Below are 72,089 nucleotides of genomic sequence, written 5' to 3' on the forward strand. Positions count from 1 at the left end.
CCATAAGGGAAAGAGAGAGGGGCCGGCCTAGGGCAGGCAGCGCGCCCCCTTCCCCCTGTCCGAATTGGACTAGGAGAAGGGGGGCGGCGCCCCCCTTTCCTTCTCTTTCTCTCCCTGCCTTTCCCCCTCCTAGTAGGAGTAGGAAAGGGAGGAATCCTACTCCTACTAGGAGGAGGATTCCTGCTCCTAGGCGCGCCAACAAGGGCCGGCCGGCCTCCCCCTTGCTCCTTTATATACAGGGGCAGGGGCACCTCTAGAGACACAAGTTGATCACAAAGATCTTTCCCAGCCGTGTGCGGTGTCCCCCTCCACCATAATCCACCTCGGTCATACTGTAGCGGTGTTTAGGCGAAGCCCTGCTGCAGAACTTCATCAACGTCATCACCATGCCGTCATGCTGACGAAACTCTTCCCCGAGCTCTACTGGATCGTGAGTTCGTGGGACGTCACCGAGCTGAACGTGTGCTGACGCGGAGGTGCCGTACGTTCGGTACTGAGGATCGGTCGATCGTGAAGACGTACGACTACATCAACCACGGTGTCATAACGCTTCCGCTTAACGGTCTACGAGGGTACGTGGACATCACTCTCCCCTCTCATTGCTATGCATCACCATGATCCTGTGTGTGCGTAGGAAAATTTTGAAATTACTACGCTCCCCAACAGAATGTGCGAAGACGCCGCGCCTTAGCAATCGCTAAACCAACTTCTGAGGGTTATTGACCACGCCGAAGCACGATCATCCTGACCATGAGGGTCTATTTCCTGCGAGCAAACGAAGAACAAGTAAGAAACTGAGATTGCAATCTGGATATTGGGAATATAAGATGAAAGCTTTATTTATCAAGATGGGGTTCTGTGACGTCTTGGTCTGGCCGTTGAACACAAACAAAATACGAGAAGTTGCAGCTATGGTGAACTTTTATCTAAACAAAACCCAAAGTCTAAATGATGCCCTAAGGGCTGTATATATGGAGGAAGAGGGGGGGATTTCGTGGCCCTTAGAGGAGGGGTCCGAAACCAACCCTAACTCTTGTTTCCCCACACATACAGACTCTAAAAATATCCTATAATCAAGTATTTCGAAATTACATGGGCCTGGCCCAATAATAAGGTGACGCGGCACCTAGAATAGCCTTTGGACGAAATTTATGTAGTGGCATCTTGTATATTTCGTCCAAGGCTTCATGCACTCATTATGATGGGTTCAAAGTCCTGGAATCATCACTTGTAACTCTGTTCTTGTTTCCCTTGCGCATGCCATCATCTCCATGCTTAAACTTGCTCCAAGGTTCATCTTTCGTGTCCAAGTTAGGCCCTTCATTTGTAAGCAAAACAAATGTATCCAATTTAGGCAGCATCATATTCTCATGAACATTAGAATCGTTACCAAGAAATGAAAGTATTTGGTAATTCAATTGGCGTGCGCGAGCTCTAGTAATTGGTCCAGTATGTATAGCTGCAGGGGCTTGGGGTGTAACAATGGTATTGATGTCCTCATCATCCCACGCGTAGGTGCATCCTCCGAGAGAGTGCTCAATATTGTCTTCCTCTTGCAAATAAAGGAAGCATGATGATGGTTGCTCATCTAGCCTGTGTCTCGCCCTTCTATCCGAGGTCCATAGCCGATGTTGCGGTGCGAGCCAAACGAACAGTTTGCACTTAAGCGGTGCCCAGCTCCTCCAGGTGCAAGCCGCCGTGTTAGATTTCTCAAAGTTGATGAACAAGTTGTTGTAGAGTGATTTCGCCGTATAGACTCCCGATTGCGAGCATGGCCAAGAGAACTTGTCTGGCCTGCTCGGGTCACGCTCCACTGTGGCAATAGCTTGTGACAGGTGCATTTGTTGTACCAAGGCTAGGTATGAGTGGTCCACCTCACAATCGACCCTCCATTGATCATTCTTCAGCTCCTGCTGCACCGTCCTGGTATTGACTATGCGTTTATGCACCGTGGCCACTAACTCGGGGGGCAATGTCCTTTGCCGAGCAGCCGTGGATCCACTTGTCCCTCCAAAAGAGCACCTTGTCTCCAGAGCCTACATTGATATGCACTAGCGTGTCAAATACCAGGCGGGCATCTTTATCTTTGATCATCGGCGGGCCTTGCCACGACCTTTGTGGATCTGTCCTTCGAAGCCACTCCCACCGCACCCGGAGAGCTAGGCCTTGCGTTTTCAGGTTTATGAGCATAATTGGTTTGGTGCCAAAAATTGGCATGCCAATGTTTGGCATTGTGCCAAATATTGGCTACTAATTGGTTGGTTACCAAGTTGTCTTGCCTATCTCACATAAAGTTGCAAATATTTGGCAAGTCGTGGTATTGCCAATATTTGGCAATGCCAACATTTGGCTAGCCAAATATTGATAGCAAACCAATCATGCTCTATAACCCCAAGTCCACCCACGCTCTTAGGCCTGCAGATTATGTCCCAGGCCACAGGCATTGCCCTCCATGAACTCTGTCTTTGCCCGCCCAGAAAAAAGTTGTCATCCATTTGTTGATGTCCTCGAAAACCCAGTCCGGTGCGTCCATGACCATGAAGTGGTGGATAGGTTTAGCTGCTACAACTGACTGCACCAGGACTAAGCGGCCGGGCCTTTGAGTCAGTCCCTGTTGCCATGCAGGGACGAATCTACTGACTTTATCAAGCATCGGCTGCCACTCCGCTCTTGTCAGGCTCCGGATTGCCCGCATGAGCCCCAGATATTTACAGGGGAACTCAGCAATGTTGCATTGAAGCATGCCCGCCACCCTAGCTCTGTCCTCCTCGCTTCCTCTAATCAGGATGGCCGAAGATTTCTGATAGTTAATATGCAATCCTAAAGCTTCACTGAAGTTAAGAATGTTCCTCACTCCATTCAGGTCCTGGCTCGACGGCCTGATGAACATGGCCACGTCATCCGCATAGATAGATAGTCTCTTGATCGTCGAGATGCTCTTCAATTTTCAAGAGGGGTGTATAGCTCTCTCTTCAATTTTCTCTGCGAGAAGGCTCGCCCATGCAGTCGTGATGACTGGCCCACACGAGCGCCTGCCTAGTTAAATCTCTCGACGCAAATATTGTTCCCAGTCCGAGCCCATGGCGCGTACGTTAATGTGTTCGATAGGACAAACAAACAGATGTCATCATGTATAAGAAATTGTTTCGCTTCGCTCTTCTCCTCCCAGTGGAGAAAAGAGGCAAACTGTTCACTGACGTTGTCTCCAGCAGCTCTCCTCCCCTGATCTGGTAGGGAGGGTGGGTCACTAGACTGTGCGCGTGCTGTGTAGTAGCAGCTTTATAGGGCTAGTTTGCTTAGAATTTCAGCCTTCCATGTTCTCCACTTTGGTGGATTTGCGGCGGGGAATAAACTGTCTCCAGATCCTTCTCTGATGTAGCATCCTCTATACTCGGTGCTGGATCGGGTTGGTACCGTGTTCAAGCAAGTTTGGCGTAAGGGCGGCGACTACTTTGTGGAGGCTATGTGGCTTCAATCCCGCCACCATGAGGACATCTGCTCCAACGATGTGGCCGAGGTCGATGGCCTTGTTCTGGATGCAGCTAATGTCTCGCTCGAGCATGATGGTAACAACCTCATCTAGAAGATTGATGGTTCCGCACATGATGTATGGTTGCTGGATGGCATCTTCTAATCTCCTCTTCGACGGTTTGTTTGAGGGAGGCAAGGCCGTGGGCCAAAGAGCGTGGCGATGATCCCCGACCAACGAGCCACCAGGTCTCGGGTCGCGCAGCGGCCCGCTTCATCAACTCGCAACACAACACTGTTTGCTATGGCATTTGTTTGGTTCTAGGCAAGTTGGTGACTCCTCTTTGTTCGGCAAAGCTTCGGCGACAATAAAGTATGACAACGATGGTTGGTTGTCTTGCATTTGGGTTCCCCAAAGTTGTACTAATTTTTCATGGGGTCCTTTCTGCAAGATGTTGTGCAATGCTCTTCTAGTTGTCTTGGGGGTGTAAATATCTCACGGGAGGAGAAAAAGCATAGCTGATGATGAGCCTTTACATAGAACAAATCTCGAGCATAAACCACGGAAATAGTAGGCAGACATACGGTAAAAAACAAAGGAACAACTCGGTTAAACTTTGTCATCCAGAGAAAATGATGGATTTACAAGTGTACCAAAACATCTATTGATGCGAACTACAAGAAAAGGTATAGGCAAGTAATACTAGATCTAGGGATGAAAACGGAGCGAAACGGTCGGAACTAGGTGCCGCCACTTTTGTTTTCATTTTTTACAAAAGCAAAAACTAATATAGAAACCCTGAAAACAAATACGGAAACGAATACTAGCGGAAACAAAAATGGAGTGAATATAGCACGGACATGACCACAAAAGCGGAGTGTTCATCGGACCTAAAGATCCCTTAAACCAAAGACAAAAAGAAACAAGAAACCATTAATAAGGTGATTACTAAATATTATGAATATATCATTGACTATATAATAGGATATATGTCAGCAAATAAGATGATTACTAAATATTATGAATAAGCCGTATAGAGTAAGAACAGAGATGCAATGAAAAAAGATTTGTTTTTGTCATGAAGAAAGTACAATGGTTAAACGTCAAATGAAAAATGTACAAGATACTACTCCCTCCTTCCCATAATATAATACTCCCTCCGTCCGAAAATACTTGTCATCAAAAAGGATAAAAGGAAATGTATCTACATGTATTTTAGTTCTAGATACATCTATTTTTATCCATTTTGATGGTATTTTTGGACGGAGTATGTTATTACATCCAATATCATGCCTTGTGAAACATATAAAAAATATATAACTCCAGGGTGACATAATGAATCACAGAGGAACATTCTGCACGATTATGATTGCATAACTAACCATTCTGAATAGCCTTAAAAAAACAATTCTGAATAGACAAAGAGGAACATTCCAGAGATAGTAGCATTACAACTTACAATTTTCAAACAGTGAATCTGAATGTCCACAGATGAGCACGAGATCGAAAATCAAGTTCTAGACAAGGGTTTACGCAATAAAATAAATAGATCAGAACATTAGTACACAGAAAATTGGACCAATAAAACTGCAAAAATGAAAGATTCTAACAGGTAAAGGGGGGTAAAGATTGCATCATATGACTGCTGTATCTAGCTCCATGGATCGTCCCATCCTTTGGGTCCCTCCCTCTTAACAAAATCTACAATAACCTCGACAGCCTCTTGCACCCTGTTGGAAAGAGCATGGTTTCCCCATTTTATTTCAACTTTCTCTGAATCTCCAAGTGCACGACAGAGTCTGCAGTGAAACATGTAACTTGATTATGTTACCATATTGGATCTGTATTTGCTCCATTTAGGTTTAGATTTTCACCTGTCTACAAGTGCCTTCTTATCGACGTATTCAGGGACATACTCATCCGCCATTGAAAAAATAACCTGCGGATAAAACACTTACAAGATGTAAAATTCAGCAGCCATAAGAAGTCGGAAACTCGAAACTGAATTCATAATGCAACCATGCACAACACCAACGAAAGTAAGTCATTTTGTGCACTTTGCAGCATACACTTAAATTCACAACATGCATTGAGGCAAATAATTGAATTTTCAGAACACCGGTTCATAACCATTTAATCCAAATGCAGCTTAATTTCTAGTATCTTTGCATTGTGCCTTCATCTTATCTTAGAAATCAACTGTCATCTTTACATGTACACTGGTACCAATCCCTACAGATTCTAAGCTCCGTAGGAAGGGAGGCTTCTGGTGCATTGGGGCTGTGGTTAGCGCTTGTGGACCCACCTGTAAGTGGCTGGCTCATTCTGCTTTGTCAGGTCAGTATGTTGAGCGGTGAAAAATCGAGTACAAATGCCAAACTCCATACAAAGGGAGCTTTGTGGTGCATCAGGGCTGGACGTATCGCATGGCCCTGGCTGTCAATCCGTGGAGAGCTTGTGTACATCTGATGGGCCCACCTGTGGGTATGAGTGGCGTGCATGTAAGGCTTTGTGTATTATGTGTTGTCGCTCGTGGGGTTTCGGTTCCGTGGGGCGTGGGGAATAACCCATGTGGTTGGCTCATGGGCATAGGGCTGCTCTTTGTGGCATTGTGATTGTGCGGGAGGGCTGTAGAGGTGCTTTGTTGCTGAAGGGAGCGGTTTCCGCTACGCCGTTGACCTTCCGTGTGTCAGCACTACCTCTCATGTCCTGCTTGCTGAGGAGAGGGATCCGTTCATCAGCTGGGCAGGCCTAGGGCTGCATCGTCTTCTGACCTGAGGTTTGACAGGTAGAAGCGCAAAAAAAGAAGTGGACCCTATTATCGAAAAGCGGCTCGGCAAAGCGCACGTCCGCTTCTAGTATAAATGCAAGCATCCAACTGTCCATGTCATAAAAGATAAAGCAGGGACAAACATGGTGTTCAATACCTGATGAAATATTTTCTTAGCAAATGACTACTTAGTACTAATTTCCAAGATATTCATTTCTTATCTCCACAGAAGTCATGAAGTGCTTAAGAAAAGCACCATGGTATATTTGTGTTGTTTATCTACCAATAAGTCCAGCTATTTGAAGTCCCAGATACTGTCATCGCACATAAAAAGTCAATGACATGCAGAGATTGTGTAACTTCGTATAGGAATACTGATAGGTTCTTTAATGGAAAAAAATCCCCAAAAAATCTTTGGCAATATGGATGGTGAAAACCATTGATCAGCATAAAATTAAGGTCAAAAATCGTGAAAGAATCACAAAGCTCCCTGCCATCAGAAGAGAATGGACAACTTGAATATTATGTTTACTATCATTCTTGGCAATGAGATCACTGAAGAACTTCCTGTTTTTAAGTGATTTAACAAGGTCAAATAGTAAAGAGGAACAATACCAGGCACTGTGTGGTTGACATATGACCAAGTCTCTGCTTCAGCTGATCTTCACTAAGATCAGAACTGAACATATCGTCATCACCCATGTATGCACAAAGGGAGTGGAACCTACAGAATTTGTATGTATAATTAGAATAAAAGTCAATGTAAAAATCCCTATAGAGATCATATTAACTACTGCCAGATAGATCCAAAAAGATAAAAGATATGCAACCAAAATGTTTCGAGTTTGTGTCTCTCTTCCCTCTTCTGCATTGGCTTTTAGGGTATGTCGCAGGTGATGTTTCTTAAGCTAATTGGCATGTTTCTTGGTCGATGGTTGTGGATTTCTCAAGACACTACCATCGATGAGTCTTGTTGACGTTCAAAAATGAACTTTCAACTAGGGATATCCTTCGCAACGTGGTTACGGATGAGTCGGAGATGGTGCGTATGGCGGCCTTATAGCGAAGATCACCGTACACTCAACAAAGTGACACGACGATGTTTTTTAACTAGGTTCAGTTACCTTGTGGGAGCCCGACCTACGTCCTATGGGAGGGTCGTCGAGAGTGGTGCCTGGCGCAAGGAACACTTAGATGGAAGGGTCGTCGAGAGTGGTGCCTGGCGCAAGGAACACTTAGATGGGAGGGTCGTCGAGAGTGGTGCCGGCCGCACGGAACACTTGTCTCCGCTTTCGAGTCCCACGACTCCTGACTAATGGGACTTTCAACGTCCCTCGAACTCCGCATCTTGGCCTTCCTAACTCTCCTGAGAGAGCTAGACAGGGAGAGTGGCCTTCCTCTTGAGTTTACTCAAGACAGGAGTGACTTTTACATGCTCATGGGAGGCCATATAGAGCCTAGAATCCTTGACAAATGACCAAGGCTACCCTTGAAGTAAGGAGGGTAGAACTACATAATTTTGCATCCTTTGGCCCATATGCCTCTAGTTGGGCTAGGAGGTGGATTGTAGCACACTAAGGAGAGAATCCATACACTATTTGGAGGCTTCCTTGGTGTAACGCCCCGTCCAACCCACCGGTCACCCACCGTTGCCAACCACTACGCGTGGCTACACCTAGGATCTAGAGTGGCCCCACAGACCAACACTAGTCTTTCCTGCGCACTTTGTCCTCACTCGTGCGCACCCCGGATCAACTTCCTAGTCCATCACCCATCCTCAAATTGCCCCAAGCCAAGCACGCTTGACTTTGAGGTTCCTTTCAGATGGGTTCCCAGAAAAGAAGGTCCACCTTATTGATATTAGTTTATCATTCCTATTAAGCCGAGATGTCACGAATACCCCCACTCAAAGGAATCGACATCCCTGTCGACCCAGTAGGAATGTTCGCTCTTGGCACACATCTATGCGTCCAGTCCGGCACATGCGTCATGCCATGTGCCACGACGGGCCACACGCACCATGCACCACTGGCCCGCGTAGCTGACCCGCACACGCCCGTGTACCTGAGAGGGTCATCTATGATACCAGTTGTAACACCCCAGTTCCTGGTCGTTGCGCTTGGCTACCACCTAGGATCTAGACTAGCCCCACAAACCAACACTAGTCTTTCCTGCGCACTTTGTCCTTACTCATGCGCACCCGGGATCAACTTCCCGGGCTGGTCAGCCATCCTCACATTGCTCCAAGCCAAGCACGCTTAACTTTAAGGTGTTGAAGTCTATATGTGGATTGCCTAGCCCTTTCCATCAGTTCGGACTTTTGGTTGCGTTGGTTAGTGCATTAAGCTTAACATGGTATCAAAGCCTAAGATCTTGAGTTCAAGTCCTGGCTTTCACAATTTATCAAAAAAATGTTGTTGCCCCTCTCGCTGTCCACGTATAGGCCTCTTGAGCCATACCTCTGAGTCTATTCACGTGTTGACTTCCCCGCGTCACACGTGAGAGGGGGTGTTGAAGTCTGTATGTGGATTGCCTAGCCCTTTCCATTAGTTCGGACTTTCGGTTGCGTTGGCTAGTGCATGAAGCTTAACATAAGGTTCCTTTTAGATGGGCTCCCGGAAGAGAAGGTGCACCTTATTGATATTAGTAGTCAATCATTCCTATTAAGCCGGGATTTTCATGGAGATATATTCGTCCTCAGAAATATTTGTGGGAATGCGGGCCCCTTCCGCAAGTTTTATAGCCATATTTGACTAGAAAATACCTTGCAGGAATTTTACATAGTCGGATTGGATTCCCAAAACATCTTGTGGGAATTCGGGGCATCTTGGAAATTTTTATGGAGTCAAGAACGACTCCTAACATACTTTGCAAGAATTATTGACCCATCTACCACATATTCCCATCTTTGAAGAATATGCTATGGGAACATGGAGCTCGACCATGGTGACCCCGCGCTTGGCATAGTCCAGTACTATCAGGTACAGCTTGGTGATTTCCTTGCTGCCGGCCGGGGTGTACTTCGAGCTCCAGGAATTGCGCTTTCTTGGTGGAACCAGGGTGAAGGCCTCGATGAGTCAGGATATTGGCAGATTGCCGAGCTTGATGTGCCACTTGTTGGATTCGACCAACTCTCCGTCGAGGTAACTGGATCCGGCCACCTTGGTGATGGCGGCACCCCCGCACTCGCAGGTCTCTGTCACAATGGTCTGGAGCTTGACCGAGGAGTAGCAGCATCAAAGGCCGAAGGGCGGCTCGCAGCCAAGAAACAACTCGCACAGGGCCATGAAACATGTTATATGGAGGATGCCATTCGAGGTCAAATGGTGGAGTTGGAGGCCGTAGTAAGTGGAGAAAGTTCCCTAAAGAAGGATGAAGAGGGAACACCAAACCGCGAAGAAATGGGATAAAGCATACGTGCTCGCTGCCATGCGGGCGTGGAACAACCTCGGTGACGCCTTCCCCGTTCGCATTGGTCGTCACAACAAGCGACACTCAACGACTTCGGACAGCGGCAACTGCCCAGCTCGATGAGGTGTGTGAGATGCCCTTCGGTGGCAGTGGACGTCATTCGATTGCGCTTGGTGTCGGATGCAACCTTCAACTTCCCCTTGTTGTCTCGACACTCTTTGCCGGCGATTACCTTGCCCACGGAGGTGCCCCTCGGCCTCTGGGTCTTCCCTAGCTTGGGAGGCATGGGGGCAAGATTGCGTACGTGGGCAGTGCGAGATGGAATGAGTGGAAAGCTTGGAGATTGAGCAGCAGCAACGACGACAACAATGGAAGCGGAGCGCTTAAAAGAGAGATGGAGAAGAACAAAAAGGGCCAAGTGCAGAGACCCCTTGGTGGTTTTCCCTTATAAACACCAGACGAAAAGGAAGCGGTGCGACCTTGTCGTGACACGCAGCAGATTTAGCCTCCCAATTCCCAATTATCCCACGCTTGATGCGCGCGGGGATTGAGGCATTTAATAACGCCGGCGTCCGAGACGTGTCATCCAATACGAGACGTGTCATCTAGTCACGTCATAATGACTGATGGGACGTGGCTCAGATGGGCACCACGATCCCACACACATGTCACGTTGACTGACAGCCAACCTGACAATGGTGGTTCGGTTCGCCCTGTTGGACCAGCGCCCGGTCCGGTCCCTCCATAGGACCTGACCTCTAGCTTCAAAAAGATTTCACAAGTACTATACAGGAAATCGGCCTACGGAAGCCAGCTTCACGAGAAGACTTCACCGTGGACGGCTACATACACCGACAATTCAAGAATAGGGGAGCTTCATGAACCGACTTCCACTCTGACAAGCTAATAAGGCCAGTGCCAGCAGATCGACCCCAACCAAGAGGCAGTCAGATTTGAAGACTAGTTTCGGGGCTACTTACGATGTTACGGCCTAGGGGTGCCTCACCTTACCGGAAGCTGGCCTGAGTAGGCCAGCCTGGGTCCCCATAGGCCGGTTATGTCATGAGCAGATCATCCCGACCTAGGGCTCTACAATCGTAATGGGCCCAGAAGGCTTGGAGTACAAGACAAGGCAACCGACATCCAGTGGACTCCTTACCGACTTAGATCATGTAACCCTAGACCATGGTACCCATATAAGCTAGGGCTAGGCTAGTCAAATAGACACAACAGAACCCTAGAGCTTTGTTCAATCCCTCGATCTTTGTAACCCCTATACACAGATAATATACGCAAGCAGGAGTACGGTATTACCTCTTCTACGAGGGCCTGGACCTAGGTAAAACTCTGCCCTTGTTACCATCGGATCTACTCTTCTGGCCGAATACCCTATCAAGGAATCTACCAAAAAATACTCCAACAATGCTGCAGTTGCTACTTATGAGCACAGGTCTTGGACTATCAACAGGCTCTTCTCACTTATCATGATGAGTTGTTTGTCTAGACTCGGTGCTTTGATAATGATACTCATGCTGCAATTGTTCTCAGGGCCAGTGCTCTACCTTAGTTTTCCTCTGAGTTTATGGCCTCACTAACGTCTTCAAGATGTGGACCCATCTTCGATAGTGCTATTAGCCCTCTGGTGATGCCCAATACTAGTAGGTGGATCGCCACGAGCATGCTCTTAAGCAGGGTGACTCCACTATTGATGATTTCTACCCGCATTACTGGTTGTGCTTCATGCAAATGCTGCCATGTCGTTAGGTTAGACTTGGAGTTTCAGCCCGTCTACTAGTTTCATAAGGAGTTTGAACCGAGGCACGCTCAACTATTTGCTCATGGTCGTGTTCTCTTATGGGGGCACTTTCTGAGATTCGTGCTAAGGAGACTCACCTAGATGGTGTTGGTTTACTTGAGCTCCTGCTACGCCGCCTGCTGCACCAGCTCTTTCTCGCTCTAGTGCTCCGTCGCTCCTACCCACTCCTCCTGGTGGTGAGGGTCGCTCTCGTACTAATTGCGGCTACTGTAACAGAGATGGTCTCCCTGGGTCAGATTGCTTTAAGAAGCAGTTGCACCTGCGCAATAGGGAGCGCAACTCTTCTTCTGGGATCCGTGTTTTTACTCTGACACCCTCGGTTGTCTCTTTGACTGAGCAAGATATCTTTAATTAGCATCTGTTGCCGCTTCAGGTTCTTCTTCGATGGGTGCTACAGGTTCTATGGCAAATGTTTCCGACACTAAGGGATCACCATCTACACGGTCAGGTTTATCCCCGTGGGTTCTAGATTCTAGAGCTTCCTTTCATGTCTTTTGATTCTTCCACCTTGTCCTCTCTTAGATCTCTCGATTCTCTTGTTCATGTTCTCACAGCTGATGGTACACTTCTTTCTGTTGCTACTCGAGGCACTCTTACCACTTTTTTTTCCTAATGGCATATCCTGCCGTATTCTTCATTCTCTGTATGGCCTTAAGCAAACCCCTCATGCCTATTTTGAGCATTTCACCTTTGTGGTGATTGTTGTTGGTTTTCCGGCAAGTGTTCATGATCTTGCACTGTTTGTTCACATTTCTGCTAGTGGTTGGACTCTTTTTCTTCTTCCATATGTTAATGGCATGATCATCACCGGTGAGGACTTGAGTACATTGCCTTTGTGAAGACATGTCCTAGTGAGCAGTTTCTTATGTCTGATCTTGGCCCTCTTTCCTACTTTCTTGGGATTGAGGTTTCTTCTACCTTTGATGACTTCTTTATTTCCCAAGAGAAGTATAGAGACTCGGATGGGGCTCAATGTTCACCTCCGTGCTTCCGATGGTGACCCCTTGTCTAATTCGACGTGTTATCGGCATCTTGTTCAAAGTCTTGTCTATCTAGTTGTCACTCATTCGAATATCTCTATCATGTTCATATTTTGAGTCAGTTTGTTTTTGTTCCTACTTCGATTCACTATACTCACCTTCTTCGCATTCTACGATGTGTTCATGGCACGATCTCTCATTGTATTTTCTTTTCCCATTCTAGTTCGTTACAGTTTCAGGCCTATTTATATGCTACATGGGCTAGTGATCCTTTAGATCGCATTCACTTTCTTCTTACTGTGTTTTTCTCAGTGGTTCTCTCATTGCCTGGAGAACGAAGAAACAGAGTGCAGTTTCCTGGTCGAGTGCAGAGGCTCAGTTGCGAGCTATGGCTCTTTTGACAGCAGAGGTGTTTCTGTTATTACACCTACTCCCCTCTTGCCAGACAGTACAAGTGATATCAATATTGCATCCGACCATGTGAAGCATGAGCTCACCAAGCATATTAGTGTCTTGATGCTTCTTCCGTGTGCGCTCGTGTGCATGATCAAGTTATTGCTCTTCAGTATGTGCCTTTCGAGTTAAAGTTGGCGGATTTTTCTTTATGAAGGCCCAGACTACATCACATCATGGATTTTCCCTCTCTGAACTTAGTGTTGTGGATCCACCCTGAGTTTGGGGGGGGGGGGGTGTTAAGAGTTATAGTATGTTTCCATGTGTTGAATCAAAGAGGAGCTCACTCAGAGTTGTGCTTAGTGGCTAGGTGGTATGATGTGTGTGTCGCCTTGACTCCAAGCAACGCCGAGCTCATCTTCTAGGTCTACCACATGGGCTGGACCCTATGGGCCTCATCACTGGAGATGGGTAGGGCCCCTAACAGTTCAACACTCCCCTCAAGATGGGTGGTAGATATCTATCAACCCCATCTCATCACATGCCAAGTTACAGTCCTTTGTTCCTAGTCCCTTTATCAAGCAATCTACATTTCTGCTAGCCAAAGCTAATATAAGCAAGGCTGATGATCCCAGCATCAAGTTTCTACTTAATGAAGAAGCGATCAATTTCCACATGTCTTGTTCTATCATGTTATGGGATATTGGCACAAAGATATTCACTTCTCTGTCTAGGCCACCTCTATGCCAAGTAAGTTTTAGATTGCCCAAATCCTTTACCTCAAATTTCTTGCCCGGACACACCTTCATCCTCTTCATTTCCCCATCATCTCCAGTGATGATAATATCGTCAACATACACTGCAAGAATGGTGATCTTATCAGTGTGTCTATAGAACACCGTGTGATCACCATTACGTTGACCATATCCCATATCACAAATTGCTCATCTGGCATGCCCTCAACGATTGCTTCAGTCCATACAAGGATTCCTTTAGCCTGCATACCTTCCCGTAGTTTGTTCCATACCAACACCTGGTGGTATCTCCATGTATACATCTTCATACAAGTCACCATGTAAGAAGGCATTCTTGACATCCAATTGGTGCAATTTCAACCCAAAGTTTGCAGCATAGGAAACCAATATCCTTACTGTGTTCATCTTTGCCACCAGAGCAAATGCCTCATCATAGTCAACTCCAATAGTTTGACTATATCCTCCCGTGACCAATCTAGCCTTATACTGTTCCGCCTTCCCCTCAGGATTATGCTTCACAGTATAAATCCACTTACAACTCACTCCTTTCCTTTCTGCCGAGAATGTGGTTAGCACCCACGTCTTGTTTTTCTTCGGTGCTCCCAACTCCTCTATCATCGCTTCACGCCACCTCGGGGCTTGCTTTGCAGTCATCCAATCCTTTGGGATTGACACGGTTTATAGAGAGGCAACACATGCTCTATAGGAAGGAGACAAAGCCTCATAAGACACAAAATTACCTATGGCATGGTCATCAAAAACATCCTGCAGTAGAGCCTTCCTTGCCACTTTACCCTTCCTTACTACTTCACGTGTCCCCTTTCACAACGCAATAGACAGTTCCACTGTGTCCTACTCCCCTGCACTTGTGGCTCATGATTGCCTTGTTGCTCCCCTTGCACTTGTAGTTGTCGTCGTGAGTACACCAGGGGATTCTTCTGCCACCGGTACCAAACAGGCACCTGGAGAGTACCAATCAAAATTGTACCCACTATTGGCTGGACCTGAACATGCACATCATCATCAGTTAGTGCCCACAGAATCACCCTATGAGATGTAGCCTTCTCCCCCTCTTGACCATATTTCACAGAGTGTAGGTAGTCAAGCTCTCCAAACAACAAACCTATCAGCTCACAATAGAATGGCTCAGACTCCCTGAAGGTGACATCAATGCTGACAAATATGCGTTTCTCAGAGGTACAACAGCATTTATACCCACGCTAACTAGAAGAATAGCCTAGAAAAACACACTTCATTGCCCGCGGATCTAGCTTCCCAATAGAAGGTCGGTGATCTCAAACAAAACATATACTACCAAACAACTTTGGGGGAACAACAAACCTTGTTTCTCCAAACATCAACTCACACAAACATTTCATGCCTAGTATCCTTGATTGTGTCTGGTTGATCACGTATGTGACTGTCATAACGGCTTCACTCCACAAGAATTTGGGCACATTCATCGTATACAGCAACGACTAAGCAGCCTCAAGAATATGCCGACTCTTCCTTTCTGCCACTCCATTCTGAAGGGGAGATGTCTGGACATGAAGTTTGATGAAGAATAACAAGGAGACCCAAAAGGTGTTGTTCACATACTTTGTGCCATTGTCAATCCTAATCACCTACACCTAAAATTGATTCTTCATAAGGACATGGAAATTCTGAAAACAGCTAAACACCTCATTCTTAGGACACATCAAATAAATCCAGGTCATATGAGAATAACAGTCGATAAAGGTAATACAATATTTTATTCCATTCACTAACACGACTGGGCAAGTCCGTGCATCCGAATGAATAAGCATAAAAGGAGATATGCTCCAAAGCCCCTTACTCACATATGAGGCTTTTGTGTGTTTAGCATATTCGCAAGCATCCCATGTCAACTTGCCCTTGCCTATTCCACATAACATCCGAAAATATTCTAGTCATCTTGTCGAAAGATACATGCCACATCCTACAATGATGGATAATGATCTGCTTCTTCTTGTCATCCATGGTCGCAGCTGACACCGCCTGGTGCTAGTCCAGATCGTCTGCCTCATCTATCACTCTTGAATCATGCAACCGAACTTGTTAAGAATCACAGACAATCTATCTGATCAATCAAAGCACTCATCAAGAACGAATTGACAGGAAAAGATGGCACATGTAACGCCGAGCATAGGGAGATGGTCTTGCACTTTAGTGTTCCAACCCCTACGACCAGTTGTTTTGTACCATCGGCAGTTTGTATAGTGCCTATGTGAGTAGGCAGATGCTTGTTGTAAGACTCAAACACCGAATTTACCCTTGACATACCTAGATGCTCCAGAGCCTAGAACCCACTCCGAATCAGTTCTATGAAGCAGCAATTGTGGCCTTTTCAGTGTCACCTTCATTTGTATAGATAAAATGAGCCGAACTTGGTGCTGCTTGGCATTCAGTGGTAGCAACAGTTGTTGTTGTCCCTCTACCAATTTGCTCTACTTCCTTGCTAGCCACAACATTCCTAACCTCCTCAATGACCTCTACATCTTTGACATCCCTGATGAATGTTGTCGTGTTCATCATGCGAGCCACCCATGCCGGCGCAACGTCAAAGGACACTTCAGCGAAGGCCAACGTGTACGCAACATAGCTTCCTCCTTGATGGCAGCAAGCAAGGCATCCTCCAAGTCTCTGCTTGCCGAGGCACGCGGCCCCCAACACCTGCACCGAACTACACCTCCGCCTCCTCTTAGCACTTCATCTCCTACGTGCCTTCCTCCTTCCTCTGCGTCACACGAACATCCATTGTTCGGCCGCATCGAATCCATGACACTGGTCTTCTCCACCAAGTCGTTGAACGTTGAACACATACACAACCTCACCAACTGCCATCTTCCTTGATGCGGAGCATCCTAAGGTCATCACCACGGACATGTCATCATCACCCAAGACACCAAGTGGACCGATGACAAGAGCTCGTGCAAGAGCTATCACAACCGAGGTTAACTCTCTCCTTGTCGAACTTCCCTTCGAATCACATGAGACATGGCTACTATCTCAAATGGAGACACTTTGTGTGCTCAGGTACCAAAGAACCAACCATGGAGAAGCTAAGGAACAAGGCCAAGCAATGGCGGAGGAAGATCGCGAAGGAGAAGAAGGAAACGAGACAAGTCTGCACTTGCCCGGATGATCAGGACCCTGGTTCGGATGATCTGGCCAATGCCCGGACGATCCAGACCTCTGTCCAGACGATCCGGTTACGCGTCCCGAAGACACAGGAAGGCCAAGCCCGAAGCCGGATCATCCATGACCCCGCATGGATCATCTGGAAGAAGCATGGACGTCCGGACAAGGTCCCAGACATCCAGCCTGACGACTGCTGATTCAACCCTGCCGGACCATCCGGGTGACTACCCAGATCATCCGAGTACCCACCCTGACGTCCGGCCTTGCCTGCGCGCAAACCGGCCATGTGGCCATGCATCTCCCCAACTACCTCTATTCCGTCCTAGACTATAAATAGACCTTCCCCTCCTTTTTCTAGGGTTAGCAAAGCATATGAGATGAACTAGAGAGTTTTGCTCCTTACCATACCTCTCCCATGGAGACCAAGGCCTCCTAGGCGAAGATCCTCCAAGTGGATATCAAGGCCTCCCTTTGTGGAGAAGACTACCCCCTTCAAGACCTCAACACTCCCAAGCTGGGAAGAACTATCTCCCCTTTTACTTTCCTCTTGTTGGATTTGGATCTTGAACCTTGTATGTGTGTGCATTTAGTGGATGTGTGTAACACCCCGGATATGACTTTCCCAATATGTATTCCAACTCTTGCCGTTTCCGGCCTTAAGTTATTTTATTTTCTCGGGTTCGGGTCTTTGTCTCCGTGTGTTGTTATCGTTGTCATGCTTCTCATATCATGTCATCATGTGCATTGCATTTGCATACGTGTTCATCTCATGCATTCAAGCATTTTCCCCGTTGTCCGTTTTGCATTCCGGCGCTTCGTTCTCCTCCGGTGGTCATTTCTACCTTTCTTTCGTGTGTGGGGATTAAACATTTCCGGATTGGACCGAGACTTGCCAAGCGGCCTTGGTTTACTACCGGTAAACCGCCTGTCAAGTTTCGTACCATTTGGACTTCGTTTGATACTCCAACGGTTAACCGAGGGACCGAAAAGGCCTCGTGTATGTTGCAGCCCAACACCCCTCCAATTTGGCCCAAAACCCACCAAAACCCTCTCCATCATCTAGAGCGTTCGATCACGATCGCGTGGCCGAAAACCGCACCTCATTTGGACTCTCCTAGCTCCTCCTATGTCTGTTTAAAGATCCCCCAAAAATCTCCTTCTTCTCCCACCCCCTGAAACCCTAAACTCCGCGCTCCGCCGACCGGACATGTCCGTTTCCGGCCGGACGAAGCCGCCGCCGCCGTCCGCACCAACCAGCGATTGACACCTGGCCCGTGGGTCCCCAGTTCGCCGCCGGCCCGCCCGGGCCCAAGGCCGGCCCCCTCCTCCCGCGACCGGGCCCGAGCCGCCGCGCCCCGCCCGTCGCTTCCTTCTCCAACGCCGGCGACAGAGCCACCTCGCCGTCCGACGCCTCCGGCCACCACGGCCATCGCCGGAGCAGCGCGCCGCCAGCGCCCGGCGTCTCCTCCGCGACCCCTCGTCGCCCGGCGACGGATCCGGCCGCCCCGCCGCCGGACCTCGCCACCCCGACCCGGATCCGGCTGCCCCGCGCCCTTACACCTCGTCGGAGCTATAGTGCGTCGCCGGAGACCTCGGTCCGCGCGCCGGCGTGAAACCCTAGATCTGAGAAGGGTTGACCTCTCTTTTCCACTAAGTCTCTAGTGATTTTTGCTCCTGTTCATCGCATCGTAACTTTGCATCCGTAGCTCCGTTTTGGGCATATAGCATATCAAAATGTTCGTCTCAGAGAGTACATCATTTCATTCCATTGCATCATTTTCATTTAAGTTTATCTTGATGTCCGAAATGCTGTTAGAAGAGTGCTACTTGAGATAATTGTCAGATCTGCTACTCCATTTAGATATTTGTCATTTTTGCCATGATTATTGTGTGCATGATATGCCCATGAGCTTTACATGTGTTTTGTTAAGGGTTTTACCATCTTTCCAGAGGTGCAACCCATGTATTTTTGTGATGTGTGTGGTGACTAGCACAAGCTTGCAAAGTGAGGCACTTGGTAATCCTGATTTCAGGGACTTAGCTTTTCAACTAAGTCCTTGACCTGTTTATCCCATATGGCCACATGTTCATGTTGTTTCCTAGTGATCCGTGCCTCTTTTGAGGATGATCAGTAAGGATGTTTTGTTAATCTTGTAGTGCTCTATCCATCCATGTCTTTGTTTGCAATTATGGAGCACCCTAGCTTGAGTCAATCGAGCTCTACTTTTGCTACTTCGTGAATCTGGGCAGATTGTCTACTTGTTAGCGATTTTGCCGATGATGTTGTAGTTGATCCGTGCATGCTATGTTATTGTTCTTGCCATGTCTAGCTTGCATTTTGTGTATTCTTGATGGGTGTATGCTTAGTTTGTCTTGACTTGCTCCGTAGTGAGTGCATCGAGCTCGTAAACATGCCTACTTGATATCTGTTTTCAGCATGCTCCAATTTTCACTAAGTCTGAGAACTGATTATGTTTTTACCATGTTCACATGCTTGCAATTGTATTTTCTGATCCCTTTTGGCTCAAGGTCACTAAGGGACTTTTGTTAAGCTCTTTGAGTAGCTCCATGCCATGTTTTACTTTGCCATGTTCAGGTCCTGTAGCATGTAGTTTTGCTGCTCCGAAGAGTGCTACCTGATCTGAATTTCCAGACAAGTGTTAATTTCACTAAGTCTGAGATCTGTTTACCATATGCATTTTTGCCATGCTTGTTTGAACCTGTTAATGGATGAATTGGCCGTAGCTCAGTGCTAGACTTTTGTTAAGCTTCTTGAATGCATCCCTGCCATGTATTTTGTTATCATATTTGAGTGCTGTAGCATGTTCATCTCATTGTATTTAGATGGCTACTTGCTGTAAATCGCAGACCGGTGTCATATTTGAATCGCTTGCCATTTCCAAACCGTAACTCCGATTCTGGTGTTCTTTATATCGTTTTCAAGCAATTTCATCTCATCTTTCCAGTGGCACACTTGGATTTCCAAGTTGAGGCCAGGTTCATGCATTCCTTGTCACATCTTGCATATGCATCCCGCATTGCATCCCGCATAGCATACCATCTTTGCATCATATTGTTTGAGCTTTGCACGTGGTTGATTGTGTCCTTATTGCTTGTTTGTCTTGTTTGGGTAGAGCCGGGAGACGAGTTCGCTAACGAGGAGCCCGTTGAGTTTGCTTTCGAGGATCCAGTCAACTCTGATAACTTTGCAGGCAAGATGATCATACCCTCGAAATCACTACTATCTTTGCTTTGCTAGATGCTCGCTCTTTTGCTATGCCATGCTACGATGCCTACCACTTGCTTTCAAGCCTCCCAAATTGCCATGTCAAACCTCTAACCCACCATGTCCTAGCAAACCCTTGATTGGCTATGTTACCGCTTTGCTCGGCCCCTCTTATAGCGTTACTAGTTGCAGGTGAAGATTGGAGACCGTTCCTTGTTGGAACTTTATTTACTTGTTGGGATATCATTATATTGCCATGTTATCTTAATGCATCTATATACTTGGTAAAGGGTGGAAGGCTCGGCCTCTCGCCTAGTGTTTTGTTCCACTCTTGCCGCCCTAGTTTCCGTCATATCGGTGTTATGTTTCCGGATTTTGCGTTCCTTACGCGGTTGGGTTATAATGGGAACCCCTTGATAGTTCGCGTTGATTAAAGCTTTTCCAGCAATGCCCAAACTTGGTTTTACCATTTGCCACCTAGCCTTTTTTTCCCTTGGGTTTCCGGAGCCCGAGGGTCATCTTATTTTAAACCCCCCCGGGCCAGTGCTCCTCTGAGTGTTGGTCCACCTCGTCAGCCGCCGGTGGCCACCAGGGGCAACTCTGGGCTGGCCTACCGAAAGTTTGGACAATCTGAGTGTGCCCTGAGAACGAGATATGTGCAGCTCCTATCGGGATTTGTCGGCACATTCGGGCGGTGTTGCTGGTCTTGTTTTAACCTGTCGAAGTGTCTTGAAGAACCGAGATACCGAGTCTGATCGGAACGTCTCGGGAGGAGGTCTATTCCTTCGTTGACCATGAGAGCTTGTCATGGGCTAAGTTGGGACTCCCCTGCAGGGATTTGAACTTTCGAAAGCCGTGCCCGCGGTTATGGGCAGATGAGAATTTGTTAATGTCCGGTTGTAGATAACTTGAATCTTAACTTAATTAAAATGAATCAACGATGTGAGTTACCGTGATGGCCCCTTCTCGGCGGAGTCCGGGATGTAGACACGGTGTTGGAGTAATGTTTGCGCAGGTTGTCCTCTAGTTTCTCGCTCGCGCTTTGCTTTCTCTTCTCGCTCTCTTTTGCGAACAGGATAGCCACCATATACGCTAGTCGCTTGCTGCAGCTCCACATATTTACATTGCCATACCTATTAAGCTTAAATAGTCTTGATCGCGAGGGTGCGAGATTGCTGAGTCCCTGTGGCTCACAGATTACTATTACACCAGATGCAGGGCCTGATGATTCCGCTCCAGGTGACGCGCTCGAGCTCAAGTGGGAGTTCGATGAGGACTCTCAACGATACTATGTTTCCTTTCCTGATGATCAGTAGTGGTGCCCAGTTGGGGGTGATCGGGACCGTGCCGCATGTTGGGTTATCTTTTATTTTGGCGCCGTAGTCGGGCCATGAGTGTTGGCATGATGTAATGTTATTTATGTACTTGATTGACGTGGCGAGTGTAAGCCAGCTATGTTATCTCCCCTTTTATTATCTATATATTACATGGGATGTTGTGAAGATTGCCTAACTTGCGACATATGCCTTCAATGCGATTATGTCTCTAAGTCGTGCCTCGACACGTGGGAGCTATAGTCGCATCGAGGGTGTTACAAGTTGGTAATCAGAGCCTTCCCCGACCTTAGGAGCCCCATTGCTTGATCATTTTTAGCAGCCGAGTTGTGTCTAGGTTGATTCACATCTTGGGAGTCAAATCACCCCCCCACACACACTTTGTAGCCTATTTTTGTTGCTTTTTGTCCCAACTCGAAAAACCCACCAAAAATAGCCCTCCCATTTTTTTTGTATTTTGTTAGTTCTTATGAAACTCCGCCTATGTTGTCTCAACATAGCCGGTCCCAATCCCAGGTAAAGGAGGAGGGTTGTGATAGGCTTGGCGAGCCAACGTAAAAACTCAGCCACCCTTATGGAGATGAAACCCAAAAGATTTTCGTTGGGGCGTAACCCTCTCAGCGACGCGCCACATCGGAACCCGGGTGTGGTGGAAAGTGGGCAAGGGCCGGGCCGTCACCCCCCAAGTGGCGCGCCGTATCTTGATCCGGATACGGTGGCAAGTGAGCGAGGATCGGGTCGTCGCATCCTTAGTGGCGCGTTACATCGGCGCCCGGGTGTAGTGGAAAATGAGCAAGGGTCTTCGCATTTGACTCGACGGGTGCGAAGGGTAAGGAAGCTAGCCGAGCCTAGGAGGATTCGCTTAGGTAGCTGGAACGTAGGGTCTCTGACAGGGAAGCTTCGGGAGCTAGTTGATGCAGCGGTGAGGAGAGGTGTTGATATCCTTTGCGTCCAAGAAACCAAATGGAGAGGACAGAAGGCGAAGGAGGTGGAGGATACCGGCTTCAAGCTGTGGTACACGGGGACGGCTGCAAATAGAAATGGCGTAGGCATCTTGATCAACAAGAGCCTCAAGTATGGAGTGGTAGACGAGAGACGTGGGGACCGGATTATCTTGGTCAAGCTGGTAGTTGAGGACTTGGTTCTCAATGTTATCAGCGCGTATGCCCCGCAAGTAGGCCACAATGAGAACACCAAGAGGGAGTTCTGGGAAGGCCTGGAAGACATGGTTAGGAGTGTACCGATTGGTGAGAAGCTCTTCATAGGAGGAGACCTCAATGGCCACGTGGGTACATCTAACACAGGTTTTGAAGGGGCGCATGGGGGCTTTGGCCATGGCATCAGGAATCAAGAAGGAGAAGATGTCTTAAGCTTTGCTCTAGCCTACAACATGATTGTAGCTAACACCCTCTTTAGAAAGAGAGTATCACATCTGGTGACTTTTAGTAGTGGCCAACACTCTAGCCAGATTGATTTCATCCTCTCGAGAAGAGAAGATAGGCGTGCGTGCCTAGACTGTAAGGTGATACCTGGAGAGAGTGTTGTACCCCAGCATAAGCTGGTGGTTGCTGACTTCCGCTTTCGGATTCGTGTCCAGCGGGATAAGCGTGCCAAAGTCGCTAGAACAAAGTGGTGGAAGCTCAAGGGGGAGGTAGCTCAGGTGTTCAAGGAGAGGGTCATTAAGGAGGGTCCTTGGGAGGAAGGAGGGGATGCGGACAATGTGTGGATGAAGATGGCGACTTGCATTCGTAAGGTGGCCTCGGAGGAGTTTGGAGTGTCCAGGGGAAGGAGAAGCGAAGATAAGGATACCTGTGTTAGAGTTATAATATAAGTCATGTACCCCTTTGTATTTATCCCGTTGTATGAGGGGTTTCCTGCATATGTTCCACGCCTGTACATGTATATATATATCGGCCTATGGCCTCATGGGAATACAAGTTGCATATTCCTAACATGGTATTAGAGCTAGGTCAATTTTTTGCACGCTGCAACTCGTGCTTTTGATCCGTCTGTTCGATCTCCTCTTCGTCTCTCGATCGAAGCAGGGGGCTCGTCCGCAGGAGCCCCCGATCTCCTCTCCAGCCGGCCGCCCCCGATCTCCTCTCCAGCCGGCCGCCCCCGATCTCCTCTCCAGCCGGCCGCCCTCGCTCTCCTCTCCAGCCGGCCGCTAGCAGGGCCTCTGCTGCCGGCCCCCGTCCCGATCGGGCGTCTTCCAGCCGCTCGGCTACCGGCCCGTCCCGCTCCCATCCAGCCGGCGCTCCGGGAGCTCGCCCAGCCGCCCGTCCCGCTCCCGTCCAGCCGGCGCTCAGGGAGCTCGGCCAGCCGCCCGTCCCGCTCCCGTCCAGCCGGCGCTCAGGGAGCTCGGCTGCTGGCCCGTCCCGCTCCCGCCGGCTTTCGCTGCTCCTGTAGCAGCGCCTGATTCCGATCCGTTCGTTCTCGTCGGATCTTAAAAAAAAATGTCTGCTGCATCGGGTTATGTTGCTGTCCCTCGCTGTCCGGTGCTCTTTGATGGTACTAACTACACCGAGTTCACTGGCTTCATGCGCATTCACATGCGTGGCATCCGTCTTTGGGGTGTTCTTTCTGGCGAGGTCTGCTGTCCGCCACGTCCAGTTCCTCCGGTGGCCCCTACCCCGCCAACTCCATCGGTTCTTCCTACGGATGCTAATCAGGCCGCCAAGGATGCGGCTAAGGTTGCTGATGAGGCTGCTGATCGTGCTTATGATGAGAGAGTTTTGGCTTATGAGGAGGCTCTTCAGTTGTATCATGGTGCTCTGTTTGCTTACACCCAATGGCTTGATGATGATGCTCGTGCTGCAGCTGTTCTCACTGCTAGTGTTCTGCCTCAGTTTGCTTCTGAATTTCTGGGTCTTTCTACTGTCTTTGAGATGTGGACCCGTCTTCGTGAGCGCTATCAGCCCTCTGGTGATGCCTTATACCTCTCTGTGATCCGCCAGGAGCATGCTCTTCAGCAGGGTGACTCTACTGTTGATGACTTCTATGCACAGAGTTCTGCTATCTGGCGTCAGCTTGATTCTCTCCGTAGTGCTGGGTGTCGTACCTGCCCCTGTTGCCAGGCTGTCCAGGCCAATTTGGAGTTTCATCACGTCTATGAGTTCTTGTCTCGGCTCCGTAAGGAGTTTGAGCCCCGGCGTGCTCAGTTGTTTGCTCGTGGCCGTATTTCTCTCATAGAGGCACTTTCTGAGATTCGTGCAAAGGAGACTCGCTTACGTGGTGCTGGTTTGCTGGAGGTTCCCTCTGTGCTTGCTACTCGTGCTCCTCCGCCACCTGCTCCATCGACCACTTCTCGCTCGAGTGCTCCGCCGCTCTTGCCCACTCCTTCTGGAGGCTCAGGTCGCCCCCGTCCACACTGCGCCTATTGCAACAATGATGGTCATCTTGAGTCTCAGTGCTACACGAAGAAGAAACACCTGCGCAAGGCTCGATCCTCATCTTCAGGGACTTCGTCGTCTACCTCGACAGCTTCAGCCATTGCTTTGACTGAGCAGGATATTCTGAGACTTAAGCGTCTGCTCGCGGCTTCAGGTTCTTCCTCGACGAGTACTGCTGGTTCTGTGACTGATGCTTCCCGCACTGAGCAATCACCCTCTACACAGTCAGGTACATCCCCATGGGTTCTGGACTCTGGAACTTCTTTTCATATGTCTTCTCATTCTTCCACTTTGTCCTCTCTTCGATCACTGGATTCTCCTATTCATGTCTTCACTGCTGATGGTACTCCACTTTCTGTTGCTAGTAGAGGCAATCTTACTACTCCTTATTTTGTTCCTGATGTTGCTCATGTTCCTCGACTTACCATGAATTTGTTTTCTGCTGGTCAACTTACGGATTCTGGTTGTCGCGTCATCCTCGACGTTGACTCTTGTTCTGTCCAGGACCGTCACACGCACACTCTGGTTGGGGCTGGCCCTCGCCGCCGTGATTCTCGGGGTCTTTGGGAGTTGGACTGGCTTCATGTTCCTTCTGCTGCCACCACCATCGCCAGTTCTTCCGCTTCTGTTGCCTCTGTCACTGGTTCCTTCCAGCAGTGGCATCATCGACTTGGTCATCTGTGTGGTTCTCGGTTGTCTTCTTTAGTTCGTCGAGGCCTTCTGGGGTCTGTCTCAGGAGATGTCTCTTTAGAGTGTCAGGGTTGTCGTCTTGGCAAGCAGATTCAGTTACCATATTCACATAGTGAGTCAGTGTCTAAGCGTCCTTTCGATTTAGTCCATTCTGATGTATGGGGTCCGGCCCCTTTCGCTTCGAAAGGTGGTCATAAATACTATATTATTTTCATAGATGATTTCTCTCGTTACACATGGCTTTATTTCATGACTTCTCGTTCTGAGGTGTTGTCTATTTATAAGCGTTTTGCTGCCATGGTTCACACTCAGTTCTCTTCACCCATTCGCGTTTTTCGTGCTGACTCCGCTGGCGAGTATATCTCTAAGATGTTGCGTGGTGTTCTTGCTGAGCACGGGACTCTCTCTCAATTCTCTTGTCCTGGTGCTCATGCTCAGAATGGTGTGGCTGAGCGAAAGCATCGACATCTTCTTGAGACGGCTCGTGCATTGATGATTGCTGCCTCTCTCCCGCCTCATTTTTGGGCTGAGGCCGTCTCCACATCCACCTATCTTATCAATATACAGCCTTCCGCTGCTCTCCAGGGTGGTGTTCCTTTCGAGCGACTTTTTGATCGTTCTCCCGGTTATTCGATGCTTCGCTTGTTTGGTTGTGTTTGCTATGTTCTTCTTGCCCCTCGCGAACGCACCAAACTGACCGCTCAGTCTGTTGAGTGTGTTTTCTTAGGCTACAGTGATGAGCATAAGGGCTATCGTTGTTGGGATCCTATTGGTCGTCGGATGCGTATCTCTCGAGATGTGACTTTTGAAGAGTCTCGTCCCTTCTATCCACGCCCATCTTCCTCGCCTTTTTCAGTGCAGGATATCTCTTTCCTCACTTTTCCTGACTCACCTATCACCCTCGCCGACACTGTACCTCTCCGTTCCACTTCCTCTCCTTCTCCACATCTCGTTGACTTGCAGCCACCATCCTCCCCGGTCTCTTCGCCTCGCATGTCACCGGGTTCTCCACCTTCATCTCCGGTGATTTCTTCTCCCAGTTTGTCACCGGATTCTACACCATCTCCGGTGACTTCTTCGTCGTCACCCCCTGCTTCTACCTTGCCGATTCCTCCTTCTATTATTCCATCTCTTCCTCAACATTACACTCGTCGTCCACGACCAGTTGATGCCTCTGTGGATGGGTCGTCCACGACCAGTCGATGCCTCTGTGGATGGGTCGTCATCTTCCTCTCAGCCTACTTATGGCTTGCATTCTCGTCCTCGTCCGCCTGTTGATCGCTTTGGATTTCCCACCGCTGGTGCTGCTGTTCTTGAGCCGACTTCTTACCGTCAGGCTGTTGTTCATCCTGAATGGCAGTTTGCGATGGCAGAGGAGATTGCTGCTCTTGAACGCACTGGTACTTGGGATCTTGTTTCTCTTCCTCCTGGAGTCCGTCCGATCACTTGTAAGTGGGTCTACAAGGTTAAGACTCGCTCCGATGGTTCTCTTGAGCGTCACAAAGCTCGTCTTGTGGCTCGTGGTTTTCAGCAGGAGCATGGTCGTGATTATGACGAGACTTTTGCTCCTGTGGCTCATATGACCACTGTTCGTACCCTTCTTGCCGTTGCCTCTGCACGCCACTGGTCTATATCTCAGCTTGATGTTAAGAATGCCTTTCTTAATGGTGAGCTGCGTGAGGAGGTGTACATGCAGCCACCACCTGGGTATTCTGTTCCTGATGGCATGGTATGTCGTCTTCGTCGCTCTCTCTATGGCCTTAAGCAAGCCCCCCGCGCCTGGTTTGAGCGCTTTGCCTCTGTGATCACTGCTGCTGGTTTTTTAGCAAGTGCTCATGATCCCGCATTGTTTATTCACCTTTCTCCTCGTGGTCGGACACTTCTTCTTCTTTATGTTGATGACATGATCATCACGGGGATGACCCCGAGTATATTGCCTTTGTAAAGGCCCGTCTTAGTGAGCAGTTTCTTATGTCTGATCTTAGACCTCTTCGCTACTTTCTTGGGATTGAAGTCTCTTCTACCTCTGATGGCTTTTTTATATCCCAGGAAAAGTATATCCAGGATCTTCTTGCCCGTGCTGCTCTTACTGACGAGCGCGTTGTTGAGACTCCTATGAAGCTCAATGTTCACCTCCGTGCTATTGATGGTGATCCTCTCCCTGATCCGACACGTTATCGTCATCTTGTTGGCAGTCTTGTCTATCTAGCTGTCACTCGTCCGGACATATCTTATCCGGTTCATATTCTGAGTCAGTTTGTCTCTGCCCCCACCTCGGTTCACTATAGTCATCTCCTTCGTGTTCTTCGATATCTTCGAGGCACGATCTCTCACCGTCTATTCTTTCCTCGCTCCAGTTCTTTACAGCTCCAGGCCTATTCGGATGCTACGTGGGCTAGTGATCCTTCCGATCGCCGTTCACTTTCTGCTTACTGTGTTTTTCTTGGTGGTTCTCTCATTGCCTGGAAGACGAAGAAACAGCTTGCAGTTTCCCGTTCGAGTGCCGAGGCTGAGTTGCGAGCAATCGCTCTTTTGACGGCAGAGGTGACTTGGTTACGGTGGTTACTTCAGGATTTTGGTGTTTCTGTCACTACACCGACTCTGCTTCTATCTGACAGTACAGGTGCTATCAGCATTGCACGCGATCCTGTGAAGCATGAGCTCACCAAGCATATTGGTGTTGATGCTTTCTATGTGCGTGCTGCTGTGCAGGATCAGGTTATTGCTCTTCAGTATGTGCCTTCCGAGTTACAGTTGGCGGATTTCCTGACGAAGGCTCAGACTAGAGCACAACATGGCTTTTATCTCTCCAAACTCAATGTTGTTCATCCACCATGAGTTTGAGGGGGGGTGTTAAGAGTTATAATATAAGTCATGTACCCCTTTGTATTTATCCCGTTGTATGAGGGGTTTCCTGCATATGTTCCACGCCTGTACATGTATATATATATCGGCCTATGGCCTCATGGGAATACAAGTTGCATATTCCTAACAACCTGGTGGTGGAATGATGACGTCCAGAAGGCGATTAAAGAGAAGAAAGATTGCTTCAGATGCCTATACCGGGATAGGAGTGCAGACAACATAGAGAAGTACAAGATGACGAAGAAAGCCGCAAAGCGAGCTGTTGGTGAAGCAAGGGGTCGGGCATATGAGGACCTCTACCAACGGTTAGGCACGAAGGAAGGTGAAAGGGACATCTATAAGATGGACAAGATCCGAGAGAGGAAGACGAGGGACATTGGCCAAGTCAAATGCATCAAGGACGGAGCAGGCCAACTCTTGGTGAAGGACGAGGAGATTAAGCATAGATGGCGGGAGTACTTCGACAAGTTGTTCAATGGGGAGAATGAGAGTTCTACCATTGAACTAGACGACTCCTTTGATGAGACCAACATGCGTTTTGTGCGGCGAATCCAGGAGTCTGAGGTGAAGGAGGCTTTAAAAAGGATGAAAGGAGGCAAGGCGATGGGCCCGGATTGTATCCCCATTGAGGTGTGGAAAGGTCTCGGGGACATAGCAATAGTATGGCTAACCAAGCTTTTCAACCTCATTTTTCGGGCAAACAAGATGCCAGAAGAATAGAGACGGAGTATATTAGTACCAATCTTCAAGAACAAGGGGGATGTTCAAAGTTGTACTAATTACCGTGGAATTAAGCTGATGAGCCATACAATGAAGCTATGGGAGAGAGTCATTGAGCACCGCTTAAGAAGAATGTCAAGCGTGACCAAAAATCAGTTTGGTTTCATGCCTGGGAGGTCGACCATGGAAGCCATTTTCTTGGTACAACAACTTATGGAGAGATATAGGGAGCAAAAGGACTTGCATATGGTGTTCATTGACTTGGAGAAGGCCTATGATAAGATGCCGCGGAATGTCATGTGGTGGGCCTTGGAGAAACACAAAGTCCCAGCAAAGTACATTACCCTCATCAAGGACATGTACGATAATGTTGTGACAAGTGTTCGAACAAGTGATGTCGACACCGATGACTTCCCGATTAAGATAGGACTGCATCAGGGGTCAGCTTTGAGCCCTTATCTTTTTGCATTGGTGATGGATGAGGTCACAAGGGATATACAAGGAGATATCCCATAGTGTATGCTCTTTGCGGATGATGTGGTGCTAGTTGACGATAGTCGGACGGGGGTAAATAGGAAGTTAGAGTTATGGAGACAAACCTTGGAATCGAAAGGGTTTAGGCTTAATAGAACTAAAACCGAGTACATGATGTGCGGTTTCAGTACTACTAGGTGTGAGGAGGAGGAGGTTAGCCTTGATGGCCAGGTGGTACCTCGGAAGGACACCTTTCGGTATTTGGGGTCAATGTTGCAGGAGGATGGGGGTATTGATGAAGATGTGAACCATCGAATCAAAGCCGGATGGATGAAGTGGCGCCAAGCTTCTGGCATTCTCTGTGACAAGAGAGTGCCACAAAAGCTAAAAGGCAAGTTCTACAGGACGGCGGTTCGACCCGTAATGTTGTATGGCGCGGAGTGTTGGCCGACTAAAAGGCGACATGTTCAACAGTTAGGTGTGGCGGAGATGCGTATGTTGAGATGGATGTGTGGCCACACGAGGAAGGATCGAGTCCGGAATGATGATATACGAGATAGAGTTGGGGTAGCACCAATTGAGGAGAAGCTTGTCCAACATCGTCTGAGATGGTTTGGGCATATTCAGCGCAGGCCTCCAGAAGCTCCAGTGCATAGCGAACGGCTAAAGCGTGCGGAGAATGTCAAGAGAGGGCGGGGTAGACCGAATTTGACATGGGAGGAGTCCGTTAAGAGAGACCTGAAGGATTGGAGTATCACTAAAGAGATAGCTATGGACGGGGGTGCGTGGAAGCTTGCTATCCATGTGCCAAAGCCATGAGTTGGTTGCGAGATCTTATGGGTTTCACCTCTAGCCTACCCCAACTTGTTTGGGACTAAAGGCTTTGTTGTTGTTGTTTGTTGTTGTTAGTTCTTATGAGATTTTGTTGTTTTTGATCCATGAATTTGTTGTTTGGCAAGTGGATCTAACCTTCCCTCACCATCCCTCACCATCCCCACCACGAAATCCACCCCAAAATCTGTCCAAGAAATTTGTGTTCATCCCAAGCCCAAATCTACCACGGTTGACCCCGGACTATCCAGACACACTCCCGGACGATCCGGTCATTTACTCGGATGATCTGGAACTCCACCTAGATCATCGGCTTCGGCTGACGAAACTGCATTTAGAAAAAAACAAAGATCGGCCACCACAAATTCTTCCGCATCCTCAGCCACCTTTCCACCACCATTAGCCTTCCGTAAAAGCCCCACTTCGACCACACCAACCACATCTTCCGCTACCAGCCCAATTTGACCCATTTTCTTTGAGATTTTGAGTTGCGTTTCCGTTTCCTAAGATGTTTCGGCTAATTAGGGATGGTTCGACATCAACAACACCGCCACTCATCATCACCACAGATACGACGTTGACAACGACCCCTTTCACCACTTGACACAACAATTGTAAGCAATGGCGGTAACTTCGACGACTTCATTGTACATTTTCTTGCCATTGCATTGATAACCCCGAGCCGTTTGCGAAGCTTGCCCACCGGGACTAGCCATTTGAGAATTGTCGGGCCACGTTACTTGGGCACTTTAGTGATACATACGCCGCATAGCTTCCTAGCGTGCTCATATCTTGTTATCATCTCTTGTGTCACAAGTTACTCCCGTGCATATATCATTGCTATCTTGGATCGTGCATTTCGCGTAAGTGGCAAAAACACTATACATAAAAAAACAAGCTTTTAAGCAAAAGAAAAACAAAGCAAAAAGCTTCTAAACAATAGCATCGAGCCACATTGCATGCCATTGATCATCACAGACCATATATACATTAGCATACTTGGGATAGAAAGACGACACGTTTTGTTTCTCATAGGTTGTGCACAAGTACGTATCTCGCCCATTCGAGCAATCGTGCTACCGTCTCTTCTAGTATTCATGCAACACAAGCTTTTTCCATGGTAACACATTTTGTGCTCATTCCTTGGTTGTGCAAATCCCATTTACCTTCCGTGTGTTAGTTCTAAGTGATATCATAGGTTTTGATTTATTTGCTTTGCATGTAATTTGTGAATCTTTTTCAACATTATCAATATCTTGACTAACACTTGCTTCAATTTTGTGCCACTCATCCTAATCAAGCTCCTTGATAAGCATTACTTGTGTAGGTGCGAGATTGATAAGATCCGGTACCAATTTTACTATTTCTACATACACACATCCGGTGCTTAAGAGTCCCCGCGTCGCTCATGCCGGGCGACTCGGGGGAAACCCCAGCCGCCGCCGGCTCGGCCCCCACCTCCCGCCCATCCCCGTGTCGCCGTCGCCGGAGGGCCGGCCGGCAAAGCCGCGCCGGGCCCTGGGATGGCGGCGGCGGGGCCTTTCTCCACCAACCCTCTCCCTCCACCAGCACCCCCCACCCCCGGATCTGGTGCCTGCGGCGGCGGCGGCCTCCTCTGGCGATGCGGGCGTCCCCTCCCCCGATGGCTCCGGCTTGCTGGCCGCGCTGGTGCCCACCCCCTGCCCCGCAGGCCGCGACTTCCTGCGGCTGCTCTGTCCGGCCCCAGATCCGATATGGGGATCCACTCCGGCTAGCTGTGGTGCTCTCCGGCCGGGCGCACTCTGCCAACTGCGTACCCCCTCCTCCGACCCCCTCCCTTCGAGCTCCGGGCCGGCCTCCTCGTGAGGCAGTCTTGGAGGCGGCTGGCTGCGCCGGCGGTGCCAGTTTTTTGCTGCGCTTCGTCCAGATTTTGGCTGTGCGCAAGTTTCCCTCGTCTTCCACCCGGCAGGAGCGGCTTCAGCCCGGTGGCCATGGGCCTGCGCCTCCTCCTGTGCTCCTGGCAACCGGCGCGGCTTCGGACCTGGCGTGCCCTAGGAGCTGCGCTTTCTGACTCCCTTGGCTCGCTGGCTCCTCGGCGTCTCCGCTTCACCACCACCCTGTCGGTACCTGGTTGGCCATCCATCCCGGCGCATCTTCGCCTCCGGTTTGCTTCAGGAGCTGCGTCCCCTTCCGGCTCCTTTGGCACGCTGGTGTCCCTGCTGCTCTGGTCCCGGCGGCCTGTATCTGCGCTCCCTTCCAGATCATGGCTCGTCCGCGGCTCCGGCCACCGTCGCATCCCCGCCACCTTTCACTAAGCTCAGCCTCGCAGCCTTGTCCTCCTCCGAAGCTCGCGCGTCCAGCGGCGCCCGGTGCCTCCTTCGGCGTCGGGCGCGGCTCCCCCTCCTGCGGTCGCTGCTCTGGCGTACGCCTGACTGCCTCATTTCCGATATGTGCTCCGACGGCTTGGGATTGCTCGAAATTTGGCCAGGGCGAAATCCCTGCAGGTTATGCTGGCAGCGACGACATCCGTGGATGTCGTGCCCTTCTTGAAGGCGCTGCCATGGCCATCTTCTGCGCCCCTCTTCGAGCTTCAGGGGAAACTCTAGGTCCGTTTTTCCGGACCGGACGACGACAGCGTCTCGGTGTCGTTCTCCTTCGTGAAGGCGTTGTCTTGTTTTGCTCGGGGCGTCCTCGGTGCTAGTTTTGGAGAATTGGTAGTATGGTTATTAGCTGGATAGCTTCTCTAGTCGAAGAGTTTTGCTGTGTTCTTCTTTGTTTGGGTCGAGCATCTCTTGTCTTTACTCATCGGGCACCATGTTCACGCCCATTGCATTCGTGTCATGTGTTGTACCACATCATGTACTTATTCTATCTTCTTCTATCAATGAAATGATACGCAATCTTTGCGTATTCACCAAATTTTTTTTTACTATTTCTATAATACCATATTGAGTGATCATTGATCCATCTTCAACATCGGAAAAGGTAAATTTGGTATTGTTCTTCTCAATTTTTCACTCACATTTGCTCGGGCCTTGTGATGGATAGCCCAAGCACGTCAAACCCGCCCTTCGACGACAACAAAGGCGCCGACAACTTCGTCACCAAAACTCACCACTTTGCTCTACTACAACGAGCCATGCATCAAGCAAATGAAGCCTTGAGTGATCGCATTGATTAATTCGCAACCGACTTGCGCCAATCCGAAGCAAGAAATCGGGACTATCTTGACGCGAAGTTGTCCACTCAAATGGAAGAGATTCGTGCAATCTTGGTCACACACACCTCTTCAACATCTTCATCATCAAGAAGGCAACATTCAAGCCACCACTCTTCAGACACCTCTTCCGATGCAAGTCTACCACGATCTCGTTCTCATCTTCGAGATGACCATCAGGCTTCACAAAACCCATTCCATGGCAATGGATTACAAGACCACCTCCGTGAGCGCGAACGACGTCGTCGACAAGAACAAGACGCCCTTGAACAAGAGCAAGAGTGACAACGTCAACGCCATAAAGAGCAAGACGACGACGTCCTACGGCAAGAACAACAACGCCATGAGGACCAAGCGCTTGAAGCACAATGAGCTCTAAGCGAATCCACTTGCGCCATGAATGAGCGCAATAAAAGAGTGCGTGAACAAGAACAAGCTCTATGACAAGAGCGACAAGATGAAGATGTTCGCAATGAGGAACGCCATGAAATGAGGCAAAGAGCAAGAATCCCTCGGCCCCGACATCAAGCTAGTCATGAGAAGCAAGAAGTTCAAGAGCCTCCTCCACGCCAAGAGCGACATCACTATCGCAACCATCATAATGAGGAGCAACGCTATGACAAGCTCAAGTTCACCATGCCTAAGTTCTCCGGAACCACGAACCCGGAAGACTATCTCTAATGGGCCTTAAAAGTGGACAAGATATTTTGTCTTCACAACTATGAAGAGGAAAAGATCGCGATGGCCTCCCTTGAGTTCCAAGACTATGTTCTAATTTGGTGTGAACAAGTTGTTGAGACGAGAAGGGAACAAGGCGAGCCACCGATTTCTACTTGGAATCAAATTAAGGAAATCATGAGAGCTCGCTTCGTGCCTACACACTACAACCGTGATCTCTTCAAGAAGCTCCAACTTCTCAAACAAGGCACAAAGTCAGTTGAGGACTACTACCAAGAGATGGAGATTGCCATGATACGAGCAACGTAAAGGAAGACGAGGAGCAAACAATGGCGAAACTCTTGAATGGCCTCAACCACCAAGTCAAGAAAATTGCGGATTTCCAACAATATTCCAACCTCCTCGGGCTCGTGCACCAAGCAACCAAAGCGGAGCGACAGGTGCAAGATGACTACAAGTACTCCAAGTACTCATCAAGACCTTATGGCTCCAACATTCAAGCTTCTACAACTCCGGCGCCTACAACGACTCGAGCTACACCCACTAGCAGTGGAACCTCAAGCTCCAAGCAAACCTACGACATCTTTTTGAGTTGTCCCTCTACAGGCAACTACAAGCCAAGAGCTTCATCATCTACAACTCCTCCAACGGATGCTATCGCCGAGACAAGTTTCATCTAATGTTTCACTTGCAAACACCGTGGCCACAAGACATTCGAGTGCCCCACAAGACGCACCATGATCGCCAACGATGACGGCACCTATGACTCTATGAGCGATGATGAAATGGAAGCCTTTAGCAATGTCCACATTTCTCCCAGGTAGCTACACGCAGCAGTTAGCTTTTCTCCTCGAACAGCCGCCCGCAGCAGCAATGTCCCCTTCTTCTCCCCCTGGCAAGCAGCTGCACACAATAGTAGCTCCCAGCCTATGTTTTTAAGGCGGTAAAGCGTCATAAGGCGGAGGAGGGCTGCTCTGACGCCTAAGCGCCAAGGCGAGGCGGTAAGGCGAGGCAAGGCGACGCCTTAAACATTGCAGGAAAAGAGTCATCAATAGGTCTGCACATATTAATACTAGAAAAAGAGCAATGGCTGAGAGATGGGCCACTACTTATGCACCTCCCAGTGGCCCAAAAGCCCATCTAGTGGCCATATACACCCCCGTGACCTAATTCCACTATCTCTTCCCTTCTTTCCCACCACAGCCGCCACGAAGCCACACCCTTCTGGTCCTCCCTCCCTCCTCCAGTCCCCTCTCCTCTTCATGGCCCCACCCTTCTCCCTCACAGCAGCAAGCCCCAGGAGCTCCCAGTCCTCCCTCCTCTTCATGGTGCCGGGAGACAGCGGGGCCGTCATCTCCAAGCCCCAGGAGCAGCCAGAACTAGGGCAGCCACAGCCGTACACTTCATGTCTGTCTAAGGCGGGGTAGACGCCTTGCCATCCTGGGGCGCCTTGACGCTTAGGCGACGACTAGGCGACGCTTAGGCGACGCCTAGGCGACGCCTTAAAAACATAGCTCCCAGCAACAGCAGCAGCTCAAACCGCTGCCTCTCTTCCCTTCCCAATCAGCAGCAGCCAGCAGACACAGGAGCAGCACCCCTCAGTGGCAGCAGCAACGGCAGTAGCAGTGCATTCTAGCGAATTCAGCAGCAGCAGAGCCGCATCTCATCTTCCTCCTCTGTCGCGCAGCCACAGAGGTACCAGCAGGCAGCAACTGCACTTGACACCCGTGCCAGCCAGCACTTTTCCTAGCTCCAGCACCGCCGTCCATGCAGCTCCCGTGCATACAGCTGCGCCCACGACTTCCCCGCTTGCAACAAATCATCACCGACAGCCAAGTCAAAAGTACAAGAAAAAACATCTCCCCATACACTACCACAATCCAAATTCTTCCTTACCCAACGCATCACCCTCCATGCCCCCACTGCCGGTGTGGTTTTCATGATCTGCACCAAGTTCCTGACAGATGTCAAGTGGGATGTGCTGATGCTCAGGTGGGCGCCTGCTGCTGCTGCTGCTCCTTCGTCTTCCCCGGCACTGGCCCAAGCTCACAGCAGTCGTCTGATCCAAGATGTGCTGCTCTTCTGGCCACCATCAGGACCAAAGCTTGAAGTGGTGAAGGGAGGAGGTTGTAGGCTGTAGCCTTCTTCAGGCCACACACTGCGCCACGAGGCATTTGCTTTAGTCAGTCCTGCTGGACAAGGCCATCTGTCATGGATCAAGTGATCACAGAAGTGCCCATCCAGCTCCCGACAGAGACAATGACAGCAGCACCCCTCTCTCTAGCTGTGCCTTTCGGTCTCATCCAACTGTGGTAGTTGGCGGGTTAAGGGTTCGGAAAGAGAAATCGTTTTCTACTGCATGTGACCGGCCACAAGGCTGAGGTTGCCCTTTGCTGAGGTCAGCCTTAAGACTTACCCTTACGCCACAATGAAGATAGCTGGCATAAAGCCCTGATGGTTGGGCTTATTTTTGCCTTGGGAGATACTCAAAGTATGACATGACCATGGTCATTAACTCATGCTCATCTAACTCTTTATGCAATTCTTGAGCATATATAGCTGTCATATGTATCATTAACAATAGTGGTACCTCTAGTAAACTTTCATAATTACCTACGGGTACAGAGTACTGTAACTATGAACTTGTGTAAATTGAGCATGAAAATTAGTACCTGTAGGCAGTAATTGGAGCGTCTGAATTTGCTTCTCTGGGCATCAAATCCATTCCACGGCCCGCACTAATCATTTTCGCTGCCAGATCTATCATTTCTCCTGTTTCTGGAAGAGTTGCCCTATACTCCCTGTCACTTACTGGGGCCTGAATAAAAGATCATTGTAGAATTTCTATCAAGATACTATTAAGGTGTTAAATTAATTACAGCAAAAGCAATTATTATCAACACTTTACAAGCTGATCAGTTGCTTCTGTCCTTAGGGGTGAGAATATCATGTGCAATACTCGGGGAACAAGAATATGGACAGGAATACTCGGAGAACAAAAATCCTTCTGTGCAATACTCGGAGAACAAGAATATGGACAGGAAAATTATACCTGCAAAATTACCCCAGAAACTGCTTTGGAACATGCAAAGTTTGTCTGCATGTAATGTATAATATCCTGGCATTCATAAAAGTGTCTATGTTATCTCATACTGTAGACCATAAAATAGTGCAGTATCTACTGTAACAGCATACCTGGCAACCAGTGCTGTGACCGAGCAGTATTACTCCTTCAGAATTATCTTTATTTATCAAGTAGCCGATGAGCTGATCAAGTTCCAATGCATCCTTGCAAAAGAAAAAATACAATCAACACATAGACTAAATCAAGCAAAGAGAAGCAAAAAGGAAAAATCAATCAAACGTTAATCCAAGCAAAACTGGTTGTATCACTACTGCCATTGATTGTCCTCATGTATTCTTATCATGCTGCATTGCACTAAAAAAGTCAAAGGTAAAATCAGAAGGTTTGATGAATAATGCAGTATGTCATCAACGCAACTGTCATATAATGCTTTTAGTTCATACGCCAAAATAAAAGGCATCTTCTATTGCAAACATGACCAGGGAGCGTTCTCCCCACGATACCCGATTTCTATTTTTACAAACGTCCCACCCATGGTTCTGAACTGAAATTCATATTCAACCAAGATTCAGGAAATGGCAGGTAAGTTCTCCCCACGATACCCGAGTATAAACATTTTTCGGTTTAAGAGAACAGCTCATAGGTAGGCTCTGACCACCTAGCCTTCCAAAACTATTTACAACTTTATACAGTGAATCCTGGTTGAAAGAACATGCGGTGCCCCCATGTTTGGTTTTGGTAGTTAATGACAATCTCTATGGTTGCCTTGAGTTATATTTGAAGGATTTGTCCATAAGCTTTTCTTAAGTCCATGTGTTGGTTTCAAGGAGTTTATGTGATGACCAAAGTGTTATTCAAGGAATTGTCCAGAGATTGGTCATGTAGAAGACATGATACAAGGTTGATCAAGACCAAGTCAAAGAGTGAATCAGGTTGATGTACCGAGAGGGATCAAGTGATCCCATGGTATGGTAAGCATTGTCCATTACGCTTTGTGTACTAACCCATGGTCTACGTGAGAGTTTTTATGTGGGGTTAGGCATGTTTCCATGGGCTTGCGTCAAGAGGAGTTCTCATACAACCCATAGAGGATGACATGAAGTGGTGATCGTCATCAAGATTGTAGTGTGCAAGTTCAAGTGGAGCATCACGAAGAGATCATGCTTGAAGCTTGTCGTCCATTGTGGTGACAATGGACTTGTGAAGATGTTCCAAAGTGTGGCTCACCCATAGTGGAGTATGGGGGAGCAATCTACTAGTCTTCATCAAGCCAACGCAATCAAGAAAGGTGGTCCAACTTGAGAGAGTTAAGATCGTCATCATCTAGCTCAAGTGAACTATGTTCAAGGCAAAGGTTTGCCCGTGATAGGATTTCTATTTTACCGGTCTAATGGTGGTAGTTGGGAGACCGGGTTATAGGATCGATTGCCCTACTATTAAGGGGGGCTCTCAAGTTGGTAGCTTGATCATATCGTTCGTAGAGAGCTCAAACCATTGCATCCTTGCATCATCTTTCTTGGTTCTTGTTTGGTGTTTCTCTTTGTGAGTTTTAGAGCTTATGGTCATCTTCATGACAAGCTTGAGTTCATCGAAAACGGAGTTCATATATGCATCGTCTATGATGTTTCAGGTGTTGGAGTTTCTGCCGGTTCTTCATTCATAGAAGTTTCACATCTCTATATCTTAGGCATACTCCCTCTACCACTTCTTACTATAACCGGTCGCTGTTGGATAGTATTTTTCGTCATCTATCCAACAAGCTTGAGTTTGCTCAATTCGGAGCTCATTTACAGAAGTTATGGCAGTTCAGGCTTTCCCGCATCCATCTGTTTTGCTTAGGCCTTTTGTTGCTCTCTAGCGGTAGTACCACCCTGGACAGCGGTAGTACCGCTTGCGCGGTACTTCCGCAGTTCCAGTGTCGTTGCTTAGGCCTTTTGTTGCTCTCTAGCGGTAGTACCGCCCTGGGCAGCAGTAGTACCGCTTGCGCGGTACTTCCGCGGTTCCAGTGTCGCGGGCACTACCACTTTTTTCGGCTTCTGGACTCTTTATCACTTCAGCGGTAGTGGCGAGCGGTAGTACTGCTCTAAGCGGTACTACCGGCCAGCCACTACCGCTGCTACTTCCACCTATTTTATCGCCTCTGGACTCGTTTTCCTCTCTACGGTTGTAGGGCGGCTGTAAGGGGCGGTAGTACCGCTTCTCCCCTGTATACTGCAACCTCAACGGTAGTACCGCTCCGGCGGCACTGCCGCCTCCGAATGCTTCTTCTGTGCACTATACTCCGGGTACTTCCACCCGAGCGGTAGTACGGCTTCTGTGCGTCCAGTGCACATAACGATTGGATTTGGGGAGGCCTATAAAAGGGGGTCTTCTTCCCCAATGATTCTTATCCTTTGAGCTCGTGTTCTTCCCCCATTGTTGAGCTTCTTCGAGCTTGCTATCTCTCAATCCCTCCTAGTTTTGGGGGAAAAGAGAGAGGAGATCTAGATCCACATTTCCACCAATCACTTTCTCCTCTATGTGAGGGGAACCCCTTGGATCTAGATCTTGGAGTTCTTAGTGTTCTCCTTGTTCTTCCTCTCATTTTCCTCCATAGCTTTCGTTGCTTTGGTGGGATTTGAGAGTGAGGGACTTGGGCACTCCGTGTGCCCTTGCCATTGCATTAGTTGCATCAGTTTGAGTTCTCCACGGCGATACGTGGAAGTGAATAGTTGAGAAGCTTATTACTCTTCGGTGCTTGGTACACTAGAGCTTGTTCCTCTTGGGTGCTTGGGCGCCCTAGACGATTGGTGGTGTCTCGGAGCTCGATCATTGTGGTGTAAAGCTCCGAGCTTGCGTCGGGGTCTCCAATTAGGTTGTGGAGATTGCCCCGAGCAATTTGTACGAGTTCCGGTGACCGCCTCCAAGAGTTGTCAAAGTGTACGGGTTCGGTGACCGCCCCCAAGGGTTGCCATTTGTACGGGTTCGGTGACCGCCCTCAAGGGTCCCTTAGTGGAATCACGGCATCTTGCATTATGCGAGGGCGTGAGGAGATTACGGTGGCCCTAGTGGCTTCTTGGGGAGCATTGTGCCTCCACACCGCTTCAAACGGAGATTAGCATCCGCAAGGGTGTCAACTTCAGGATACATCGTCGTCTCCGCGTGCCTCAATTATCTCTTAACCGAGCCCTTTACTTATGCACTTTACTTTGTGATAGCCATAGTGTTTCATGTTATATATCTTGCGGTCACTTAGTTGTCTGTCTTGCTTAGCATAGGTTGTTGGTGCACATAGGTGAGCCTAGTTGTTTTAGGTTTTGTGCTTGACAAATTAAACACTAGTTTTATTCCGCATTTGTTCAAGCCTAAACCATAATTATTTTTGAAGCGCCTATTCCCCCCCCCCCCACACACACACACACCCTCTAGGCGACATCCACGATCTTTCACCGGTAAGTTTCACAGTACCAATGGTACTTTGTGTTTCTGCTAGTTATTTTTATGTGTGTGAATTTTGAAGGTAATAATGTGTCAGGCTGTAGAAGTGTGCCATGCTGACTATGTAGTAACCTTCCCCTGTTTCTTCGTGCCAGATCTAGTTTAAACCGTCGATTGCCTATCCAGTGGCTCTCCCTTGATGATAACGGTTCGCCACTGGTGCCGCTGCTCACCTTTTGATGCTTCATCCTAGGGCTCCAATCCTTCGACCCATCGTTGTTTACTTTCCGACAAGCGCATGTGCGCAGTGTTGCTTTTCTTCAGTCTTTGTGTTGTAATGGCTATAAAGCCTCCCCTCTTTCTCCATTTTGGACACGCTGAATGAAATCGAGTATAAACCCTAGCCGCCTGTGGCGTGCTTCTCCTACTTTCCCCTTTTTCAAGGAATACAAACCCTAGGTTGATTTCCTCCAAATTCTCTCTGAAATTGCTTGGTTGATTGTTAAAATTTAGTTAAGTCTAGTCCAGGTCTTGACACAATGAAATGTTGATTCTCCTATGCATAAAATTTGTAGCTGACATTTTTCCATGTGATAGAGTTCATACAAAAAACCAAGGGGACTTCAAAAGGCTCTCAAAGGGTCAAGTTTCAAGAAGCAAAAACAGGTTACACTTATAGAGTTGTATAACTTAAGAGCAACTCCATCGCATAATTCAAAATCCGATTATCAAGAATATCTGCTGTACTGAAGGAGTAAAAAGGCTTTTAAAACACAGAACCTCAGATCCTCTTTTATCATGTAATAATGAGAACACCTCAAGGATATTGGTCTATTCATGCTTTGCTACAATTCAGAAAATGTTATTCTATTTGATACAAGGATGAACAAGCTGATGTAATTATTGACTAGTAAAGAACATACTTGCTCCAAGCTGGAAATTCCGTATCCAGTATATGATGAAGAAAGTAATGGTTGAACCAGTGACCATTTCTCAACCTCCAACGCAAGTGACAATGGTTCCAAGTAACTGTTAGGTTTTCGAAATGGATTAGTGCTATAGAATCAGACTTAAGTGTTATATAAATAATCAAATAAAACAGATAAGTTTTGCATTATGATAATATATTTCTGAAAGCGTGTTATGATCAATTTGTTCCATCAGTCCACCACCACCTCCTTGAACATGCATAAATTTGCTGACACTTTGCCGTGGTTTTGAGGCTGTCTCACTTTGAAAGATTTCTGTTAACCGGGACCAAAACAAATTCTAATACTCCCTCCATTTTTATATACAAGGCCACAATCAAAATTATAATTTGCAACTATACAAGGCCACAAACACTAATCGAGACAAACTGATGGTATTTGCCTCGTACTAGCAAAGGGGGCATTAATTATCCCTTGCATGCATGTGGGTGTGAGAAGGTTGGCTTGCATGAGCCTCATTAATCAACCAAAAGGAGTGAGAGCATTGGTTTGTTGTAGGTGGGATAGAAAAATATGCATTAATTAACACGACAAACAAGGAGACAAGCTAGCTTGCTAGTATATTGCCTTAAGCACACATTTACTTTTGCCTTGGTACCTGTAATATGGGTTTGTGGCCTTGTATACAAAAATGGAGGGAGTAATTATCTTTGGTTAGACTGACAGGGCATTAGGCATAAACCCCATACCACGTGTGATGCTTGGAATTTCTAGCACCTTGAGCAACACATATTTTGCCTTAAATGTTGGGACAAGGTCAGCATTGTAAAGAGTGTTTTTAGTTGACAGAAGGCAGCATTTAGATAACGCAAGGCCAGAAATAAGAAAAACCAAGAGATAAGTAAAGGATGCTAAACTTATTGAAGCATAAAAATGACCAAATGAACACATACTTTAACAGAAGCTTGCCCATTACATGCAGTAGTTAAGTTGAGGGCACAGTTATCAGAGATGATGATTAATACGCTAAAATGAACTACTTGCAAATAAAAAAAATGTTTTATGTCAGCAGTACAACAAATAATGGGGCAAATACAATTTAGCATAACATGGCTATGCTTGGTGTCAGGCTTTGATGGACAGCATGTGCCAGTAATAATTAAGAAAACAGAATCATATATTTATCACTGCCAAGACTAACAGAGGTGAACATAGTAGAACACAAGGAAGAAAGAAAGTTACAAGAATAATGTTTTCAATTATAAGCATGTATCATCGATTAACAATTGGCATGGAGCCAATCATAAAATGCATAACTGGGACATGACCCTGGATGGTACCCTATACCCAATGATTGGGTTAGAAATATCTCTGCTTGTAATGACCTACCCCCTTGGGCCAACAAAATGGAAGAATCTACTACTGACCTAACCCTATTACTGAAAAGTAGATAAAAGTAAACAACAATATTCTTCTATGCTTTATTGAGGGGTCGGCCCCTTGTATAGTAGACAAGACATGACCAACAAGCCGGTAAATCTATTGATCTATTCAAACTCTAATACAATCTCTAAACTGACTGGACTCTTTCCTAATAAAGATGCTTAATCAACTAGGACTCTAATTAAGGGATAAGACTCCATGTTTGATGGACTGGTCCACATAGCATCTCTCCCTTCCTTGAAAAACAGCTTGTCCACAAGCTGTAGGTTGTCAATTGCCTCCCAGGGGATCTTGGCCTCTGATGTAGGGGTGGGCATAAAAACCGATGAACCGAACACCGAACCAAAGCCGAAACTGACAAAACCGAATTTTCAGTTTTTATAATAGTATAAATAATTTTGGTTTTTATTTCCAAAAGCCAAAGTAAGTTCGGTTGATTCGATATTTATCTCGGTTAGCCGAAATCATGCCGAACTATACCTGAGACAGAACACAGACTAACGTGGAACACTCACCCAGATCGAAGGAATGTCGCTCTCCACTTCTCCCGTACCCAACCACTTCGCTACCATCAAAGCCATGGCGACAAGCAGAAACTAGGACACCACTTTTTTGGATCATGGGCTGGGCACTTATATGAAACTGCCCCCTTGCATGAAACTGCCCACGTACGAGAATGCAAATAGCCGATCGGAAACTTTAGTCCAACCTCGCATCGCTGAGGAGATAAGGCAGGGACATCCTGCTATATATAAGAGGTTGCTCTCAGCAGATTTGGTAAAGGCAAGGTCTGTCCGGTAGAAACCAAAATCACACCAAATAAGTTCGTTAACCAAACTTTCGGTTAGTTATTTTCAATTCCCATTTTCCGTTTCTAGCTTAGCTAACCGAATTTGAAAATAAACAGAATGATAGAAACCGAATTTTCGGTTTATACCAAATGCCCACCCCTACTCTGATGACTATGACCAGATGTGGAACTATCTTGGTCGTAGTCATCAGCCACGATTAAGAATAGTCGCGCACACCGGTGACCCCGAACATAAATCTCATCGCTGTTGAAGCAAAGATCCTGACGACGACGTTCTACTAACTCAGCTGGAGTGAGGCGCCGAACCAGCCGTGGCAGGGTTGGCTCTGCAGTGGTCGACGGCAAAACAGGTGCTAGTGGCGGTAGCGGGGACGGTATTGTAGTTGCATTGACCACGGGAAGATCGGAGGGGCACAAGGGCCCTGTAGAACCAGAAGCCTGGTTGGTGATGTTGTTGGAGGGAAATGCCACTGCTCATAGGCCTTCGCAAAGGAGATAGCGGTGTGGAGGTCAGGTGGATGCTGAAGCTCGACATCAATGCGAAGACCCTTGGGCAGCCCTGTTGTGTATGGAAACCGTTGTTGGGACGGTGTTAATGGCACATTGTTGCAGCACATGAGCGCTGTTAAGCTTCATGCACTAGGCAACGCAAACAAAAGGCCGAACTGATGGAAAGGGCTAGGCAATCCACATATGCACTTCAATACCCCCTCTCATGTGTGAAGCGGGAAATCACCGAGGATAAAGGTGCAAAATCCTGTGACAAGCAAGGTGAGGAAACCATGGGAGATGGCGGCGGCAGATCTGCAACAAGCGCTAGAAACCTGCTGGTGTAGTCTGCACCCGAGGAAGTGAATAGCAGACATGCCAACTCGCCCAAGGGATTGGCGTGGAGTGACGGACCAAACTAAACGTGGCAAGCTTCCTTGAACCACTCCCATGCCGGCATGCCGAATTCGTGCTTGAGCTGTAAGTACCAGAACTGAGCGCCGTACGTGAGGTGGTAGGCTGCAGTCCAGACCTTGTTAGCCTCGTCTGTGCGTTGTCCATGAAAAAACTGCTCGCACCTATTGAGCCAACCAAGTGGATTGACTAAACCGTCATATGTCAGGAAGTCAAGCTTGTGGAAATGAGGCACGCCTGAACCAAAATCTGGTCTGAGGTGATTGTTAGGTAGGGGTGGAAGGGAGCTGATGGGCGTGGTTGATCCATAGATGGGTATCCATGATCTAAAATCCTCTGGATGTGCATGGAGAATGTGATGGTTATGGCTAGCCAAGACGCCACCGGATAAGCCATAGAGTGCTTTCTCTATACAAGTTTATGACTCAGTTCGGGCCTACTTCTCCACTGCCATGATGACAATTGTGGGTGACGGTAACTCTACTTCATTCTGAACCGATAATTGGCTAGTAGGGAGATGGAGGCCCATTGCTGGCTTGGCCCCTAATCTTTTTGCTCTACTCCCTAAGCGAACCATACAGTGAAAGAGGTTGCTGGTGACCTCACGATTGCAGCCCTGGCTGAGTTCATAGACATTTGGGAATTGATGCAAGTTGTGCAGCAACAACCGGATGTGCAAGATGAACGCCGCTGAAACCGGATGTGCAAGATGAACACCGCTGAAAATTCAGAGTCTGGCCAGTTCTCAACCAGTTCGGCATATAAGGCCTTATTCCATGGGGTTGTTTATTTTGAGCCATGGAAGCTTATTTGGAAGTCTTGGGCGCCAAAGCAGTGTTGGTTTTTCCTCTGGTTTGCGCTTTACAATAGATGCTGGACTACCAACAGATTAATGCGAAGGGGTTTAACCCACCCGAGCCAATGCCCTATTTGTGATCAAGAGCCAGAGACGATCCAACAGCTTTTAACAAACTGTGTCTTCTCTAGACAAGTTTGGTGCATGGTACTTCCCTTCCTGTTGCTAGACAAGGCACACTTAGCACTTCTTTTTCCTCGCCTTATAATGAACTTGTTTTCTGCCGGTCAGCTTACCAACTTTGGTTGTCACGTCATTCTTGACGTTGACTCTTGTATTCATCAGGATCAGCGCACGTGTACCATGGTTGGGGCTGGCCCTCACCGCTGTGATTCTCAGTGGCTTTGGGAGTTAGACTGGCTTCACATTTCTTCCTCTTGCCACCACTATCGCCGGTCCCTCTGCTACCGTCGCTTCAGCTACCGGCTCCTTCCATCAGCAGCATCATCTACTCGGTCATCTTTGTGGTTCTCGGCAGGGTCTGCCTCAGGAGATGTCTCTTTAAAGTGTCAGGGTTGTAGGCTTGGCAAACAGATTCAGCTACCTTATCATACTAGTGAGTTAGTGTCTCAGCGTCCTTTTGATTTAGTTCATTCCGATGTAGGGGGTCCGGCTGCCTTTGCTTCGAAAGGGGCCCATCGATAGCATATCATTTTTTATACTCCCTCCTTCCATCTATATAGGGCCTAATGCGTTTTTCAAGATAGCCTTTGACTATTCGCAAATTTAATCATACATGAGATGTGTAATATGAAAAATATATCATTGGAAGCTCCTTTCACATATGAATTTAGTGGTATGCTTTGTGTAAGTTGCATGTCATATATTATTGCTCTAACATTTAGTCAAACTTAGCCTCGAAAAGCGCATTAGGCCCTATATAGATGGAAGGAGGGAGTAGATGATTTCTCTCGCTACACTTGGCTGTATTTTATGTCTTCTCGCAGTGTTCTTTCTATACATAAGTGTTTTGTTGCCATGGTTCATACTCAGTTCTCTATGCCTATTCATGTGTTTCATGCTGACTCTGCTGGAGAGTATATCTCCAAGATGTTGTGTGTTGTACTGTTGTCCTTGCTGAGCAAGGTACTCTTGCTTGGCTTTCTTGTCCTGGTGCTCACGCCCAGAATGGTGTGACCGAGTGTAAGCATCATCATCTTCTTGAGACAGCTCGTGCGTACATGATCATTGCCTCTCTTCCGCCTCACTTTTGGGCCGAGGTTGTTTCCACTTCTACCTATCTCGACATCACTATTCAGCTTCCCACTGCTTTGCAGGGTGGGTTTCTTTCGGGCGCCTTTTTGATCGTTCTCCTGATTATTCAGCGCTTTGTTTGGTTGTGTCTAGGTTCTTCTTCTGAACGCACCAAACTGTCCACTCAGTCTGTCAAGTGTGTCTTCTTAGGATACAGTGGTGAGCATCTGCTGTTGGGATCCTGTCGGTCGTCAGATGCGTATTTCTCCAGATGTGACTTCTGATGAGCCTCGTCCCTTCTACCTGCGTCCATCTTCTTTAACCTTTTCAATGGAGGATATCTCTTTCCTCACTTTTTCCGACACACCTATCACTCCTGTTGAGCCCTTGTTTACCCATGTCACTACTGCTTCTCAGACCGTTGAAGATCTGCCACACCCATCTCCTATGGTTTCCTCACCTTGCTTATCACAGGATTTTGCACCTTCATCCCCAGTGGCTTCCTCGCCTCCATCACCCGAGTATCCCAGTGGTTCCTCCTTGTATTCTTCCATCTTTTACTCACGGGTATACCCGTCGCTGCCTCTTGTGGATGAATCTACTGGCGCCATCTACTTCTGATGTGTCATCTTCCTCGTCAAAGCCTACTTATGACTTACGTGCTCATCTACTCCTCATGTTTGACCGCCTTGGTTTTTCTAGCGTCGACGCTGCTGTTCTTGAGCCAACTTCTTATTGTGATGTTGTTCATCCTAAATGGCAGCTTGCGATGGCAAAGGAGATTGCTACTCTTGAGCGCACCGGCACGTGGGATCTTGTTTCTCTTCCTCCTGGAGTTTGCCCATCACTTGTAAGTGGGTCTACAAGGTTAAGACTCGCTCTGACAGTTCTCTTGAGCGCTACAAAGCTCGTCTTGTGGCTCGTGGCTTTCAGGAGCTCGTGATTATGATGGGACTTTCGCTCATGTGGCCCATGTGACACTATTCGCAGACTTCTTGATGTGGCCTCTATTCGCCATTGGTCTGTATCTCAGCTTGAAGTTAAGAATGTCGTTTTCTTAACAGTGAGTTGCGTGAGGAGGTCTACATGCAGCCACTACCTATTCTGTTCCTAATGGCATGGTTTGTTGTCTTCGTCACTCCCTCTATGGCCTTAAGCAAGCCCCTCGTGCATAGTTTGAGCGTTTCGCCTTTGTGGTGATTGTCGCTGGTGTTTTGGCGAGCGCTCATGATCCTGCGTTGTTTGTCCAGCTTTCTCCTCGTGATCAAACTCTTCTATATGTTGATGACATGATCATCACTGGCAATGACCCTGAGTACATTGCCTTTGTAAAGGCGCGTCTTAGTGAGCAGTCTCTTATGGTTGTCTTGACCCTATTTGCTACTTTCTTGGGATTAAGGTTTCCTCTACCTCTGATGGCTTCTTTATTTCCCAAGAGAGGTATGTGTAGGATCTTCTTGCTCGTGCCGCTCTTACCGATGAGTGCAATGTTGAGACTCCCATGGAGCTCAATGTTCACCTCGGTGCTTTTGATGGTGATCCCTTGTCTAATCCGACACATCAGCTTGTGGGGAGCCTTTGTCTATTTAGCTACCACTCGTTCGGATATCTCCTATCTTCTCCATAGTTTGAGTCAGTCTACTGCAGCTCCCAGTATGGTTAACTATAATCCCTTCTTCGTGTTCTACGATGTCTTCGTGGCACGATCTCTCACAGTCTTTTCTTTCCCCGCTCCAGTTCATTACAGCTTCGGGCCTATTCTGATGCTACATGGGCTAGTGATCCCTCGGATCGCCATTCACTTTCTGCTTACTGTGTTTTTGTTGGTGGTTCTCTCACCTGGAAGACGAAGAAACAGATCGCAGTTTCCCATTCGAGTGCGGAGTTTGAGTTGTGGGTTGTGGCCCTTTTGACGGCGGTGACTTGGTTACGATGGTTACTTCAGGAGTTTGGTGTGTTACTACACCTACTGCACTCTTGTCTAACAGTACAAGTGTTGTCAGTATTATGTGTGACTATGTGAAGCATGAGCTCACCAAGCATATTGGTGTTGATGCTTCTTTTGTGTACGCTGGCATGCAGGACCAGGTGATTGCTCTTCAGTATGTGCCTTCCAAGTTACAGTTGGCAGATTTTTTACGAAGGGCCAGACTGATCCGCCCCGTGTTTGAGGGGCGGTGTTAGAGTTATATTATGTTCCATGTATAGCATGTGTATTTTCCCCGTTGTATGAGGGGTTTCCTGCGTATTTACCACCTTTCTTTGGCACAACAACACCCACCCTGCATTATATTAAAAACAGTGGGGCACATCCCGCCCCGCAAAACATTACATTGTCAGAGACTTGAAAGTCCCATAAAACTAAAGCAAGCTTATACATGATCCTGAAAATACACGTGTACACACTCCTAATAGGATAAATGTTGAGGATATCACTTATTGTTAGCATTTCATTCCGCTGGGGATTAGAGATTAATTGGAAATCGGTCGATTAATTGATTTTATCTGTTGACTACTAATCGGCCTGTTTTTGCTTGGAATTCCTAGGTTCCAAGCACTAATAAGGTAAAAATGGAAACAACCAGTCACTGTGCTCTATGCTTTTAAATAGGACAACACTACATCAATGCATAACTACATATTACATGTCAAACAATGAGTCAATGACAAATAGAATAGGACAACACTACATCAATGCATAACTACATATTACATGTCAAACAATGACTCAATGACAAATAGAATAGGACAACACTACAACACATGTCCTATCGAACGGGTGATGAAGTGTGACGTGCGGGAGGCTACCGAAGGGGAGCCCTATTTTGGGATTTCTAACCACATGGCCCAGCCTGATTAATCGCTAGATTCCTGATTAGTCGCTTGTCAGAGCGAGAAATCGGCCCAAATGATAAATAGCAAAGATAAGGTATAATCTTAGCGACCACCCACCGATAAGCAATAAATCGGTGAGTTGGACGATATTTTGAACATTAACACGTGTCTTGGATAACTCCACAGCTTGCCGTGATACATGCACACACGTCTGCTGACGAGCTCCTCCGCGGACCAACTCCAAGAACGGGCTCGAACGGTGGCCACCACCAGCTGGAGAAAGCATCTTGCAGACAGAAGGGCCTCCACTAGATCCGATTGGATATTGGAGGTTGCAGAAGTTGTTGATGCCTGAGAAGATGGGGATGCTCATGCACCAGCTGACGACAGTGTTGGACATGTAGAATACTGATGAAAGAGTTGAATGAGAAGGAAAAAAGCACTTGCTAGCGATCTGGGAGACACCCCTGAAATGGGCAGTGGATGTCGGATGCAACGCCGTTCAATACTAAGAGCCACGCCAGCCACTCAGATCCGAAACCCAGAAAGGGGCCTCCACTTATGGAGGTTGAAGAGATCTCAAGCAGGAGACTAGCAAGAGACACGGCAGGGATAGTCTTATGGAGATGCATAGATAGCACAAGGAAAGCATCACCCCCGCAAAGAAGATCAGATGGCAAAGATTGCAAGAAAACACCGGCACCTGACCTGATCTGGCCTGAACAGATTGCTGGACACCCATCTGTGAAGCACCACAAGCAGAATTTGGACATCGGAAGAAAAGGATGGGGTTAAGCTAACCCGGTGAACTAAACAAATGGAACCAGCAGCAGGGGCATGGGAAATTGTTGAAAGGGAGAGACCACGACTTGCCGACGGAAAACCCAACTCTCCAAAATTCAACCGCGAGGCAAGGGGATTGAAGGAGGGTTAGATCCGGCAAAGACAGTATAAGGGAGGTTATTTGAGAGGGCTACAACCAAACGTACCATGGAAAGGCCGAAAATGAGGATAACCACGGTGGCTGCAATGCCATGGACGTCAGAGAAACGAGCTCGAAGGTGCCTCCAAACCACCAAGAGGAAGCCCAAACTAACCATAAAGGATGCAAACCAAGTGGATCTACAAAGGGGAGGGTGGCACCGAGCTCCTCTCCCCTCCTTCTCCAGCGAGACAAACCAGCGGAGGAGAAAGGGAGAAGAGGCGATGGGGGAGCGGAGGTGGAAGACCGGAATAGAGGACTTGAGGAGAGAGAAAGAAAAGAAGAGAATGAAAGCGTCATGGAGTTGTTTACATATTTACCACCTGTACATGTACTATATATATTAGCCCTTGGCCCCAATGGAATACAAGTTGCTATTTCCCTAACAATGGTATCCTTTGGAGGAAAACAATGCTATGATCAAATATTTAATGGAACTATATAGCTAATAAGAGTGGCTGACTCTGCGTGAGACTTAAAAAGAAAAGCAACTTACTCAGTTGCTAAGAGCCCATCTGCCAAACCACCAATGAAAATCACCTGACGGGTAAAATCACGAGTCCTGAACGCAACCTGAAAAAGGGATGTCAAGTTATCACACAAACGCTGCAACAATAACAATAAACATAAAACAATTCATGAAGAGAATTTGTAGATGGAATCATGCAAACCACAATATGATGAGGGGTATCGAGAAATCAAAATAATATTAACAATTCATGAAGAGAATTTGTCGATGGAATAATGCAAACCATAATGTGATGAGGGGTATCGAGAAATCAAAATAATATTCTTTTTTTCTAAATCCCAGATAATATAACAAAAAATAAATAATGGACATGTGTATATGCTAAAAAGATAAAGGCTTCTAAGAGATTTCAGGTAGACACTGCCAGATGTAAAAAGTTCTTGTGCTTGAAAAAATCTACTATGTCATATGTTTACGACCAATCCTTTGTACACTATCATACCTCTTTTGTACAGGATAACTATCAGTTATGTTCTCAGAAAAAATACAGAGCATTGTACTCAAATGATAATCTGACCATTAAATATTTTTAACAACAACAAAGCCTTTAGTCCCAAATAAATTGGGGTAGGCTAAAGCTGAAACCCATAAGACATAAGCTGGAGAAAACAAGAAAAGGACATGCATAAAGGGTCTACATTGTATATTGAGTAGGCTTTCTTCCACAAGAAATGGCAGACACTAATGGACAAATCAACAAAAGGCATGACCATGCAATATCAGCAAAGGAATTAGGGCATCTCCAGCGTGGACCCCTACTCCGGCCTCAAATGTCCGGACAGGATTATCCAGACACTTTGAAGCCTCCGACACGGACCGTCAAGACGTCTTAAATCCCCCAGCCCGGCCCAAATCAAAGGGCTACCACGTCGGATCTAACAGTCAGAACCCATCGATTATGATCGCGGATCGCCGCCCCGCTCCCCAACAGGATTTCCCGCCGTCGCGTCGCCTTCCCAAAGCGATTTCCCTCCCGCACCCTCCACTTCCAGACATGGTTTCACTCCCCTTAAAACTGGATGTCGCTCCCCTCCCCTCGCCGCCCAGTCTCTTTGAAAGCCGCCATGGCGCCCCGCAACCATCACAATGTCAATCTCTTCATGTGCCCATCATGCCGAAGCCAATGGAGTGTGAGCCTACACAAAGGCGTGTGCCGCCCATCACGGCACCCGTGGCGCTCGCCGCCCATCATTTAGCCTACGCTGAGTATGAGAAGTGCAAAGTTCGTGATGCTCTCGATCGGGCGGAGCGGCACGAGACGGTCACTTAGGGAGAACTGCCACAACACCCACGTATATGCCGCGGAGGAGCCTGTCGCCACTCCCACGCCAGTCACCGCTCCAGCCGCCTCCAGTGATGCCCTCTCCGATGTGTCCGAGGAGGTAGCTTCCATGGCTTTGGACGTGATGATGATTGATTAGTCATAGTTTATTTTACTATCTATTTGTATCGCAAATATGATGTTGAACATCTAATTATATTGAAGATGTTGCATTTTGAGGAAAATTTGGGTGCTAGCGTTAGATGGTTGGCACCCGCCGGACTTGATTTTTACCAATTACACCAGAGCGTTTCCAAGGGTGAATCCACTTTGTAGTCATCGGAAGGTTTATAACTCTAGTTCTAGTGTTTGTTGTTGCTTGTTCAGAGGATAAAACAGGTTCTAAGATGTTGTTCCTGAGTCCCGGGATGACACCATCTGTTCGATGTTTTTGCCCTGCCCTTAGTCAGGAATAAAAAAGAACATGATGGCTAAGTCGGGACCACCAAAAGCAACCGAAAGCAAAATCACTCACCCATGTGGGTCGTGAAAGATTATACAAGCTTCCTTTTTCCTACAGGAATCAAAGAACCACACGCATCAACGTAGAATCCCACAAGCTAAAAAGCAGGACGCTGCAAATCCAAACAGGAGATCCCGCATCTCGAACACTAGGGGGAATCTCGAGTTCCAAATGCCACGCAGGTAAGAGGTACCATTCTAGAAGCATCCAGAACATCCGATCCAAAGAATTCCCACGCCAAAGGAATTGCGAAGCACTTAAGAGCATGCAGCTGATGAGCGGAACTGAATCCAACACCCCTGGGAAAAAGAAAAGAAAAACTCGAAACCGTCCATAGATCATCACTGCGAGCTACGACGAGAGGCTTGACGCACGAGAGAAATAGGCCCGTACCTGAGCGGACTTGGGCCCGTACTTGAACAGCGTGCCCTGGAGCTGCTTCCTGCGAGCGCATACGCCTGTGGTGGCTACAGGGGCAACGACGCCACCCTTGCCGCTCACGGCAGCAGGGGTGTCGGGAAGGGAGACGGGGGCGGAGGTGACGCCGCCGGCGGGAGGCATGGCTGAAGAAGGGGGATTACCGGATGCTGTGCGCACGATTCCGGAGAACCAGGAAGAGGTGGAAGCCGGCGAGGTCATAGCGGCCGCCGGTGAGGTCACGGCGAGGGCATCACGGGGACGGGAGGTGCAGCGAACTTGACGACTTGGGATCGGGGAGCAAGGGCATCTCCGAGGCGGGCACCATTCCGAACCTATCTGTCCGGGATATCTCGAGTGGGCACGATCTGAACCAGGGGCATCTGCACCCACTTGCCAAAAAATGCATTTTAAGTACGTTTTAAAATCTTAAAAAAAACAAAAGAAAATTTCATGCATACATATTCATAAATGTGTGTGCGCGATGACTCTATTTAAATATCGCCTTATCTTTAGTGTGGTAAGGTGGAGCACTGTAATGGCGAGCGACACACGCGACTCGCGCGGCGGCGCACACGCCTCGCGCGGTGGCGTGGACGGCGCTCGAGGCGGCGCTGGTGGAGCACACGGCGGTGCGACCCGCGCGGGGGGCTCGCGAGGTGCGGGTTCCGCAGGAGATTCGCGCGGCGCAGGCGATGCGCAGTGGCGGGTCTGGTTCGCATCGGATCTCGTGTCGACGAGGCGGATCTCGCTGGATGACGGCGTACTCTGGCTTCGACGTGAGGTGCTACGCATTGTCCTTCTTGACGATCGCGGGGAGACGGTGGATGTGCGGTTCCTCCGGGAGGGTGAGTCCTTCGACATCGGTGATATCATCGCGTTTCCCTGCCATTTTGCTCGTGTTCGTGACAGGATTCCGGCGCCAATCGCGGTGGTTGCCGGTGCGAGCTCGTCGGCGGAGGCACCCACAAGTCAAAAGGGAGCGGGCGCTCGCGGTGGGGGCCGCCCCATCCGCCTGACAGGAGGGCCGGGGATTTTGGGGTGTGGCCCGGGCCACCATTACCCCGATGTTCGACACGTGGGGCGGGGGGGATCGGACCGCCATGGATCTCTTGACCCTAGGGTTTCCCTGTGCACCACACATATAAAACAGAGCCCCACCCCCTCCTCCCAAATTCTGGATCTCGACGAGAGCCTCTCACACTTCTGGGGCGCGCCGTCGCCCCCTCGATCTAGGGTTCCTCGTTCTTTCTCTTGGTGGGAGGGCAAAATCCGGGGCGACCCTCGTTCCTTTGCTCAAGTTGTTAGTTCTCCACCACTTTCACCCACCCCTGCTCCGATCTGTGAGGAGAACACCATGAGAGAAGAGGGCTTCGGTGCGGGGCGACATGGTCGGGGGGCTGGTCGTTTCGATCGGGGCCGGGGTCGCGGCCGCGGCTTCGACCACAACGTCTGGAAGCGCAAGACGGATTCGGGAGGATCCTCGACTCAGAAGGCTTCTGGATCTAGTGATGCTGGATCCAGGAAGTGGGATGAGGCTGCTGGAGACAAACACGCTGCTCCGCCTCGGCAGGGGAGGTGGGGAGATGATGATGGGAACACGAGCGAGCCGCGCGCGGTGGAGAAGAATCCCGCATCACCTCACGCGCGTGGGCCTCCTGAGCATACTGGTAACATCGCTCCCTTCCCCCACCCATGTCAGATCTGTAATCTGACTGGGCACCCCACTGCTAGATGCCTGCAAGCGATATGCGAGCGGTGCAAGAAGAAAGGACATCTATCTGTTTTTTGCACTGAGTTCTTGCCTTGGGAATTTTCTCCTGCTATGTGTGCTTTTCAAAGCAAAGGGCAAGGTTTCTTCTACATTCCTGATTTTAGTATCGATAGGCAGCCTAGAGAGAGGATTTACAATATTGTAGTCACTATCACCGAGGGGTCTCCACTGACTAAGGATATAGAGCATGAGCTTAGTGTGTATGTGGGGCAGGGATGGCGTTGCTCTGCTAAATTTTTCGCTCCTCAGATGTTTGTGATGCGTATGCCTAATCCCAGAGAAGTTGATCGCGCTCTGTTTGTTGAACATATTAAGTTGAAGCAGTGTGGAGTTTCGATCAAGTTTTCCCCTTGGTCCGAAGATATTGATTCAGAAGGGCTCCTGGAAGTTGCTTGAGTGAGAATTGGGAAGATCCCCCCTAACAAACGCTGTGATAAAACTGTGGCTTATGTGGGCGGGCTTGTGGGCATAACCCTAGAAGTGGATATGCCCACTATGAATCGCCCATCTTCAGTTAGGGCCAAAATTGGGTGCAGATCTGTGAAGCAGCTCCCTACCACAGCTGAAGGGGTCTTGGGGGGCCGTTTTTACAAATTCACATATGAAGTTGAGGAAATCCTGGTGATAAATCCTGTACATGAGGAGACTGTTCGTGTGGATGCTAAAGATGCTCCCACCAAAACTGATCAGACTCCTAAACGTAAATGAGATGATCAGGGATTGGAGGGAGAACAATCTAACCCTAAGAATGGGGAGAAAAGAGAGTCATCTGCTCATTGGGGCAAGACCTGTCGTCTGTCACCACAAGAGCAAGAACCGTCCATGTCTTCTGACAGTGATGTTGATTCTTCTCTCCTAATTGAGACTATGGCTAAAGAGCATGAACTTGCGGTGAATAAGACAGATTAGGAGGCCTCCAATTGGATGGTAACTCTAAACCATGCTGGGGGCTGCGCTCTGGTGGAAAAATCTGTTAACCAGGGAGTGAAGGTAAATGCACCATCTATAGCTCGTCGATCTTTGTCTTACGCCGATGTGGTTTCTAACTCTACTCGGATTGTGGAAGTGGAAGGTGACGTTGACTCAAGCCTGAAGGACAATAGTGACTACGTGGTACAACTTCCACCTTCTGAATGCAGTGATGAGATTATCCTCACCCCTCCTCTTGCTCCTGAAGCAGTTATTAAATTCAGCAAGCGCAATGTGCAGAGGATGCAGGAGAATATTGAGACAAAAGCCATTCGTCTTGCTCAGAAACGAGACCTGGGAGGTAATAATCACACTTCTTGCAGTAACTCTTTTGATACTCTTTCCAACACTGAATTGCTTAGTAGAGTTGCTTGCATGGGAGTGGATATACCTGATAATGATTTCTCTTGCATTAATATTCTTAGAGAGCTAGAGAGGGTGAGAGAGAACCTGGATGAGAAAAATAGGATGGATGAGAATAAGGAAAATAATGCTGATAATGGGGATGATATTCTAGTTACTAATGGGTTGGGGAAAACTGTCCCTGTTAATCTTACCTGGCTTGACCAGGAAGATATCTTGCATGAGCAGGTCTCACCTGATAAGAAAACTAGGAGACTTAGGAAAAAATCTGCTGTTAAGCTACCTAGACCTGTGACTAGGAGCCAGAAAAAACACAGCTCTAATGAAGAACTTGTCTGTAGCCCTGCAAAGCCTCCTGGCAGGGCTACTCGATCCCAATTCCACAAAAAGCGTTCCAAATGAGAGGTCTCATTTGGAATTGTAGAGGGGCAGGCAAGAAAGGAATGGCCACCTGCCTCTCAGACTTGATTAGTGACCATTCCCTGGATTTTATCGGGCTGCAGGAAACTATGAAGAAAAAAATTACTCCTAAATGCATTAGGAGGATTGATCCCTTTGGTCTGTTCCATTGGGAATGGATTCCATCTATGGGAAAATCTGGGGGCATCCTGGGTGGTGTGAGACATGATACTTTTGATATCGTCTCCTGTAGCAAAGGCAAATATATTCTGCAAATGGTTATACGTGACAAGAAGAGGAAAGTTGCCTGGGGCCTGTTGGTAGTTTACGGGTCTGCTCATGAGGAGTACAAAGAGGAGTTCCTAGTTGAGCTTGCTACCATGTGTAGTAATATGAATGTCCCCTACATTGTAGGCGGTGACTTTAATATCCTATGCAGCTGTGATGAGAAAAATAAGAAAATGAGTAATAGTAGATCCACTGATCTCTTTAACTCTATTATCAATGCCCTGGCCCTTAGAGAGATTCACACTAGCGGGGGGAAGTATACCTGTACAAACAACCAAGCCCATCCCACTCTAGAAAAACTCGACCGGATTTTGATGTCCGAGGACTGGGAAAGTCTATTTCCTTTGGTATCTGTTAGAAAATTGGTCCGGGAACTTTCAGATCACAACCCCCTGCTGCTGTCCAGTGGGGAGGGAGGGCGTGAAGCTCCTAAACCTCGTGAGTTTCGTTTCAATCTTGCCTGGATCAAAGATGAAAAATTCATGCCCACTGTTGCTAAGATTTGGGCAAGGAAAGTTTTCTCATTTGATCCTATTGACATCTTGAACATTAAACTGAAAAGATTCAAAACTTACTTCAAAGGTTGGGGTTCGGATAAATATGGTCACGATAAGAAAAGGAAGGAAGAACTTAGGATGGAACTGGCCATGCTAGAAGAACTAGAAGAAAATGGCCCCCTGTCCCCTGAGCTATATGGCATTAAGGTGGATGTTGGCATTGAGCTGCATGAGCTGTTGGTGAATGAGGAGATCTTTTGGATCCAACAATCTCATGAGCGCTGGTTCCTAAAAGGGGACCTGAACAATGATTACTATCATAAAATCGCCAATGGGCGGAAAAGAAAAAACACAATTCATTCCTTGAAGGCTGGGGGATTGAAATTGAAGGTACGGATAAGCTAATTGCTCATGCTACAGAATTTTACAAAAAACTATTTGGGCCTGAGCCGGGTAATTTGTTCCACCTATGACCCGGCACTTAGGCTGATGAGGAAAAACTTAGTGCTGACGATAATGCAGATTTATGTAGTGAGTTCACTGAGACAGAAGTTAGGGAAGCATTATTTTCTATGGCACACAATAGAGCCCCTGGTCTCGATAACATCCCTGTGGAATTCTATCAGGTGTGTTGGGACATAGTTAAAGAAGATATCATGAGGCTTTTTGAGCATTTCCATAAAGGGACACTTGATGTCCAACGCCTCAACTATGGAGTGATAACTTGTAACATCCCAGATGTAATTTACCTAATATGTACTCCAACTCTTGCCGTTTTCGACGCTAAGTTATTTTATTTCCTCGGGTTCGGGTTTTTGTCTCCGTGTGTTGTTGCCGTTGTCATGCATCTCATATCATGTCATCATGTGCATTGCATTTGCATACGTGTTCGTCTCATGCATCCGAGCATTTTCCCCGTTGTCCGTTTTGCATTCCGGCGCTCCTATCTCCTCCGGTGGTCATTTCTACCTCTTTTCGTCTGTGGGAGTTAAACATTTCCGGATTGGACCGAGATTTGCCATGCAGCCTTGGGTTACTACCGGTAGACCGCCTGTCAAGTTTCGTACCATTTGGACTTCGTTTGATACTCCAACGGTTAACCGAGGGACCGAGAAGGCCTCGTGTGTGTTGCAGCCCAACACCCTTCCAATTTGGCCCAAAACCCACCAAAACCCTCTCCATCATCTAGAGTGTTCGATCACGATCGCGTGGCCGAAAACCGCACCTCATTTGGACTCTCCTAGCTCCCTCTATGCCTATATATAGTTCTTCCCCGAAATTCCCGGGCAAACCCTAGCCCCCTCCCTCTCCTCGCGTGCCGGACAAAAATCCAGCCGCCGGACACGTCCGCTTCCTCCGTCGCCGCCAACCGGGAGCCGACACGTGGCAACCGGCGCCCGCCGCCGTCGTGGCCCGCGGAAGCCCGCGGCCGGCCCTCTCCACTGCGCCACCGGGCCGCGCCCCACGCCGATCCTCTCCGCCCGCACGCCGCCCTTCTTCCCCCACGCCGGCGCCGAACCCCGTCGCCACCGCGCCGAACCTCACCGGCCGGAGCAGCTCCGCCGCGGCTGAGCCATCCCGCCTCCGTCCTCCTCGTCGTCCTCGCCGGCGACCGAGCTCCGGCGACCGCACCGGCCTGCACCACGCCGGCCCTCTCCGGCGAGCCCCTCGCCCCGGATCTGGCTTACCTTCCTCCGGTGACCTCGAACTCCGGCAGCTACAGTAACTCCGGCGGCCTTGGTTTCCGTGCGATCTGGATCTGAGATCTAGACTCGGTTGACTCTCCCTGAAACCCTAGTTATTTTGCGTTTTTCGTCATGCCGTAACTTTGCATCCGTAACTCTGTTTTGCGCGTGTAGCATATCAAAATGTTCGTCTATGAGAGTACATCATTTCACCTCATTGCATCATTTTCATTTGAGCTCATCTCGATGCCCGAAATTCTGTTGGAAGAGAGCTATTTGAGATAATTGTCAGTTCTGCTGCACCAAATAGCTAATTGTCATTTTTTGCCATGATTATTGTGTGCATGATATGCTCCTGAGTTCTACATGAGTTTTGTTATATGCCATGCCATCTTTACAGAGGTGCTTACCATGTTTTTTTGTGATATGTGTGGTGACTAGCACAAGCTTGCAAAGTAGTGCATTCGTTAATGCTGATTTTAGGGACTTAGAATTTCACTAAGTCCTTGATCTGTTTTTATCAATATGCCATATGTTCATGTTGTTTCCTAGTGATCCGTGCATCTTTTGAGGATGATCAGTAAGGGTGATTTGTTAATATTGTGGTGCTCTATCCATACATGTCTTTGTTTGCATTTATGGAGCAACCTAGCTTGAGTCAATCGAGCTCTACTTTTGCTATTTCGTGAATCCTGGCAGATTGTTGACTCGTTAGCGATTTTGCCAAGGATGTTGTTGTTGATCCGTGCATGCTATGTTGTTGTTCTTGCCATGGCTAGCTTATATGATATGTATTCTTGATGGTTGTATGCTTAGATTGTCATGCCTTGCTCTGTAGTGAGTGCATCGAGCTCGTAAACATGCCTACTCGTTAAAAGATTTGCATGCTCTAGTTTTTCTCTAAGTCTGTAACCTGATTATGTTTTTGCCATGTTCACCTGCTTGCAATTGTATTTTTTGATCCCTTTTGGCTCAAGGTCACTAAGGGACTTTTGGTAAGTGCTTTGAGTAGCTTCATTTCATGCCTTGTTTTGCCATGTTAAGTTCATGTAGAATATAGTTTTCATGCTCCAAAGTGTGCTACCTGATGTGAAATTCCAGACTTGTGTTAATTTCACTAAGTCTGAAACCTGTTTATCATTTGCACTTTTGCCATGCTTGTTTGAACCTATTAATGGATGAATTGGCCGTAGCTCAGTGTTCATCTTTTGTCAAGCATCATGAGTGGATCCCTGCCATGTATTTTGTTGTCATGTTTGAGTGTTGTAGCATAATTATCTTGATGCATTTAGATGGCTACTTGCTGTTTATCGCAGACCGTTGCCATATTTGTTTTGCTTGCCATTTCCAAACCGTGCATCCGATTCCGGTGATCTTTATATCGATTTCAACCGAAATCACCTCACCTTTTCAGTGTCACTCTTGGATTTCCAAGTTGAGGCCAGGTTCAATCATTCCTTGTCAAATCTTGCATATGCATCACATATCGCATCCCGCATAGCATACCATGTTTGCATCATGTTTGTTTGAGCTTTGCACGTGGTTGATTGTGTTCCTTTTGCTTTTTGTCTTGTTTGGGTAGAGTCAGGAGACGAGTTCGCTAACGAGGAGCCCATTGAGTTTGCTTACGAGGATCAAGTCAACTCTGACAACCTTGCAGGCAAGATGATCATACCCTCGAAATCACTTCTATCTTTACTTGCTAGATGCTCGCTCTTTTGCTATGCCTATGCTAAGATACCTACCACTTGCTTATCATGCCTCCCAAATTGCCATGTCAAACCTCTAACCCACCATGTCCTAGCAAACCATTGATTGGCTATGTTACCGTTTTGCTCAGCCCCTCTTATAGCGTTGCTAGTTGCAGGTGAAGTTTGGAGATCGTTCCTTGTTGGAACATTGTTTATTGTTGGGATATCACTATATTATATTGTTATCTTAATGCATCTATATACATGGTAAAGGGTGGAAGGCTCGGCCTTTTGCCTAGTGATTTGTTCCACTCTTGCCGCCTTAGTTTCCGTCATATCGGTGTTATGTTCCTGGATTTTGCGTTCTTACGCGGTTGGGTGATAATGGGAACCCCTTGACAGTTCGCCTTGAATAAAACTCCTCCAGCAATGCCCAACCTTGGTTTTACCATTTTCCACCTAGCCTCTTTTTTTCCCTTGGGTTTCCGGAGCCCAGGGGTCATCTTTATTTAAACCCCCCTGGGCCAGTGCTCCTCTGAGTGTTGGTCCAACTGAGCTGCCTGCGGGGCCACCTCGGGGAAACTTGAGGTTTGGTTTTACTCGTAGCTAGTCTCATCTGAGTGTGCCGTGAGAACGAGATGTGTGCAGCTCCTATCGGGATTTGTCGGCACATTCAGGCGGTGTTGCTGGACTTGTTTTACCATTGTCGAAGTTGTCTTGTAGAACCGGGATACCGAGTCTGATCGGAATGTCTCGGGAGAAGGTTTATCCTTCGTTGACCGTGATAGTTTGTGATGGGCTAAGTTGGGACTCCCCTGCAGGGATTTGAACTTTCGAAAACCGTGCCCGCGGTTATGGGCAGATGGGAATTTGTTAATGTCCGGTTGTAGATAATATGAACCTTAAATTAATTAAAACGGATCAATTGCGTGTGTAACCGTGATGGTCTCTTCTCGGCGGAGTCCGGGAAGTGAACACGGTGTTGGAGTAATGTTTGCCGTAAGTTGTTCTATAGTTTCTCGTTCGGCTTCGCATTCTCTTCTCGCTATCTTTTGCGAACAGGTTAGCCACCATATATGCTAGTCGCTTGCTGCAGCTCCACATATTACCTTGCCTTACCTTTAAGCTTAAATAGTCTTGATCACGAGGGTGCGAGATTGCTGAGTCCCCGTGACTCACAGATTACTTCCAAACCAGATGCAGGGACCGATGATTCCGTTCCAGATGATGCGCTTGAGCTCAAGTGGGAGTTCGACGAAGACTCACGCCGTTACTATGTGTCTTTCCCTGATGATCAGTAGTGGTGCCCACTGGGGGCGATCGGGACCGTGTCGCATGCTGGGGTTGATCTTTTATTTTGGTACCGTAGTCGGACCATGAGTGTATTGGATGATTGTAATGCTATTTATGTACTTTGTGTGACGTGGCGAGTATAAGCCAACTATGTACCTTTCCCCTTATTATCTATTTACATGGGTTGTTGTGAAGATTACCTTACTTGCGACATTGCTTTCAATGCGGTTATGCCTCTAAGTCGTGCTTCGACACGTAGGAGATATAGCCGCATCGAGGGCGTTACATAACCCTTTTGCCCAAAACTGCTGATGCTGATAAAATTCAGCAATTTAGGCCTATATGTCTCCTGAGATGCCCGTATAAGTTGATTACCAAAGTTCTGGATCGTCGTGTTGAGAGGTATGCTGACAAGTTAATTAGCTCAACCGAAAATGCTTTGTTAAAGGGAGGAGCATTATGGATGGCGTGCTCTCCCTACATGAGATTTTGAACTATACTCATGTGAAAAAAAGGGTTGGGGTCGTCCTGAAGCTTGATTTTGAAAAAGCCTATGATAAGGTAAACTGGGATTTTCTCCTAGAATGCCACAAGCTTTGAGGTTTCAATGACACCTGGTGTGGGTGGATTAAACAAATCTTGCTTAATGGGACAGTGAGTATAAAGCTGAATAATGAGGTTGGCCCATATTTTCAGAGTGCCAAAGGGGTTCGACAAGGGGACCCCCACTCCCCTTTCCTGTTTAATTTGGCTGCTGACTGCCTTGCGAAAATGATCACTAATGCTCAAAAAAATAAAATGCTGGTAGGTCTGGCGCATGATCTCATCCCAAATGGAGTTGCGGTGCTCCAGTACGCGGATGATACTATTATCTGCTTGGATCATGATGTGGATAAGACAGTGAACCTGAAGTTACTGCTTTACACTTTTGAGCTTATGTCTGGGCTTAAAGTCAATTACCAAAAAACCCGCAAATTTACCAATTATGAGTTGGGCGCTTTAACCATTCAGCCATGGATGCTTAACAGGGATCATCGTACATCGTAAATAACCAATTTTCATATAGAAAGACATATCATAGAAAAATGAAATCGAAAATATTCCGAGATGGCAAATATTCGGAGATGACTATGAAAACACCTCTCTGGATCCTCGAATTGAAAGAGAGATTGAGAGGGATCAAGAATCCTAATTCTCGCTATTTGGAATGGATCCAATTCTATTGAGTCTAACTCATAGTGATCATTTCTCTTTAGCAAAGAATGACCTTGGTTTATCAAAGGATTGAACAACCGGGATCCATTTACTTATGATACCCTAGTTGGCATTGATAACAAGGATCTAATGAATTATGAGTTTAATAGATCCTCTTTAGCAGAAAGACGTATATTCCTTGCTCATTATCAGACAATCACTTATTCCCAAACCTCGTGTGGGACTAATCGTTTTCATTTACCATCTCATGGAAAACCCTTTTCGTTCCGCTTAGCCCTATCGGGTATTTTAGTGATAGGTTCTGTAGGAACTGGACGATCCTATTTGGTCAAATACCTAACGAAAAATTACGATTTTCCTTTCATTAAGGTACGAGGGCTTCTTATTCCACAAGAACGAAAGCACCTTTTCATTCTTTCATATACTAGGGGTTTTTACTTGGAGAGTGAGATCTTTACCGTGGGTGGGAATGACAACACTGTTAAATACTACGCTGAGTTGTTTAACTGTGACGTGGGCAGTTTTACTTTTAAATATCTTGGTATGCCCGTTAGCTATACTTCCCTTAGAGACTCAGACTGGGATTTCATTGTGGCTAAATACCTCAAGAGGTTTGAGGCTTGGATCGGCAATGCTGCCTCCATGGGGGGAAGACTTACCCTATTGGATTCGGTTGTGACACAAATCTCACTGTACCGTATGTCTATGTGGTTAATGAGCAAAACCTTCATTGAAAAACTTGACAAGCACAGAAGAAAATTCTTTTGGCAAGGGTGTAACAAGAAGAAACGATATCAGCTTGTCAGGTGGGGCAAAATCTGTAGATCGAGAGAGAAAGGCGGCCTGGGAGTTAAAGATCTTCGGAAACAAAACATTAGTTTGATGGTCAAGTGGTGGTGGAAGCTAGAGACCCAAAATGGGCTTTGGCAAGACATTGTGCGTGCCCGATATTTGAAAAACAAAACTGTGGCTACGGTTGAACCCAGATTCACTGATTCGCCGTGCTGGAAAGCTCTCCTTAAAGTCAAAAGTTTTTACATGGCTGGTAGGATAATTAATGTGGGATCTGGGAACCTCACTAGGGTATGGAAAGACCCCATTAATGGGTCAAGCCCTTTCCAGGAGAGATATCCTTTGCTTTTGGATATTTGCACTAACCAAGATTGCACTGTTGCTGAGTTCAAAAATGTGGAAATCAATACCTTCTTCAGGAGAAGGCTCACTCCTGACCTCCAGAAGCAATGGGAGGAAATGAGAAACAGCATTAACAAATTGCAACTTAGTCCCGAGGGGGATCGGGTGTATTGGGGGCTCAATGGGAATGGTAGATTCTCTACCAAATCCATGTATAAATGGTTGGAAAACCCTCTTAGTGGTTGTCACTACAGATGGATTTGGATGGCCAAAATTCCTCTAAAAATGAAAATCTTTATGTGGCAGTTGTCCCAAGATGCTGTTCTTACCAGGCAAGTTATGAAAAAAAGGAGATGGCCTGGGAACCCTAGGTGCTCGTTTTGCAATGAGGTTGAGTCCTCCAACCATCTATTTTTCGCCTGCCCGGTTGCTAGAGTAATTTGGAGATGTGTTGGAATGGCCCTGGGAACTGACTTGTGCCCGAACAATTACTGGCAATATTTCTCTTGGTGCAACACTTTCCTCCCTGCTGGAGGAAGGTATTATACTATGGGTCTCGCTGCTGTTTGTTGGGTGATCTGGCTTGCTCGAAACCGAGCAAACGTTTGAGAAAAAATAGATTAAAACTCCTTTTGAGATTGTTTTCTCCATGGTTTCCTTTTTGTTGTACTGGGCAGGTTTGCAAAAGGAAGAGGGGCGCAAGGAGCTACGAAGCAGGGCGGAGATGGTCAGGGCGAGCACAGTGCGGCTGATGAAGATGTGCGAAGCGGTGAGGAGGCCAATCGAGGGAGAATGATTGCAAGCATGGCTCTCGAGATCTTGCTTTTGTTGGGCCAAGTTCTGGCTTTTCGTACTTTTGCCTCTGTGCGTTGGTGCCTGGTTGTAATAGACTTCTTAGTGTTGGATGAACTATGGTGCTGTCAGGTTTTCGCCCCATGGCGTTCGTTACGATGACGAGCGAACGCAGTGGGTTTCCTGGCAGTGCTCGAACTCGTTGTACCTCTTTCCCTTTCCTCCTGCTATTCTCGGTACTTTGTATTTCTGTTCATTTGCAATGGAAAGGGGTCATGCCCGGTTCGAAAAAAAATGTGTGTGCGCGACGCAAAGTTAACCACAATAAACTCATCAAATGTCCAGAGACAAGTCCGAATGTATCTACCCTATTTGGCTTGCAGGCATAGCCATCCAACTCATCAAATAACCGCCTCCATTTAAAATTGATCGTTTAAAAAAATGCAGTTCATGCTAATTGAACAATATTTGTTAATTTTTTTATATATCACACATAAAAAGGACAAAACTTAACAATTTTTCAACAAACAACGAAATTTAAACTAAAAAAACTAGGTGAGGCACCGGACATGACCTTGTAGGCACGGACTTCGAGGCCGCCGACACCTCTGTCACCATCCGCACACCCACATCGTCGTTGTTGTTGTCCGAGGCATTATCGACATCCTTCAAGTGGTGGAAGGCCTCCCAGGTGTCACGGCAACCCTGATCGACCTCCGTTGTGAGCTCGCGTCACAGCCGCTCGGCTGCCTCTACCTGACCCAAGCACTCGGCCACCTCTGCCTTGGGGCGACGGTCGAAGGCGGGGTCCGGCTTGCGCTGCCTATCGTCACCTTTGAGTCGAGCCAACCGCTCAGACTCCTCCCACTTTGAGGAGTTGGTCGGCAGCGACGGCTGGTCATGCCTGTAAGCCAAATAGGGTAGTGTAGAACTTTCGCAGAAGTATCCCAATGAGTAATAGTCCCAACGAAGAGTGGAGGAGAGTATTTATAAGTAAGACTTCTGTTACACACAAGGCATCACAGTTCTTATGTGAAGTAATTGCGGGTGCTTCTACAGATATGGTTACTGTCCCGAATCACGAATAAACCAATTTGACAAATATAAAGAGAATTGTAGTAACAACCAAGAGAGCTAGTAAATGTAAATGGCATGAATAAAATCTACGGTTGTATTTCCTGCAATGAAGAGATTAGGTGCGGGGAGATTTCGGCTCATGGTAAAGAGTTTATAAAATGTGCCAGTGCGAGGGTAATACTAGTTACCTTGTATTGCACTCATAACATTTGATATAAGAGTTATGTAGGCGGTTCTCTCTAACATAATTAAACTCCTTCTCTAGGGATTATATTTCATTCTCTGATCCTGCTTCTCTGTTGCCACAAAGTGGTCGTTTCCATAATTAAGGTCCTTAAACCAAAGCCAAGCATTCAGTTCAATGGATCACCATTATATCAAATTGTCTTCGGTCCTCCTAGATATCTCTACCTGTCGTGTCAGAGGTCACATATTTCAGTCACATGCATTGACATTTTGAGATCAGATATTGCTTATAAATAGGAGAAATAAAGTGTTAGTTGTTGTTTTTTGCTTTTCAGAAAATCCATATAAAATAGAGTCCACACGGAGAAAAAACTTTGGATTGTTTTTTCTGGACCAGAAGGCACCCTCGAAGGTTAGGAAGAAGACCTGAGGAGTCACAAGGGAGCGACAAGCTCATGCAGGGGCGCCCCTAGGCTTGTGGGCCCCTCGTGGCACCTCTTGACCTGATTCCACCTCTATAAATTCCCAAATATTCCTATTATACCATAGAGCCACCCGAAACACTTTTTTGAAGGAAATATGCCCTAGAGGCAATAATAAAGTTGTTATTTATATTTCCTTATATCATGATAAATGTTTATTATTCATGCTAGAATTGTATTAACCGGAAACTTAGTACATGTATGAACACATAGACAAAACAGAGTGTCCCTAGTATGTCTCTACTTAACTAGCTCGTTAATCAAAGATGGTTAAGTTTCCTGACCATAGACATGTGTTGTCATTTGATGAACGGGATCACATCATTAGAGAATGATGTGATGGACAAGACCCATCCGTTAGCTTAGCATAATGATCGTTAAGTTTTATTGCTATTGCTTTCTTCATGACTTATACATATTCCTCTGACTATGGGATTATGCAGCTCCCGAATACCGAAGAAACACCTTGTGTGCGATCAAATGTCACAACGTAACTGGGTGATATAAAGATGCTCTACAGGTATCTCCGAAGATGTTTGTTGGGTTGGCATAGATCGAGATTAGGATTTGTCACTCCGAGTATCGGAGAGGTATCTCTGGGCCCTCTCGGTAATGCACATCACTATAAGCCTTGCAAGCAATGTGACTAATGAGTTAGTTGCGGGATGATGCATTATGGAACGAGTAAAGAGACTTGCCTGTAACGAGATTGAACTAGGTATGATGATACCGGCAATCAAATCTCGGGCAAGTAACATACCAATGACAAAGGGAATAACGTATGTTGTTATTGTGGTTTGACCGATAAATATCTTCGTAGAATATGTAGGAACCAATATGAGCATCCAGGTTCCGTTGTTGGTTATTGACCGGAGATGTGTCTCGGTCATGTCTACATAGTTCTCGAACCCGTAGGCTCCGCACGCTTAACGTTCGATGACGATCTGAAACAATGTGGAATAGTTTTGCAACTCACGCCACCTGGAACAGCACAGCGTAATGGTGTGTCTGAACATCGTAACCATACTTTATTAGATATGGTGCAATCTATGATGTCTCTTACCGATTTACCACTATCGTTTTGCGGTTATGCTTTAGAGACGGCTGCATTCACGTTAAATAGGGCACCATCTAAATCTGTTGAGACAACACCATATGAACTATGGTTTGGCAAGAAACCTAAGTTGTTGTTTCTTAAAGTTTGGGGCTGCGATGCTTATGTTAAAAAGCATCAACCTGATAAGCTCGAACCCAAATCAGAGAAGTGCACCATCATAGGATACCTAAAAGAAACTGTTGGGTACACCTTCTATCACAGATCCGAAGGCAAGATATTCGTTGCTAAGGACGGATCCTTTCTAGAGAAGGAGTTTCTCTCAAAAGAAGTGAGTGGGAGGAAAGTAGAACTTGATGAGGTAATTGTACCTTCTCATGAATTGGAAAATAGTTCATCACAGAAATCAGTTCCACTGATGCATACACCAATTAGTGAGGAAGTTAATGATGATGATCATGAAACTTCAGATCAAGTTACTACCGAACCTCATAGGTCAACCAGAGTACGTTCCGCACCAGAGTGGTATGGTAATCCTGTTTCTGGAAGTCATGTTACTAGACCATGATGAACCTACGAACTATGAGGAAGCAATGATGAGCCCAGATTCCGCGAAATGACTTGAGGCCATGAAATCTGAGATGAGATCCATGTATGAGAATAAATTATGGACTTTGGTTGACTTGCCTGATGATCGACAAGCCATGGAGAATAAATGGATCTTCAATAAGAAGACTGACGCTGATGGTAATGTTACTGTCTACAAAGTTCGACTTGTTGCGAAAGGTTTTCGACAAGTTCAAGGAGTTGACTACGATGAGACCTTCTCACCCGTAGCGATGCTTAAGTCTGTCCGAATCATGTTGGCAATTGCCGCATTTTATGGTTTTGAAATTTGGCAAATGGATGTCAAAACTGCATTCCTTAATGGATTTCTTAAAGAAGAGTTGTATATGATGCAACCAGAAGGTTTTGTCGATCCTAAATGTGCTAACAAAGTGTGCAAGCTCCAGTGATCCATTTATGGACTGGTGCAAGCCTCTCGGAGTTGGAATATACGATTTGATAGTGTGATCAAAGCATATGGTTTTATACAGACTTTTGGAGAAGCCTATATTTACAAGAAAGTGAGTGGGAGCTCTGTAGCATTTCTAATATTATATGTGGATGACATATTGTTGATTGGAAATGATACAGAATTTCTGGATAGCATAAAAGGATACTTGAATAAGAATTTTTCAATGAAAGACATCGGTGAAGCTGCTTATATATTAGGCATCAATATCTATAGAGATAGATCAAGACACTTAATTGGACTTTTACAAAGCACATACCTTGATAAAGATTTGAAGAAGTTCAAAATGGATCAGTCAAAGAAAGGGTTCTTGCCTGTGTTACAAGGTGTGAAGTTGAGTCAGACTCAATGCCCGACCATTGCAGAAGATAGAGCGGAAATGAAAGTCATTCCCTATGCCTCAGCCATAGGTTATATCATGTATGCAATGCTGTGTACTAGACCTGATGTGTGCCTTGCTATAAATTTAGCAAGGAGGTACCAAAGTAATCTAGGAGTGGATCACTGGACAGCGGTTAAGAACATCCTGAAATACCTGAAAAAGACTAAGAGCATCTCCAGCCGCGCCCCCAACAGACCCTCCCCAGGCGTTTTTGTCGCGCCGGTGCCGAAAAAACAGCCCAGTCGCGCCCCCGGAAGCCCTTTTTTCGCTGGCTCGGGCCGAAACTGGTGCCGGCGGACCCAGGCCGAACCTGGCTTCCTGGGGGGGGCGCCTGGGGCACCGGCACAAGCGAAAAGAGCGCGTGGGTCCGCCCTGTCGGCGAGGTGAGCGCCTCTTCCCGCGTTTTCCCCACTTCCCTCCCGCTCCTTCCTCCCGCCAATCTCCCTCCCGCTCGCCTCCCTCCCAGCCGGCTGCCATGCCACCGAAGAAGTACGTCGCCCCTCGCGCGGCGGCAACCGCGACCGCCTCCTTCACCCAGCCGAAGGAGAGGAAGCCGAGGGCGCCGCCGGTCAAGCCACCGGGCATGTGAAATGCCGAGTGGAGGGCGAAAGTTCAGTGGCGGGAGGCTGTCACCACCGACCGTCGGAGAGCGGCGCTAGCATCGAGGATCAGGTATGCCACGCCGGCCTCCCGCCTCTCTTCGCCGTGTACGCGCGCCAACTGTTTGTTCCTCCGCGTAGTTGCTGCGCATGTTCGCCCTGTACCGACAGAGCAATAGTGACGCCGAATTCAAGTACCTCCACGTCTACAAGCGCATTGACAAGTGCGAGAAGTGGGCGGAAGTCCGGCGCACCCTCGACAAGGCCAAGGAGACCTACAAGCCGGACGCGCCGACTCCTGGCGCATCGGAAGGGCGGCCGGACGGCAACAAAGTTGCCAAGAAGGGGAAACACACCGACGCGGCCACCGCTCGAGTGCAGGAGTCCATCGAGCACTGCCTCGCCGACGCATAGGCCCAGGCCGTCCTTCGTGAAGAGAAGACCGAGGCGCGATGGTCGGCATTGATGTCGAGCAGCGCCGTCAAGCTCGACCTGCTCCGGGCGAACGTCGCCGCGAGGAAGAGAAACACCGACCTGGCTTTCTTGCTGGGCGGGGCGGACATGCTCTAGAGCACCGACGAGGCGGTCAAGGCGTGGTACTTGGCGGAGCGCGGCCTCATCCTGAACCAACTCCCCTCGACAAGGCCGCCGACGCCGACGCCGATGCACACGCCAAGCCCGAGTGACGACGCCTCCACGACACCACCCAGCAGCACTGAAGCCGCGCCGACACCGCCCAGCACCGAAGCAGCTCCGACACCACCGAGCCCGCGCACGCCGACTCCGCCGACGCCTGAAGCCGACCCCGCCGAGTGATTCGTTGCGCACACGAACTTGCGACACTCTGTTTTTTGTACGCCAGACTACATCCGATCGCCGAACTGTGACTTGTGATCGCCGGATTTGTGGCGTCTTTTGTGATGAGAGGGAACGACCAAGTTCGAATTTTCCGCATCCTGGGGCCGGTGCCTGGGGGCGTGACTGGGAGCTAGGTCGCCCCCAGGGGCCGAGCTAGCGCCGGTTCGCCCCCAAGCCGCTCTTTTTAGGCGCCTTGGGGGGCCGAACGGCTGGAGATGCTCTAAGGATATGTTTCTCATTTATGGAGGTGACAAAGAGCTTGTCGTAAATGGTTACGTCGATGCAAGCTTTGACACTGATCCGGATGACTCTAAGTCGCAAACCGGATACGTATTTGAAGGAAATATGCCCTAGAAGCAATAATAAAGTTATTATTTATATTTCCTTACATCATGATAAATGTTTATTATTCATGCTAGAATTGTATTAACCGGAAACTTGGTACATGTGTGAATACATAGACAAAACTGAGTGTCCCTAGTATGCCTCTGCTTGACTAGCTCATTAATCAAAGATGGTTAAGTTTCCTAACCATAGACATGTGTTTGAAGGAAATATGCCCTAGAGGCAATAATAAAGTTGTTATTTATATTTCCTTATATCATGATAAATGTTTATTATTCATGTTAGAATTGTATTAACTAGAAACTTAGTACATGTATGAATACATAAACAAACAGAGTGTCCCTAGTATGCCTCTACTTGACTAGCTCGGTAATCAAAGATCATTAAGTTTCCTAGCCATAGACATGTGTTGTCATTTGATGAACGGGATCACATCATTAGAGAATGATGTGATGGACAAGACCCATCCGTTAGTTTAGCATAATGATCGTTTAGTTTTTCTGCTATTGCTTTCTTCATGACTTATACATGTTCCCCTGATTATGAGATTATGCAACTCCCGAATACCGGAGGAACACCTTGTG

General features: G+C 47.6%; 1 protein-coding gene across 1 annotated transcript; it reads right to left on the reverse strand.

Moving 5' to 3' along the window:
* Positions 1–4,838: 4,838 nt before the first annotated feature.
* On the reverse strand, positions 4,839–53,723 carry LOC125536955 (UPF0613 protein PB24D3.06c). Its single transcript, XM_048700249.1, has 9 exons — positions 53,324–53,723; positions 51,114–51,190; positions 41,588–41,693; positions 37,358–37,450; positions 37,215–37,280; positions 36,835–36,980; positions 6,855–6,963; positions 5,344–5,408; positions 4,839–5,268 (listed from the first exon to the last, which is right to left on the reverse strand). Exons 1-9 carry the CDS (start codon positions 53,567–53,569, stop codon positions 5,121–5,123), a joined length of 1,056 nt encoding a protein of 351 aa, XP_048556206.1. The 5' UTR covers positions 53,570–53,723; the 3' UTR covers positions 4,839–5,120.
* Between the last annotated feature and the right edge of the window lie 18,366 nt (positions 53,724–72,089).

The sequence above is a fragment of the Triticum urartu genome, chromosome 2 (genome assembly GCF_003073215.2).
Source record: "Triticum urartu cultivar G1812 chromosome 2, Tu2.1, whole genome shotgun sequence".
NCBI classification, from domain to species: Eukaryota; Viridiplantae; Streptophyta; class Magnoliopsida; order Poales; family Poaceae; genus Triticum; species Triticum urartu.

Bases quoted from the DNA above. Each gene is read 5' to 3' on its own strand.
- LOC125536955 (XM_048700249.1), bottom strand. From the start codon at position 53,569: ATGACCTCGCCGGCTTCCACCTCTTCCTGGTTCTCCGGAATCGTGCGC. The intron at 51,191-53,323 runs GTACGGGCCTAT...TCCCTTTTTCAG, and splicing joins ACGGGCCCAAGTCCGCTCAG to GTTGCGTTCAGGACTCGTGA. The intron at 37,451-41,587 runs GTATGTTCTTTA...TTCTTTTGCAAG, and splicing joins GAATTTCCAGCTTGGAGCAA to GATGCATTGGAACTTGATCA.